The sequence below is a fragment of the Argiope bruennichi genome, chromosome 7 (assembly GCF_947563725.1).
Source record: "Argiope bruennichi chromosome 7, qqArgBrue1.1, whole genome shotgun sequence".
NCBI classification, from domain to species: Eukaryota; Metazoa; Arthropoda; class Arachnida; order Araneae; family Araneidae; genus Argiope; species Argiope bruennichi.
The window spans coordinates 120,005,008-120,077,096 of NC_079157.1; the positions used below are offsets into that span (position 1 = coordinate 120,005,008).

The 72,089-nt window shown below is 29.5% G+C and overlaps 4 long non-coding RNA genes across 4 annotated transcripts; 1 reads left to right on the top strand and 3 right to left on the bottom strand.

Annotated features, from left to right (window-relative positions):
• Positions 1-4,267: 4,267 nt before the first annotated feature.
• Positions 4,268-5,905, bottom strand: LOC129976378 (uncharacterized). The gene is made up of 2 exons (XR_008785134.1): positions 5,721-5,905; positions 4,268-4,690 (listed from the first exon to the last, which is right to left on the bottom strand). It is a non-coding gene; the product is annotated as an uncharacterized LOC129976378 (long non-coding RNA).
• A 13,563-nt stretch (positions 5,906-19,468) lies between these two features.
• On the bottom strand, positions 19,469-24,533 carry LOC129976710 (uncharacterized). Its single transcript, XR_008785174.1, has 2 exons — positions 24,358-24,533; positions 19,469-19,732 (listed from the first exon to the last, which is right to left on the bottom strand). It is a non-coding gene; the product is annotated as an uncharacterized LOC129976710 (long non-coding RNA).
• Positions 24,534-32,132: 7,599 nt separating this feature from the next.
• On the bottom strand, positions 32,133-34,759 carry LOC129976708 (uncharacterized). Its single transcript, XR_008785172.1, has 2 exons — positions 34,621-34,759; positions 32,133-32,430 (listed from the first exon to the last, which is right to left on the bottom strand). It is a non-coding gene; the product is annotated as an uncharacterized LOC129976708 (long non-coding RNA).
• Positions 34,760-46,370: 11,611 nt separating this feature from the next.
• Positions 46,371-50,645, top strand: LOC129976709 (uncharacterized). Its single transcript, XR_008785173.1, has 2 exons — positions 46,371-46,504; positions 50,365-50,645. It is a non-coding gene; the product is annotated as an uncharacterized LOC129976709 (long non-coding RNA).
• Positions 50,646-72,089: the final 21,444 nt, after the last annotated feature.

The following is a 72,089-nucleotide window of genomic DNA, read 5'->3' on the forward strand; positions in this document are numbered from 1 at the left end:
AAATAGAAATTTTCTTAAGTTCAACAGAAACATGATTTACAACAAAAATTGCACTTTTGGCAGAGAAATCCATTTTTCGTGGAAACAATATACATCACAGTCTCATGAGGAACATTTGCTCCAAATTTCTGGTTTTTATATTCTTTCATTCTCCAATTAGAAATAAAAGACAGGTTGTAACTTAACTTTTGAAGTTCAGTGTATATTTTTTTAGACTTGGGAAAACTCTGTTGTTGTTGTTTCTTATGGCACTTGCCATGGACAAGCCCGCTGTTCGAAGACAGCCGATAAACTCTAAAATGTTTAACCTTATCAAGGCATGAAAATAAAACTTTGAATGATGTAAGTTTTTTTTAAAACTATTCTTGAAAACACAAACAAATGATCTAAATAATATATTTTATCTTATCATTGAAAAAGTAAGTAATGGTAATGCAGTTTTCATTGGACTGGAAATTTAATGCAACAAAAAGGCAAGAAGTTCTTCATTTATTCAAAGAAGACCTCATTTCAAAAGAAGTTGTCGAGAATTCTTGGTGCGGTCTTTGCCATGACTTTCAAATGTTTTCTGTCTCTCTCTCCTCAGCTCTGGTTATACGCTCAAAATCTACAGACTCTTGCAGGGAAAATAATAATAATAATAAAAAAAACAATCATATATTGTCTAAGTATATGAAGAAGAACACTCCAACTTCTTTTCACAAGAATTATATTTTGATAAAATAACATCTGTCTGAAATATGGAATATTAAAGATTTGATATTTTGCATTTATTTCTAAGTAAATTCTATTTCATTTAAAGGCATTCAAAGGAATCCTTATAAGAGTTGCAATAGAATGCTGGGTAACTGAATAATTTATGCTGTTGTAGAGCTGCATTACTCTACCTTCTTTTCTGGATAATAGATGGCGATGCCTGATTAGGTACGCATCCCATAGTGCATTGCGTTTGTTATTATAATAAGATGAGATGCTGTTCTGTGAGAGAGGTGTGCGCGTTAATGTCTTGTCTTCTGTGTTTGTTTTGTGTGAAATGTGATCATTAAAGAACATACGTCTTCTTGCTTCCACTCCACGGTTCATAATGATCTTCATTCCACCACACTATTTATCTAATTTTGAAGGACATTTGTGTAGGTAACTGTTTGCATAAAAGTTTAAACTTTCAAAAACCTTTTCTACTAGCAGATTTTGTTGGGTCAGCCGACGAAAAAGTATGATCATTAAAATAAAATAAATAAAATAATTAAGTTGATCTTAGATATGAAAATCTTGAGTTTTCAGACAGTGCTCTTGAAATAAATTTTAATTTATAGCATTTGCTTAGCATTTCTTTTTTTTTTTTATTAACCTGATTTCAAAAGGTTCTCAAAATTCAAAAATGTTAATTTCCATCCCTCTATCTTAAATATAATGATAAAGTTGAATATGAATGAAAAAATGATATAGTTCTTTCCTCTAGTTTTATGAAAAGCAACTTTGATTTACTGGATTGTTTCATGAATATTTCTTCCTTTCTTTATGTTTTTAAAGTTAAAAACATTCACAAAAACCAGCGGGTGTGATTTCCCAGAGACGTGTGTAATCCTCATCTCCCTCCCGCATAAAATTGTGGAGTTTGGTCCAGGCCATGTACGCTATGAGTGCTTAGATATTTATTTTCACAGTCTAGTGAGTGAAACTTGCGTATAGTAGAGTACAAATCTTGGTATAATAATGAAACGTATACTTCTCATTAATTACAGCATGCTATAGTTATGAAAGAACCTATTTGATTATTAATCTCTAGAATGAGTTTAATACAATAAGTAGAAGAAAATCATTCATGTATTTAGGTGCCTTTTTCTCCCTTCGATTGAAATTAACAATTGACACAAAATTATAATTGTACATACTAGATCACATACCAAATTTAATTTAATTTTTTTAAATTTTTGCATTTACATAAATGCAAAAAGTACAGACCGACGGACTGTGAATGCCTTGACGGATTCTGGCCCAAATTGGATACAAATCTACACTTTGGATGCAAAATTTGGGTATTAAATTATTAAATATTATCTATTTTTTTAATTTTGTAGTCATCTGTTAACTTGTATTCAGGCAGTCGGACAGACAGACTTCCATTGAAAGGTTTTCGTTTAAAATCTGACAGAAATCTACAAATTCAGCATTAGGATTATATACCAAATTTCATCTGCATAGCTCAAAGTGGATTTGAGTTATTGTGTTCAAGAAAGAATAGATCGACATAGCTCCAAAAATATATTTTTCAGATTCAGAGAGGTCTGAAAAGGGAAGATCCATCGAAATCTCGGATTCGAGTTTTCTTTTAAGCATGCAATACTTTCTCTTTCTATACTTCGTAACAAGGAAGTAATAAATCGCACTGGCGAAATGCCTTATATTTTTGGAAGAGAATTTAGTGCCCTGCTACAGAGTATTTTGATTTTTTTTTTTTGTATTTTATCGATTTCTAATCCTTTTTAGTTTATTAAAATGGAAATGTCAAAGGCAAAACTAAACATTTTTGACAAAATATACTTTGGTCTATATTTGTGATACTAAGGGTATCTATATAGAATGTGTGCGATGAAGGAGTTTCGCTTAAAAATATAGCCTTTCTTTAACTTTCGTACTTAAAAAAAAATAGGGTAATCAACTTTTCCAAACAACTTGATGAGTTTTTTTTAAATAAGAATTTAAAATGAATTTGAGAAAAAGTTTATAAATTATTACTCGGATTATAATTTTTATTTAAGAGTAGTCTGCATACGAATTAAAAAAAAATAATTTTTAGGTGCTGTAAAAGTTTCAAATCTGATAATATCTGTTTCATAAAACTTATGGGAAAAATAGCTTAACTCTTCCCTCGCAAACATTTTTACCTCGAGTTTTTAATTTTTTTTGAAAAAATAGATTCCTTTTTTCCCTCAGTATGAAAACTGAAAGAAAGCAAGAATATATGGGAAAATTTTTTAAAAAAAATTCCATTTATTACACTTTTCTTTATCAAAATGACAAATATAATCGATACTTATATAAAGCTCAATGTGTGTGTGTGTGTTGGCGCTCTACAGGCCAGATCGTTCAACCTACAGCTACCACATTTGGCACATGCATACATTGGAAGCCGGAAATGTGCACCTGGGGTCCCTTTTTTTGAATTTTTAATAAGAATTTTAATTATTAATTAAAAACTAACTTTCCCGCCAAAAAATCTTTTCATTTTCCCCAGCGCCAACTGGGTAAAACTTCAGTTTTTTTTCCCACGCTAATGAGGCTAGGGTTAAGATTTTTCGGCAGATTATTTCAAACGCTTCTGTTTATTTTCTTTATGTTTGATGCATTTAAAATTAAACATTGTTAATGAATCGAACTTTCAGATTCATTCTGAGGTACTTTTGAATTAAAATAAAACAGAATAAAGGAAATTGAAAATTTCTGATCTGCATAGCGTTACTCCAACTGGAGTAGAAAAATTCACGCATTTGCGTTACCGTAACTGGCGTTGAAAATTCACGCGTTGTGTTCTGATTGTTGACGGATGTTAACAAATTTAAATTAATTTTAGGTTAGTTGTATGCTTTTGTAATTAAATTGTATTTATGTTAGTTATATATTTTTTGTATATGCTTATAGTTTTAAGTACATCGTTTTTTAAGTAGTCTTTTTAACCTGTTTTCGACCGATTATTTTAAACGATTCTGTTTATTTTCTTACTGTTTGATGCATTTAAAATTAAACATTGTTAATGAATCGATCTGCTCATAATGAATCTGGGAAAAATTTTTTGACAAATTATCGAGATATATTTCATAAATTAAGAAAGATATTCTTTAGAGCCCATAAAGTTTAAACGCTGAATGACTCTATTTTCAGTAATCATATTATAAAAAAATGCTTTGTTTCAGTAAAAGATATTATTATATTAATTGCAGATTCATCCATTTTAATTTAAAGCATAAATTCTACGGGAGCTAACAGAAAATTGGAAAGATACATATTACGTTATGACTGAAGGCCTTTATAATATTATGAGTGAATTATATGACTATCAAAATTTGAAGTTTTAAAACATTTTGATGAAGAAGTTATTAAAGTAGCAATTGCATAAAATATTTAATTATTAAAATTTTAACGAACATTAAGATTGGCGAACCGGCTGGTCGCCAAAGGCGGCTAGTTTCTAATAAATTCAAAATAATGTATTATATTAAAGTAACTTTTCTTATGAAATTATTGTAACATAAATATAATACAGAAAAAAGTTTTTCAATAGTTTTATTATCATGAAGTCACCGATACATATTTCAAACTTAAGATTTATAAATATCAGAAATCGCAATGAAATTGCACAGTAGAATTGTAAAATGCTTCAGTTGCATTTTATCGGTGATCTTCATACTTTAACTCAAAATATAAAACGGAATATATCCCCAATAAACCTGAAAATGCCATCAACAAATCCAGTTATGCCACCTGCCAGTCCTGGGCGATCAGTCGCGCCCACCTTAGTATTCATTCCATTATCATCTTCGGGTGATCTTTTGACCATCACTCTGGGAGCAGCCAAAGTATCACTGTGCACTTTTGAGGATTCTCTAGACAGCCTTTTAGCTCCTGATGGTTTGCTTAAGGCAACAGTAAGGATTGCAGAGCACAAAATTATAATCCAAAATAGTTTCATCTGAATAGGGTAAAAAAAAAGTTCATACAAATTAATAATCATTGTCCAATATTAAAATTTTCAAAAATATAGAAATAAATGTCAACAATAAAATATTTTTTTAAAAAGCATCGCACACTCGAAACTGTTTAAGTGTGGTCTTCTTTTATGCTATTCCTAATTGAACAAATACAAAATAGATGGAAATTTTTTAGTAGCTAAAAAAAAGGTTTAAAAGCAAAATCTTCTAATTTAGAACTTTATCAAATATTTCGTTTAATATTTTGTTGATAACTTGAGAAATATTTTCCCTAGTTCTTGAGCTGCGAAATAACTTGCATTTCTATTATTTCTTTATATACTAGATACCAAATGCTAAAGAACATGAAGTTATCAAATTTTTCATTTTATAAAACATTAAAACATCCATATTTTTTTTTAAAATTATATATTGCATTTATATAACTCAAGAACTTCAGAATATATTCAGAAAATATTATATCAAATTTGAATAAAATATAATTTAGATTTTAATTTAATAGATTTTTTTGTGTAAAGATTGCACCGAAGCTTAGATTTTAGAAGAAACATTTAAGGATAAAAATAACATTATGAAACCCAAATTATGCAAAAATAAAAACTTATGAAATTTCTCAAAGGATGAAATTTTAAAGGCTTTATAAATAATACTGAAAAAAGGCTTTATAAATAACACTATTTAAAAATTAAAAATTTTAAATAAAAAATATTTAATATTTTTGCCAAAAATCAAAATTTTAACATAATTGCCTACCTTAAAAGCTTGATGAAATAATTTTAAAATATTTTCCACGGAAGTGAACAATTCATTCAAAAATCTAGCTTGGAATATATTGGATATGCTTTAGATTTAAAAAATAAATTTAGTATATTTTAGTATCTTCGAATAACAAAAAAGAAAAGATACTATAAACATGAAAGTGAAAAATATATAGTCACAACTATAAGAAAATACCAAATCTAAAAATAATTCAAAACAGTTGGAAAAAAAAAAAAACATTGTCAAACATACCTTAAAGCTGAATTCTGAAATTTTTGACAGTTCGGTAAGTTTTAAAGATAAGATAAAGTTGAATTCAGTTGAAGTCAATTTTCTTGTACTCTTGGGATGTATAATCTCTTAAAAATGCGATATTATCATAGTAATCTGGCCTTTTGTAGCGAATTGGAGGGAAAAAAATGTTTTCGAGTCATTGTATTACAATTACATTTAAGCAAATTGATGCAATGAATTAAAATGATTATTAAGAAATACATTCACATACCTTATTATATACTATTACTGAACATTTTTGGATTTTTGAAACTATTTCCCATCATTTAAAATCGATCATTATTTTTAAGATTCCATCTTACCATGCCTAGCTGGAAAAGGCAAATGAGAAGACATTTTTTTTTTCTTTTTGCGATTGCATTTACTTTTCGATTACGGAAGCAAATATAAAGGTAAAACAGTTTGCTCTCATTAAAATATCTCTGTAATCAATATTTATCTCCATATATTAATATAAAACATCATTCCAGCCATACATTTTCTTTGATTCGATCTTTTTTCTAAAGCTTTCTCAAATAAGCACTTGTTTATTAATTATTTTCCTTTTTCAAGTGTGCCCATTTCACTGTTCAGGAATATCCTTACGATTCCAAGTGAGAATTTACTATCTCAAGTGCAGATGTTTAAGTTAAAGATGTCGATAATTGCCAAGAATCTTTTGAAAACTAAATGCAAACGATTTTTTACACACTTGTGTTTTATAAAGTATTAGTTGGTACTCGACGCGTTGCTGCCGCAGAAAAAGTAATTTTGAATATATCTTTTGAAATATCAAATAGCTGTCTTGTTTAATTAGGAATGATAGAAAGGATGATATTTATTTTCTTATCGGCAATGAATCCATTCATTGAAATTGAATGCTATATAAAGGAGAAATATAAATATTATTCATTCCATTTTTTGACTTTATTATTCAAATATGCATTAGGGTAGACAATATTTATTTTCCGTCTTCAGCAAAAACAAATAAATTTCTTGGCTGTCCGACTCGTAAGCATCCAGCATACAACTGGCCAAGTGAAAAACATGGATTTTCATTCATTGGTTTCATCCGCGCACTTAAAGTGATTGACCTTGCGCCTTGTTGATGGTCATCGAGAATGAAAGTCGAATGGGGAACTGCAGTCGTTTGAAATCAAAAAGCATGTCGGTGGGAATAATGGGAAAGCGTGGAATGAGCATATCTACTTCAATCGACTTTCCATTGGGAATAGTTGCTTCGCTTCTTGCCGCATATTGGTCTTTTAATTCTGATGCTCGTGATCAGGTAGCATATAAACGTTGTCTTTTGATTCTTGTCGCATGCTGATCTTGAGATTTTGAAACATGTGAATTTGCAATTCGTAAACGATCTGCTTTATTGCTCGCTTGTCGCTCCTCGTTTGTTTGAGGAGCTCGAATTGGCTTATTTCTACGTGCTGAGCTAGTAGACTATTAAGTGACGAACGTTAGGGGACATATTTTTTGTCGATGCCGTCAACACGATATACCTTGTATAACCGAAATATCATTTGTCGATTCGCTGAATAAATAGAAAAACTACTGTTTGCTCTGTAAAATTCCTTTACATATAACTTACCTCGATAGGTATCGATAATAATAATTCTGATTTGCATGTGTGATATAAACTCTATATAATATGTGCGGTTTACCCCAGGCAAAATATTGTGCACGCTAAATGACAGCATCCTGTATAGATGATTATACATTAATAAGAAAAAAATTAGCGTTTGCACTAAATATTTTCGATTTCATTTCACTTACATTGATTGGCATCAATCATAATAATTTTATTTTGTTTGTTTTATGTACGATTAACTCCGAATGACATATTCTGCTAGGCGTTTACTGTTTATCTTTTGTAAACTGTCAATTTTGAAATATATCATTCGCGCAAGTGCAAGCAATAAGTTGATCAAGTTTCATCGTGATCGGTTGAACGGTATGATTGTTATAATCGAAATTCTCGCATTGATATTTCTTTGAATTTTGGATTTTTATATATCGTCTACTTCGATAAACTATTTTTGGAATTATGCTCGTGCGTATGTCTATTTGTGTATATCTAAATTTGTGTCTATCTGTAATATGTTTTTACGCTTTTAATAATCGAAAAGCGTAATTCTTTTTGCTGAAATTTAGTAATTGGTCTTTTTCTTAATTTATGCATCTTTAGGAGATATAAGGTGTGTTTCAAATTTTTAGGGACACCATATAAAAACATAAAATCGAAATAATTTTTACCTAATATCTGCAAAAACTTCTTTGAAAAACATGAAAAATTAAATATAATAAAAAAATCTAAAATAATTAAATAAATATCAATGCTAATAAAAGAAGAAATTACAAAAAAATGCCAAATTTGTGTTTCAAATTTTTAGGGACAGCTAGATGAGATGGTATATAAATTCAAGTTAAATCTTTATTATTGCTCATTTTCATTTACTACCAGTTGTTTTAATAACTTAAAAAGCTTATATTGAAAACGTCCTCTTTAGTACTTAATTTTTTGTCGAAGAAATATGGCTAAAGGGAAATGCTTATCAGATCTTGAAAAAGGCCAAATAAAAGCTTATTACAGCGAAAAAAGTCTTTGAGAAATATTGCAGCCCTCATAAAACGTTCAAAACGTGCCGTGGAAAATTATGTGAAGCAGTTAAATGTGAAATCAACTGCCATTCAAAAGCGATGACCTAAGCCAAAGCTCGAGTCAAGTACCCGCAGGAGAATTATTCAGAAATGTGTAAATGAAAAATCATCAGTACGAAAAGTAACAAAAGAATTGAAACTGCTATGTTCTCACACTACTGTTTGGAGGTCAATCAAGAGCAATAAAAACATGAAATATGCGAAAAAGGCTTGCAAACCACCACTTGCCAAACAACACAAATTACAACCTTTATTCTGGGCAAAGGAATACATGCATTTCAAAGATGAGTGGATAGAAGTCATGTTCAGCGACGAGAAGAAGTTTAATCTAGATGGGCCAGACGGTTGGAGATATTACTGGCATGATCTAAGAAAAGAACCAGAGATTTTCTCCAAAAGGCAAATGGGTGGTGGATCTGTTATGATTTGGGGAGCGTTTAGCTTCAATGGTACATGCGAACTGGCATTTGTGAATGAAAGAATGGATTCTGATCGATACCAAGAAATGTTACAAACACATTTACTTAATGCAGGACTTGAAATATGTGGTCCAAATTGGACTTTTCAATAAGATAATGCATCTATCCACAGCTCAAAATCAACAAAAAAGTGGTTTAGAGATAACAATGTGAAAGTTATGGATTGGCCAGCTAGAAGCCCTGATCTAAACCCCATTGGAAATCTATGGGGTCTTTTGGCAAGAACAGTTTATGAAGGAGGGCGTCAATTTTATTCGAAAATGCAACTTCAACAAGCAATAATGAAAGCTTGGTGTTCTCTGGATCCAACACTTCTTCAGAACCTAATATATTCCATGCCAAACAGAATATATGATGTCATCAGAAAAAATGTTGCTAATATTGAACGGTAAAAAAGTTTAATTTGAAGTTTTGAAGCTTTTAATTCCACTGTCCCTAAAAATTTGAAACACAAAATTTGTGCTGCTCTTTTGTTTAGTTATTTCAAAGTTGAAATTTATTTGTGTAATCTTTATTTGTTTAATATAAATTATCTTACAATACTTATTTTTGTTATTATCTAACTTGTTTCAGAAATAAATGTCAAATATTTATTATTCACGCTTTTATTTTCATTTTTATTGGTGTCCCTAAAAAATTGAACACACCTTAGGTCATATTAGTCAAGGGAAAAAAAAGGATTTATTTAAAATATATCCTTAATTAGTTCGCTACATTATAAATTTAAACAAAGCAACTGTCAATAACATGTACATGATTACTGAAAGTGTGTTTTTTTTTCACTTTCAGTCATTTTATTTATGTGTCTATAGTTGCCACTCATGATAAAAGTAAATATATGTAAAATAAAGTGTTCTTAAATATTATATAATGTGTTCTTAAACGCATGTTGCCACTTCATTCAATGAAAGTATTAAATATTTTTTTTTTTATATTTGTTCGTGATCGCAGCAGATTTTTAAAAAAATGATAAACATTTTAAAAAAAGCAGAGAAAAGAATCATAGAGCAGATAATAGTTTATTGATAGCCTACAAACTTAAGGAAAGGTTTTTTTAAAGATATACCAAGAATATTTCAAAATATCTATAAAGCAGAGGGACACTTCATCATTAGAAAACTTATTTTTATTTCCACTGCAGAAATTTTTCTAATGCAAATCGATAATTTATTGTTGCTTAAAATTTAATCAATGGCTTATTTTTTTACCATACATTATAAATGTTATTCTTATGTCAAATGCACTACAAAATAGAGAAAGAACACTCACGATTTTTAAAAAGTTTACTGTAATTAATTTTTTTCCTTCAAAGTCATAATATTATTTCACAAATACAAATTTAAAACACGTTTCGATAACATTGTAACAAAATAACTGGAAGGAAACGATTTTTCATGTAACATGAAAAATTGTAACAAAAGTCACTGTAACGGAAATTATTACTTCGAATCTATTCATCGTTTTTAGTAAATAGAAATACTGTACTTAATGAAATCATTTCAGAAAACTTCTGATTATATTAGAGTTGTTGTTTTACAAATTCAACCAAAACAAAAATGCACTAAATTTCAAGCAACCCAGGGAAAAGAATCGTAAAAAGAAACAGTATCTGTTGAATATGACTACAAGAAAATTTAATGCAGATTTTTTTTACCAATTTATGAAGTTATTCTTCAAACCAATCTGTTTTTGCATGCAAATTCAAATAATATTCAGAGCTTTAAGCTTGGTTTTGACATTACATAATGCAGCGCATTTGACACTGCCTTTTGTCATAGAGTGAAAAAAAAAATACAGCATCCGTTTCAAGATAAAATCTTTTACTTTCATCAAATTTGAGAAGAGAGAAATAAATAGTATACAAGTTGACGGATTTTGATCAGAATTTGACACAAATCTACAGTTCGAATGAGAAGACTGTTTAACAAATTTAGAATCATCTAAGTGTTTCCATTCTAGAATTACTAAGTTTATTTATATATATTGGCTGATTTAAATATAATGCTAGAAATATATATTTTAGATCGCAATTTTCTAAAATAGTGGAAATTTATCAAAACTTTAAAAATTAAATTTTGAAGGATTTCAGTTTTTATTCTTCGTGCATTATTTCACGATAGAGAAGTTAAAATGTTTGAAAGCACCAATAAATAATCAAAATTATATATTCTATAGTATGATTAAAAAAGTTGCATTATTTTCATTGAATCAGAAATTTAGCGTAACAAAAACTTAAGAAAATTCTTCAACAGAGAAGTAAGTATTAGTAGTTCAATTTTCATTGAATCAAAATTTAGAGAAACAATAATTCAAGAAAATTCTTCCTTATATTCAAAAAAGATCCTCATTTGCTTTAAAAAAAGTTATCAAGGACATTCGGGGCGATCTTTGACGTGAATTTCAAGGATTTTTTTGCCTTTATCCCTACCTTTAGCTGGATCAGGAACTACAAATTCATTTAGAGAGAACCGAAAAGACAGTGGTGTATTGTCTAAGTATACGAGGGAAGAGCATTAATATTATTTTTTTCAAAAGAATCTTTTCAAAATCCCGATGTCTTTCTGAGCATGGAACATTAATGATTTTTTTATATTTATTTCAATCTAAACTCAATTCTTTTTTTTTCATTAAGAGACATTCAAAACATTCATTATCTAATTTTGCTCGAGTTTTGAATAGAATAACCGTCTGTATAAGAATCTAAAACTTTCAAAAATACTTTTTTTTTTGAAAGTACGCTTTACCAGATCGGCCGGCTAAAAGTTATAAAAGTTAAAATTAAAAAAAAAACCACCTTGAGTTGATTATAGACATGACAAATCTCGAGCTTACATAGATTGCGATTTCAGATAAATTATAATTTATAGCACTTGCTCAGAGTTGTTCTTTCTCTAATCTGATCTTGATTTGAATAGAACCTTGATAGAAATTCGAAGATATTCATTTAAATCCTCTCTTTAATAGCAGACTTCATGCGAATAAAAACACCATAAAGTTCTTTACTATAGTTTCATAAAAAGCAACTTTAAATATTGGATTACGTTTCATAAAAGTTCTTCCCCCCCCCCTTTTTTTTGAAATTTAAAAACATACTCTAAAACTATCAGAATGGTCCCAAAGATTGCATCGCATTCTTTCTCATAACGGTTTATTCTCCTCTGAATTCTCGCATAAAATGGTGGTTCGTGGATAAAACCATGTATATCATGAGTGCTCAGATATTTATTTTCAGAGTCCAATAAAAGAAAGGTATCGTATAATATAAGATCTAATACAACACAAAATCCGATATTTGTTTATTATTAATTACGGATTACGGAAGAACTTATTTGGCGATCAATCATTGGGATGAGGGTAAAAGATTAATAGAAAATCAAGCATGTATTTGGACACCTTTTCCCTGACCGATTAAAATTAAAATTTGATACAGAATTACAATTGTACTGAATAGATCTCGAAATGTTATTTAATCCATATTGTTAAGTTTTTAAATTATTGTGTTTACATAAAGGCAAAAGTACAGACCGACGGACGAAATTTGATACAGATTTACACTTTGCCAAATCTTTGTAATAAATTTTATCTATCTATTTTTTTTTTTTTCCTTTTTGTAACTATTGTGTTAACTTCTTTCAGATAGCCGGACAGACAGACTTCCTCTGAATGGATTTCGTTCAAAACTTGGCAGATATCTGTAAATTGGTGTTAAAATTATATACCAAATTTCATCTTCTAACTCAAAGCAATTTTGTATTGCCTTGCACACAGACGAATAAACAAGATTTCAAAAATATATTTTTTATATTCAGAGAAGCCTGAAAGGTGGTGATTCTTGAAAATCTCTCGAGTTCCAATTTTTTGATGATTGCAATATTTCCTCAAAGAAAAAACACCTTAAAATACAGCCTATCGTTGCCTTGAGCACTTAAAAAAACAATTAATCTTAAAAACAATAAACTTTTTAAGGCTTGACGATTTTTTAAAGAAATAAAATTGAGAATTCAAAATAAATTTGGGGAAATGTTTTTGAATTATTATTTAAGCAATGATTTTTGGTCATTTCTTGGTGATGCAAAAGATTTAAATCTTAGCATACCCGTTTGATGAAATGTATTGGGAAAAAATAATTTGAAATATATTTCGGTTTTAATAAATGCTTTCCTCACAAGAATTTTTATCTCAAACTTAAAATTCTTGATCAAAGATTCTTTTGTTTCTGAGCATTATAAACTCAAGGAGAACTAGAATAAAGAATGAAGGAAAAAATTCTTTTTATCAGAAAATCCTTGATCAAAATGACAAATGAGATTTCTAAGAAAAATTCTTTCAAGAACCTGGCATTTCACTATGGATTTGTTTCACCATAGAGTGATATTATTCAAATTCCAATCGTTTTCTTTTTATCATACAGTAATGTTGCCAACTCATTATTCATAATGATATACGGGTAAGCAAGAAACTGTAGAGAAATATAAATTTTGAACAAAACGATACTGCCTTTATTTTTAAAGAGCATGAGTCTTAGAATTGTTTGAATTTCAGCAATTTTAAGTGATGAGACCATAAAATTTAGGAAAAAATTTTCCCCTATTCGTTAGCCTTTACATAAGCTTTTTCAAAACACTGTGTGTCTTTTCAACATATTTGCATATTTTTGGATTTAATTATTTTTAACAAACGGGATAACCTTTGGATAGTTACAGTGTTAATTAACTTTAAAACTGATCTTTTAAGGATTTTTTTTTCAAATACAGTATATGTTCGTAAAATTGTTATATCATCATTAAATTCCTCTTTATGGTAATACGTCATTTTGAGGTATGTATTTTTGTATCAAATATCTAGCTACTCTGACTTCTGATATCTGATGAGAAAAAGGATTGATGAGTGTATATTTCATAGCCTTATTATAGACCAATTGAATCCCTATACATATAACTGCTTTAGCAATATCACATGTCAAATTTCATTTATTTAAATTGCCATTTTTTTTTAATTTTTACATTTACCTACGTCTGAATTTACAGTCCCAAAGAGGGTCAATCAATTAACAAATTTCTTTCAAAATTTAATTTAGTTCTACATCTTTGATGCTAAAATTGCTTAATAAATTTTATTTGTCTAGCAATTTACGTTTTATAATTATCATCTCACTTGCGGTTGGACAGCCAGACAGAGAGCATGGGAATAGGTTTTGTTTAAAATTTGATCGATATTTACAAATTTGGTGTGAAAATCATATACCACATTTCACCCTCTTTTAACTTAAAACATTTTTAAGTTATATTTCAAATGTTCAATTTTCGGGAACTATATGATAGAAAAATTTCCAAAATTATGTATCTCAAATTCTAGAAGGTTTGAAATGAGGGAATTCGTCCAAATGTCGGGTTCGAATTTTTGACGAATTACAATGCTTAGCATACTTCATACGCGAGAAAATAAAAATGCGAGAAAATGTTCCATTTATTTGTACGTATTTACTACGAACACATTCTGGAAATAACGTCAGTAAAATAAATTTATTGTTCTATTCATTTTTTTTTGTGTGTCTGTCAACAAATATAATTTATGAATACAAATTTTACTATATATTAGTAAACGATAAAGAATTTACTCTGTATATACTTTCATAAGTTGTTTATGCAGAATGGTCTTAAGATAATGTGAGAAGTTTGGAAGAAATTTATGCAGCAAAATGTGACCAAATTTGATTTGTATATAGCTTTGACCATAAGATTTCACTTCATGAAAAATAAATTAGTTCTTATTTTTGTTACTAGCTGGCATATAGCTCTATGGATGCAGTTGTCCAAATCAATTGAGTTATATAAATCACAATTTCGATTATAGTTTTTTTTTCATTTTGGCATTTTTGAAACATATTATGATTGAAATCTACTTTTAAATGTACCTTTTAATTCCCTAAGGATGCGAAATGAATCATCAAAGTCAAAAATTTAGATGACAGGCAAAAACAGTCATGGGCATAGGGTTGCTAGAACTATTCCTCTTTGTTTTGGGGTTACCACATTGGCGATAAATTTAAAGAATGCATTAAAGTACATTTTTCAATGAGTTGATTGAAAAAAAAATGCATTCTTTGTATCATTGATTTATAGGACTAGCAGTATTATGCAGCTATTCGGGGGGGGGGGGCTAGATTATCAGAGTTCCATTTCTAAACCACACTTTTCTATTTATCTCATAGAGATCCGAAAATCGTTGCCAACTACTTTGTGATCATCTACAAAGAAATGTGATGCAAATTATTCATTCGCTTTATTACTTATTGAAGGCTAAACTGAGCACTATTTTGAATTATTACAGTTTCAGCAGCAATTGTTAGTGCAAATCTTACTATTCTGAATGTAAGTAATGTAAACTCATTTGCTGCATATTTCAACAATGCCAAAATAAAATTTGCTGTAAAAATAGTAATTTTTGTAATTCTTTTGGTTAAATGAGTAGGCTAACTGCTTATACAGAGCCATTTTGCAACAGGTGGGAAAGATAGGAACTTTTTAAATGAATCGAAAATATCATGAACAGAATAGTATATATACGAAATGTACTTATATTTGGCTGAACATATTCTTTGTAATCGAACTCTAAACATCTACCATTACTTCATAATAATCCTTCATATAGTTCATAATCAGAAGGAATATAAAAAGATCAATTACAAATTTTTATCAATTGTCTAAAGTTATAACTGATATCTATTTGTATGCTTCAACAATTAATAACTAGTGTGCCTGTATGTTTGCAGTTGTTATCAAAGCACCGGATTCAAATTGGAATAATTCGACGCAATTCATAATTAATTGGTAAATCAATATTTTGTATTGACTATTCGTTTAGCAGCTTTTATAAATGAATCGCAATAATTTCCAAACAAGGTGAAGACGAAACTCATAAGTCGTTGACAAGCTTTAATGAATTTCTTACAAATATTATCGAAAACTATTTTCAACTTTTCTTTACAGCGAGTACAGAGCTGTACCAGAAGAACTTTTCCTCTGATTGCCAACTAGTATAAATGATGTACCACTAAACTGTTAAGACTTAATTTTCTTCATTGAAACGATCTGCTTTCCTTCCAATTACCCTGAGAATAAATTTACTCGTCTATACTTTTGTATCACCCTGCCTGTGTTGACAATGTCAGCTGCTGATAAAAGAAGACAAGAACCTCATCTTGGATACACAGTTTATCTGCTTCTTTATCTGTTTACGGTTATCTGCTTTTTCTTCATCAATATAATGAGTTATATTTCAGGGTGTAATTAATTGCACGTAACTAAATAGTACTCATTAGGATCCTATTGCAATAAAAGAAGTTGATTTATATGAATCAGAATTTAAACAATGGAAACTGCTATTCTGAGTAATGCAACTTCACGTTTTCAGTGAAAATTAGTTGATTTTGTAAGGCATATTTGCAATCTCGCATTTTTTCCCGTATTATTATGTTTGATGGACTGTGACATTAACAACCTCGATGAAAATCGTAAATTTTCATATTTCTTCATTTTCAGATCAAAGTTATTTTGAATTTTTTCGACAGAGTAAGGACGTTGTAATAAACGTGTTTCGTAATAGAATGATTTTTTCACCATGAAAATTATGTCTCAATATTTATTTATATTTCTAGTTTCATGCATACATATACATAGTGTATCTATTGTAATCGTGGTCAAATAACTAATTTCTAAATTGATAAAGATAGGCACTTAGGTGCATCCAATTGGAAAGTACTTTATTGCCATGAAATACTCTAAATGTCAAGCTAGTGCATTTTTATTTTGTCTGAATCAATAAATTCATTACTAGAAAAAATTGCGTTGTTTATATATTTATTAGAAGTCACATTAAGTAATATATTCTTGGCATACTACTTCTAATAATAAAATTTCCACTTTTCTGCTTCTAAAATCGATCAAGTTATGAAGCTTCAAATTTCACTATTTTATAGCAAATTGGCACTTTCTCAAAGAAACAGCATAGTTTCATTGGTGGATCTTTTTCGAGGTGGCTATTATAATGATCTAAAATCATATAAAATAGTGATGTTCAGATTTTCATACTTTAGTCGGTTTTAATCGCAGGAGAGTGAAATTTTTATTTGTTTAATCTATTAGCAGCCATGATCCCTATTTGGGAATTTCGGAATTTTACGTACACCACTCGGCGCTATGAATATATTTGGTACGCTTGATAGTTTAATTTCATTCTAAATATATAACAGTCAATAGTTAGTACAATAGAAAGAGTGTATTTTCTGTGCCTCGGTTTTTTACAATAAGCGAACAAATTTGAAATTCATCTGTAAGTTGAAAGGGATAGAATTAGCATATTTGAAGACATATTTTTGTTTGGATTTTACATAAAAATACCGTATATAAATATGTAATTTAGAGATTATAATAACGATATGTTACTTACTCAGTCTTTAGTTGTTTATTGAAATAATTCTATTAATCATTTTTTAACGATAAATTTTTTTTCAAAAATATCAATTATCTACAAGACAAAACATAATTTGAATATGATTGTACTATTGCACAACTTTTTGTGCATATGTACAACCTATCTGGCCAAAAATTTAAAAAAAATTGATAGTTAATGGGTTAAGACTCTAAAGTAAAATGTGTTTATATATTCAAATTAATGTATTATGTGTGTTTCAAATATTTTATGAAATATGGTAGCAAATGAAAAACAGATTTCGATTTTTTTTCGTAAGTACATATATTGACTCAAGCAGCATAAAATATATTTTAAATCATTTAGAGCATATCCTTCAGCTGAAAGTATACATCGACCGTTTGATATCTAACGGTTTTATTTCTGCCTTCTATAACGTTGTAGAAATTAAATACCTGGATTAAAGTGAGCACTTCGTATGTACAAAATAAAAAAGTGAATTTTTAATTGAACAACGACTAGTTTGAATTGTATTTGCTTATAAAATTATTTCAGATAAAACTATTTAAAAAGACTATAGAAATTTTTGAAAAGGAAGTTTCCTGTATTTTCTTCTCTAATAGATTTTAAGCATTATTTCAATTAAAATAACAATCCTATTTGATTTTTCTTTTTAAAAATTTGGAAGTGAATCTGGAAGCCCAGAAGCTTTTTGGCAGTCTACAATATGTGAACTATTCGTTTTTAATCATAAATTTATCATTTCATAAGTTCCAGGCAAAAAAAGCTATTAAATTCCTTGGAAATAAAGAGACTGTTCGTATGTCTTCACCGTTACTCAATAAGTGTTGATGATTTGATGCTCTGGTGTATTCGTTGTAGCTATCAATCCTTATTTTGTCAATTTCGAAAGATGTTTTGAACACAAAATCAAAATTGTTTCTGATACATGGCAAAAATAAGTTGCGGATAAATGAAAAATAAGCAGCATTTAATAAAGAGATATGAGAATTTTAAAGAAATAAAAATTTAAGCATCCAATAAAGTAATTATTATTATAAAAATTTATTATTAAATTAAGGAATAACAATAAATTAATATTAATTATGTGCATTATTTAAATTTATTAATTACTGATTAAAATATATTAAATTAACTTAAAAACTGCCTCATTATAATTACTTTCTTGTTTTTATTTTTTATATGTTTTGTTAGAAGCGAATAATATCATTTAGCAAGAGACTTTTATGATCTGTTATGGATAAATATTTCCTATTGTTATTCATTATGACAGAAAAATTGAGACAAATTTACTTTTAAAAACATAATTTCAACTGTAAATGCCTAGTTTCCAAGTTTAATATAAACTTTAGAGATGTAAAAATGATCTCGGAAATATTTCCTAGCGTTCTTATGATGCAACTCTTTATATATTTACCATCGCATTTTGACAGTCTTAAACTTGCTTACTTTTTCTATTATATCCCTCATATCAAAAAATGTGTAATTAATTTTAAAGATTTTATTATTAGAAATTTTGATGTGTTCCAGAATAATTTGGTAATGAAAACGATTTTTTCACCTAATTTAAATTAAAAGACCTTTTTTTCTTTGATATAAGTTTGTTTACTAAGCGATATTTTGTATAATGGAATTATTTTCGTAGAAAAATAAATAGGAAAGTCAGAATCATAGATATTTATCAAAATCTTGAACTTGAATTGTCTATAACAGTTGCCTTAATTCGAAAATTTTGTTTTTAATTAAAGCCGTGATAAAATATGAAGAAATAAATTCATTTATTATTGCATATCAAGCTAATATGAACCTGAAGAACAGATAAATTATGAATGTATGTCATTTTTATTCAAAATGCCTTTTTAATAAAATAAAAAAATTAATTAAAATGGATATGTAATATTTTGCTTCGAGGTAAATGGTAAAGCTCAAGTTGAAATAATTTTAAAAAACATGACAATATTTTGTATATTTTCATAGAATAGTGACAATTCTTTTCGTAATAAAATAAGTAGAGTAATCAGAATCATGGATATTTATCAAAATCGTGAACTCGAATTTTTTGCTAATTTCAGTCATTTTTTTCTTGTTGAACTTTGTATATATGAAAGAAAAAAAAATTCTACCAAAAAAATGAATAATTTTTTTTTATTTCAAGTGTCTAGAAGGAATTGTTGAAGTTAATTTCTTATTCTAGCTGGACAATTTCAGTAACTCTAACAACGCTGACAGAGAGACGCGTAAATCTATACAGAGGTCGACATTGAGTAATTTTCCATTATTGGATTGTCGAGTAACTCTTGCTCCACGAATTTCTGCTTCCATAGCTGCTACTTGGAGAAAAAGAAAGCAGGAACATAACACCAAGCCGACTAAAAAGATGTAGCAATTCATCTACATTGCAAAAACAAAAACAAATTAATATTCAACTAACATTTTTTGAATAGTGCCATAAATACTATACTGTTCAAGTTCAAAAGATGTTTATGTGCATATTACTTGATTTTTCAAGTGGGAAATTATTTATAATATCAGAGTTCTTCGCATATTAATGTATTCTGAATAACAAAAGTGCAAAAATATATTGCTTGTTGATAAATATATTGAGTGCATCTATCAACCACTCAATTATTATTTAAATATAAAAAATGGATAAAAAACAATTCAATAATTATTATTTTTTTAAAATTTATTCTTTGCTGTTATGACAGCAAATTAATCAGTTTCAAAAATTTTCATGTTTCAACAATCGCCATTTTTTAAATATTTCATCTGATTATCCGACTGAATAAATTAGTAAATAATTTTTAAGAAACTACAAACCAAAAAAAGCAAAATTTACGAAACTATACAATAAAATAAATCTTTTTTAGAGTCAAAAACTTAAGAGAGAAACATTTAAGAGTCAAAAAAAAACTTTTTAGGAACTTTTAAGAGTCTAAAGGAAGGAGCATTGTGTTTAGGGCGTGCCATTGCTGCTACATCTAAAACATCTATGGAATTAACCAAATTAGCGAATTAAATTGTAAAAATTATAGGAAAAAATGAATCAGTCCCGAAGGAATCTTCAAGCAGGGATTCAAACTAGAGATTTTTTTTCTGTGAGGGATCTAACTTACATCCAAGTATTGAATCCTCGTGACCCGGAAATCCCAAGCAATTCATGTTTTTATTTGAAGAATCAAAGTTCACAAAGCAAAAATATTAAAATCAGACAATAAATAAAATACACAACACCAAACATAAAATTATTTCAAAATTCCCACCAAGGAAAATCACAGCAAAATAAAATCAAAATAAAATACACAACATCGAACACAAGATTATTTCAAAATTCCAACCAAGTAAAACTACAGCAAAATCAAATCAAATAAAACCACACACATACAAAAAAACAATATTTGATTTTATTTTTATGATTGAATTTATTGTTTGTCAATTGTTTTTTGTGTGTGTGGTCTGATTTGATTTGATTTTGCTGTGGTTTTACTTGGTTGGACTTTTGAAATAATTTGGTGTTGTGTATTTTGTTTATTGTCTAGCTTTTATGCCTCTGCTCTATGCATATTGATTTTTCCAACAACATAAAAAAAACTAAACTGCTTGCAATTTTTGCGTTACGAGGGGCCAGTATTTGGACTAAAGTCAGACCCCTCACAGAAAAAAAAATTCCTGGTTCGAATCTCTGCTTCAAGTTAGCCTTTAATAATCTTCGATCAGGATTCCTCCTTTCCACAATTTTTTACAATTTAAACTTTATACTTCGCTAATTTGGTTAAATAATTTTTATTGTTTCCCAGTTGATAATCATTTTATATGAAATCTGCTGATTTTTTAATGAAATTATTAATACTTTCTTAGAGTAGTATCAATTCTACAGAATTGTGTGCCTGAGTACAAGCTGAAGCGTCGAAAAATATTTCTGATCTCTTTTTCATTTTAATTATTAAGAAATTTATAGACAATCTCTACTCTATGCATGGTTTGTCCTTGAAGTTGCATAGTTGCACTAAGCTCTACAAATCATTCAAAAAATTTACTTATTCTTTTATTAGAAACATTTGGAAAATTATCCTTACAGAGATGTAAATTATTTGAAAGAGGGAAAAATAAAAATTATTTTTAATCGCCTCATATGGTTACAATTTTTTTAAATAAAAATATAATGTCATTTGCAAAACTACAGCTAGCATCAAAAAGGAATTTCAAATTAATAAGATGATGTCTGATTTGAAAATATATTGTCATATTAATTTCAGTAATTAGTAATATTAATTGTCATTCTTTTAATTCAAATTCATTGACGATTGACAAATTAATATAATAATGTCACTTGAAGCCGCTTAAAATTTGGTACATGTAAACTACCTCGTGCATCATCAGATAGGATGCCAAAATCATCCAAAATCCTGAACAAGGTAGAACACTAAATAGAAGCAACAAAACCTGGTGCGAGATTATTTCTTGGGAAACAGGTGCTCTCAAAGAAAGGATGTTTCAAAAGTTTAATTAGATTTTTAAATAAAAATTATTCAAAATATTAATGTTTTTTCTAAATTACTTCGGAGCTTATTATTGAGCAAAAAACATATTTTCGTTACTTTAAATTTCAAAATATCAATTTTTTAGTGAAATCAATTTTATTTTCGAACATTTTAATTTCTTATTTAGCCAAAATTTTAAATAAAAAAAGCATAATGTAAGTAAAAGTATAATCAAATCGAAAAATATAAGATATATGTTTACAGTATGTTTTACAAAATTATTTTTCAATGCAATTCATTACAATATTTATGATGAAATTGAAGAATTGTTCATTTCTTTTTGTAATAGTTATTATAGGGAGTAAAATGAGTAAATACATAAAAATAATATAAAGATAGATGGATTAAACATTATCATACTAAACATTTTCATGCTGAGTTCCGAACTTGATTAGAATCTTTTCAAAAATTTTATTTCTTGGCTGTAGCTCAGAATTTTCCGAAAACTCTGTTATTAAGCATATCTACATGATCTACAACAAGCAAAAAAGTAGAAAGAAAAAAGGATGTGATTGGAGCTACAAAGATGAATAGCTTGTGTTTAGTAATAGAAAATTAAGAAATTTGAAATCTTAAACTATCTTTCTTCTTGTTCTTGTTTTGTTACATGCTTATTCTTCAAAAATGTTTTTTTCCGCCAGACTTTTGTTCAATTATTCACTTACTATATGTCTTTGATATGATTTCTTTTTTCTTTTCTTTACCATAAATCAATTATCCAGATAAGAATTGTTGTTTGAGAGAAATATAGACATATTCTGGAGTTTATTTTTAAATCAGCCCTCCAGGATCACGGCGAACAAATTATTAAACAGACACGAAAACCTCTTAGGCAGAAATAAATATAAATCTACACTGAATATAAAACTTTGAATTGAAGATTGTTGAAAGACAATTTTTTCAAGTCATTTTTATAGCACTGCTCGTTTTTCCTTCTCAAAAATTAGCAGTGCTATAAAAATGATATTGTGGCCCTAATGCTAAAAAATGACAAAATATACTTTTCATTCTTTATTCAATACCCTAGTCAAAATTTAATGGCAGTATTATTTGCAACCTGAAATACAAACTTAGTTAGAATAACACCCCATTTTACACTTGCAATCACAAAATTACATACCAATTTGATATATTTAAGTTCTTGTGTTTCTGAATTATTACATGTTTCTGAAAGTGCAGATTGACAGATGGTCACCCCCTTGTTCGATTTCGCTCAAAATTTGTGTCTATATTATAGATGATAAGTTTGAGTACCGAATTATGTCCATCTAATCCGTTTTGTGGTTTCCGTGTTAAATTATTGCCGCACAGCCGGATGGACAGACTTTCACTGTACAGGTGTTGCCTAAAATTTAACAGAAATCTACAAATTTGGTGTAAAGACCGTATACCAAATTTCAAACATCTGGCTCAGAGCAGTTTTTGAGTTATCTTTGTCACAAACAAACAAACAGACAGACGAGCAGAAAGACAGATATTTTCCAAAAATGCATATTGCGACTTAGGAAGGTTTAAAACGCGGAGATTCGCAAAATCTCGAGTTAAAATTTTTTTTACTATTAAATTGTTTTTTCTATATTTCATATACGAAAAAGTAAAAATGTGCAGAACAGCAAACATATTTCATTCGCCATAAAAATTAAGATGCACGTTAATTTCTGAAGGTGGGATCAACTAAAAAGACTGAATGATGCATTGATTTGAAAAGTAATAAAAATGTTTCAATATTTAAATAAAAAAAATTACAATTTGAAAAACCGTATACGTATATTAAGGATAACAATTAATCATGTTGGTTATTCTTCCGAAATTATTGCGAATGGAGACTCGAAAAATATCTTATTTTGCAATTAACAAGCTGAGATTTACTTAATATATGGTCCCCGGTGGGTTGGTTTTTTTGAGGGGGAGGGAATGGAGTTTGCAGTCGACAAAATTGGGTATATCTCAAGAACTACTGCGAATTTCGGAATGAAATTTAATACACATATAAAAAAAGGCCAACTGAATTGAATTTTAAAAAAATCTCAATTTCCGTAATGAAAAAATTTTAAGATAATAATTAATTATGTTAATTAACGCGGTTAATCAGTTTGCCTACCTCAAAAACCTGTCCCCTTCGAATCATTTCCATAGACATCAAATTTGTGAAATTGCGATAAAAAATAACAAAGTTACAGAGGTGTCCCACTTGTTTTGTTGACGACTATACCTGGAGCTATATGCACATTTAAAACTAGGCAATAAATAACATGCTACGTCTTGGTGTACCCTCAATAAAAGAACGAACAACTCATGCAAAAGATAAAAGACTAATTGTATGAAAGAGAAAGGTAAGTTCACATCTGCTGTAGTTACATATCCATGAAAGATGCGCATGCTGTAGAAACCATGTGGAAGATTATAGATTACTTCAAATATTTTTAAAACGTAAAAAATACAAAGAGAATAATTAAAAAAAAGCCGATAACTTACATTTCGATTCCTTTGTAAATCTGTAAGCAAATGCGATATTTTTCAGTAATTTATATCTTTTATGCAATGTCCGATAAATCCAGATTTCAATGCATCATCTATTTTTCAAGAGTACAGAAAAAAAAAACTAATTTTTAACAAACAATGATGGATCGAAGTCATTAAATATTACAACAATGCATGCGCTTAGAAAATGCATCGTAATATAAAATGTCGGAATTAGAGTTTTGGCATCTTTTTAAAGAAAATGAATCGCAGAATATGTTCACCGCTTTATAACAAATCAAAACATTTTGAAGGCGTGAATTAACACTTTTTTTTTGTTAAATTAGCCAAAAAAATCTGATTTGTTTCATATAAGAAATTATAATTGCAACTTACAGCAACGATATTATCTGCAAACAGCATGATACCCAATTTAAATTCATTATACTATTTTCTATGCGAGAAGATTATCTAGATCACAGCAGTCTATAATCAAATGCGCAGCATTTTTCCATTGATCGACACCATCTCATCTTTTGAATAGAAATAGAAATTGAGGTAACCAAATAGCAGAGTCATTGCTTGCTCAAAGGCCTCATTTCTTTCTAAGATCAATCATATGGACTTTATATCTCTGAAATCTGAAACTTTCTTGTAATAATATATGGTAATTTGGAAATGGAGGCTCGATTCAGATGCCAATTTTGGTATTTGAAAGTTGTTGGAACAAAATGTCCTAAAATAAATGATCTGTATATTTGAAAATAGGAAAAAAATCAAAGAACAAGTCTCGAAGATCAACCCACTGTATCGATTTCACCGATTTTTTCTTCATATGAAAGTTCATGACACCTGGACATGCCATCAATCTTTACTTGTTTCATACTTCATTCCATTTTCGAAATAAATCCCCAAAACATTACTTCACTGGGCATTCCGTATTGAAAAAAGAATGAGAGAGTTTCCTAGTCCCAATCATAATACCAATTTCACCAATTTTTATTTCATTTGAAACTTCTAGATTTGCTGTCAATGGTCGCCTGTTCTCCTCCCTTTTCGAATAAAATTTCATTACATATTCTCATGTAAAAAAAAAAAAATCAATAACGGAATTTTCCAAGCTCGACTGCTGATTCAGTTTCGCTTATTTTCATCTCATTTGAATCCTTATAACGTCTGGATACCTCCTCAATAGTCTCCTCTTCGTCTCTGCTTTACATTTTTGAGAGATATCGCGAAATATAGAAATGCTCCTATCTTTAACAACTGGGCCGATTTCGTCAATTAATTTCGTCTCTTTAAATGCACAGCTAGGTAATTAAACTAAGTAGAATTTAATGCTCAAACATAATTTTGAATTGAATTTTCATCTGGTGCGATAAATCGTAGCTCATTGAAGCTGGTGGACATTGCTAAATCGATGCTATCAATACGATCACCGAAGGCTGCTATCATGCAATTTAAATCTTTGAAGGCTGAAATGACAGTAATATGATATGGGAATTTGTAAAAACGAAAGTCACATTATTTTTTTAGAATTATTAATAAATAATTAGTCGGGTGGATTAAATTGGATCGACAAAATAAAAAGGTAACAGGAAAATTTTTTATTTCATTTTTTTTTAAATTTAGAATAATTCTCTCTAGCTTCAGAACACTTGCCACAGATGATTAATAATAGTTCGAATGCCTATCACAATTCACTTTGCTGAATTTCTTACAAAGCATGTCTCGAGGTTGTTTGTAGGGTAGGTATATCATCAGAATAAAAAAACTTTTAAATTCATTTTAAGAAATTATAGAAGAAATAACAAAGGGCTGAAGCAGGCAAATCAGGTGTTGATTTAACAAATAGACGTGAAAATCCACAAGAAATGTGTGAGTTATGGGTGAGATCGTTATCATACATCAAATACAAATGCTGGACAAATACGGTGAATAATTTTGCCATCAAATGTTTCAACGTATTTAAATAAACTATTTGCCTAGTCGAACCATTTTGTGTGTGTGAGTTCATTGCGATAGTACCCTTTCAACCGATGAAGTCAATAAACATTATTTTGATTTCAGATGGATGGAAATTTTTTTTAATTTCCATTTCGAACATTTTCATAAATCATTTTAAAAACTATGTTTCATCATCTCTAATAATCGATTTCAAGTAGTTTGGATAAACGTTTTCGAAAAGTTTTGATTTTTTTTACAATTGTGTGGTAAGATTTTTCCAACTTTAAAATACTTAACAATTTTTAAACTTCAAAAATACTGTTCAGCATGGAAAACTTTCAAAACTACTTCCTTCAAAAATTTTCAATTAATACAAAAGTAGAAAATGTTGGTGTAATCGTGAATTCGGAATAAAATTTTCTAGCTTTTATTATGTTTTAAGAAAAATGTTATTAGTCTGTTGGCCGTTTAATTAAAAGTAATTTTATGCAGTTATTATCTCAGTAATATAAATAAAATTTCAACGTTTTAAATACAAAATTCTGTAAAAATATAAAGCCATAAAATGGAACGGCATTTTCATGAACCACAAAACCAAAATTTACCAGTTAAATGTCAAAAATGTTTTAAAAATTATTAAAAAAAAAATGCGGAAAATTTTCTTTTTGCTTAAAAACAGGCATAATACAAAAACCTTCTAGATTAAAAATTTATTAAATGATTTGCATAAAATCTTGCATATTGCTTAATAAATGCACTTTCCTGAACTAAAAAGGAAACGCTCTTACTATAGAATCTTTAAATATTGGGGTTAAACTGACAAACAATATGAAATTTTCATTTTTTTTTTTTTTTCGTATTGCGAAGCATTGAGCAACTATAAAATATTTTTAAATGAACAGATTACTTTTTTTTTTAGCTCAGGAACAAATTGACAGATTATAACAAATTTGAAAAAAAAAGTATGTATTAGGTTTAACTTTGCGATATTTTTCGCAAGAAACTTCCACTAAAATTTAGAATTTCAGAAAATATTATTTAAAGATGCAAAATAGCATTAAAATATGTATTACCTAAAAATAAAAATCGATATCACTTCCCAAAGAATAAGCTTAGAATTAAAATTCAAAGTGTTTTATGAATAAGATCATTAAGAAATTATAGATATTACAAATATATTTGACATTTTTGAAAAAAAAAATCGATATTTCAACTTTGGCAACTATTTTAATAACGTTCCGAGAGGACAAAAAAAAATATTGGTTTTATTTTTATATATGCTTTATTCTATTATTGGTTCATATATATATATATATATATATATATATATATATATATATATATATATATATACACATTTTACTCTTCGCCATATTTAATTAAGATCACACGCTGAAGTTTAACTATCATGCCAGTTTCTACGTACGGATGTGTTTACACACATCGGGACAGACATGCCGACAGACAGTGAATCCGTTCCTGTATTTCATTTGAACAAAATTTTATATCTCTGGATCTTATCATAGGTTATACGTGAAATCTCATTAATCAATTAATCATTGTGTATTTAGTGTCTTCATGTTCATATGCACGGTGACGGGTAGACAGACGGGCTTCCTTTTGATTTATTCCGCTCAAAATTCATACGTAAGGCATCTGGTAGATTGATTATGACAAATGACATGCGCATAACCTTTTGTTATGTAAATTTACGCGCATGTCCAACATTTTGGAAATAAATACATGAAATGAAAATAGATTTTAAAAAATTATAAATTAACTCCCGACCACATTAGATTTACTGAATAACTGAAAGATCATTTCACGGCGATAATAAAGCGGGTATTGTAGGTGGTGCTTCTCTCTGGTAAGCAATACGTTTCGTCATCGGAAATAATGGATAACCATTATTGTATCCTCCAGGGATATGAGAATATGCTTCTTTATTCAAAAACTTCTTATCTCCTTACATGATATAACGCCGCCCCCCAGAAGGGTAGATTAAAATGTTCTTTTATCATACGTACTATGAATACGCAAATTTAATTCCAAAGAAAATGATTAGCGGAATTCTTTTTGGTAACAATTTATTAGCTCAGATTAAACTTTGTCTCGAATATATCAAATGGTGCCACTTTAGTTTTTTAAAGAAAAGAAAGTTACAATGCCATGAGTTAAAAAAGAACCATCCATTAAAAACTAAAATCTTACTAACATGCATGAATAAATAAAATGAATTCAAAACTCATAATTTAAGCGGAATTTCTGACGATGGAACATAAGGAATCTCTCTCTCTCTCTCTCTTTTTTTAAGAAGGCGCACATTAGATAAGTCATTGATAAGCGCATGCGATTTCTGCATACTACGTGTCTTGGAATCCTTAAAAAATCCACCCATTCGTGCTTTGCATGTTATATTTTGACCTCAGCTTGATAACAGAGTGACTTGAGGTAAAACATTGGTCTTACAGAAACAAGGAGGTCGTATATTCGAATTCCGATGCTATGGGAAACTTTTTCAGATATCTAAATTCGCAATGATGTAATGCGGAAGTCTGGACGTGGACATCACTACACCGGTGCCTTTGTTATCTCCTGTGTGGTCTTTCAAACCATGAGAAGCGATACGTATATTCAAGATGCTTTCTTTAAATTCGTTAAGTGTCCTTTCTTTGCTCGATTTCTTTACTTGGTGCCTCTTAAAGATATCAGTAACTATGCGGGATCGAAAATATTCTTGTCTATGGTCTTACGTAACCAAGATTTGCGATTGTTTGTTCCCATTAACATAAATCTCTAAAACTGTCCAAAATGTGCATTATGATTATAAATGAATACCCCAAATTTGCAGGTGTGTTAAAAGGAAATAAAACAAAATACAACCTTGTTGTTCATCAGAAATCAAAAATAAAAGTTGAAAGTTTAAATTCAACACGGTTATAAGTATCAATGTGAGCCCCTCCAGAAATACGAAGGATATCTCAGATTTTTTTTTGAATGCCTGATGTGAAGCTTTTAAAAAATGCAGATATATGTGTATGGCGATATCCGATTTCTTTTTCTGCGACCACATCAAACAGCAAATGTTTGTTCTCACGCTACCAATAGATGTTGACAAACTTAAGACATGCATAACTGCAGGATTTCAAAGTATCACATCTGAGATGCTGAAAGAGTAAGGGATAAGTTATTGCATGACTGGATATCGCTCGTATTTTTTGAGATGCTTATAACGGACCCTTATAACTGCGTTGAATTTAAGATTTCAACTGTTATTTGTAATTTTTGATGAACAACAAGATGATAATTCGTTTCCCTGGAACGTTGGAATATTCAAGCTGTATTTTCCCCCTATATTTATTACCATAATTTTTATATCGCTATTTTAACTCTATCCGGTTATTATTATTCTTGTGCCATTTCAAAATTTCAAAACTCACAAATTTCATGATACTACTTTTAAAGTTCATGTTGTTCTTTTTCCTGATTTCTACAATTTTTTCAGGGTTTTATTTTAAAGCTGCGGATGGTTATACATTAAGAAATACATTTTATATTTTAGTACGGATCATTTAGACGAATATAATAAGAACATGAAGCATTCGTTTTTTCCCATGGAGTAAGTGATAACACTCGAATTGTATATGATATTTTCACTTATTAAGAATCGATAGGTGTTCTTTAAATTATTTATTAAAACTGTGAGTTTCTAGTAAATTTTATACAGAATAAAAATTAGTTTATGCTTAAAGAAAAACCCTTCTTCCCATGAATGAGATTGGTTCAAAGTTATGCAGATTAGTAGTACAAAGTTATACAGTTAAGAATTACATGATAAATCTCATCCATATAGTTGATGTCACTTTTGCAATACCGTGTTCGTGCACACATTGTAGTTAAATGTAATTACAAAAACTGTTTTACTTCTACAATATCTAATGCTTGGAATTCATTAAAATCTGAATTTTTGAAATATTTTTTTGGTAAAATTAAAATTTATCTGATAGTTGCTTTCTTTACCTCCAAACTTTCAAACTAGTCTCTTTTTGAGATAATATTTCACTGTCGATTTTTATTTGTTACATTCAGTTGTAATATTCTTACTTATTACTTGAACAAAAATTTAATGAAAGTGTACTATCACATTTCTGTGCACCATAATGCAATAAAACTCGCTTCATTTTGGAAAAGCTGTGTAATTAATTTGTAAGTTTAGTTGTTATGTTTGTCTTGACTGCAGTTATTATAAAGATAAATTGGCTTTTCCCAAAATATTTTTTGACATTTTTCGAATCAGTTATTCATATTTTATTTTTGTATCAAATCGAAAGGATTATAATTATTTATATATCAAATCGAAATGATTATATTAATTTTTCAGATTAAAAAAATAAATGTGAATTAAATTAATTTTTAAGTTTGTTTAATAAAATGAAAAGACTAGGTCTTCAGAAAAATTATTTTAATTATTTCCTCATTATTTGGGCTGCTTTATCTTATATTTTAGTTTATTAAAGTTTCTTGAACTTAAAAGACTGTGCGAGAAAGTTAATATTCATTAAAAAAACATCTCAAATCTTTAAAATTTGTAAATAATATGTAGAGAATTATTAAAAAAGAAAATAAATTTTATCATTTTATATTTTTTAAATAAAAAAGGAAGGCAAATAAAGTCTTACAAAAGAAAGCGATTACTTCATCTCACAATAATGAGAAAAATATTTATGGTTAAATTGTTTTATCTTACCTAAATAAGTTTTTCTATCATAGTAATATGCTGATATAAATCTTTCTTGTAAAACAGAAAAGTAAAAATTAAACATAAACTAAATGTAGAAAAAAATACAAAAAAATAGAATAAACTTCCTTACATTTAGTTCATTACTTTCAATAATCTATAGTATTGAATTAGTGAGTATATTAAAATAAGCGAAAGTGAAAAAGATTTTAACTATAAATTTCTGAAATACCTGTTCGAGTAGGATTTTTTAGTATATTATTCATCTTATTTCTGAACGCAACCGCCAATTGAATTACTGAAGTTGTTATATATTATGATACGATGCGATTACGATATATATAAGTTGTTATATATATCGTAATATCAGTAACAGATACATTTTACAGAAACAGGAAATTTCTGACATTCTTCTAGATAATAAGTCTCGAATAATAAATAGAAAGAATCTTTCAAGTTTATGGAGCAGCAGCTTTCAAACATCCTGCATTAGTTTGCTTTGTATGATGCAGTAAAACGTTGCAAAAATGCTTGGTTTCCGGCAAATTATTAGTTGTCAGAATTTAGTTCATGATTTTTGAATGAAATCATGTTTCAAAATTGATTAAATTCATTGCAAATACAGGTAAATGTCATGCCTAATGGGTATAAATACTGGCAATAACCATTACGAAATTAGGGGTTATCTTAGTTAAAACTTCAAAAATTACTTATTGACAATTTAGTGATCATATTTTGCAGAATTGCATAAGCCTATCTTTAAATTTAAAATATAAGTGCAGACTAAAGCTAACTTTTTAACAGGGAATCTCAATAGAGATTTTAAATGTAGATAAGACGTTGGTGAAAAGTGCCGCATACTTCTGCAACGATACAAATCGCTATTTATGCAACTAACTATATATTATTTAGAATTTTAATATAAGCCGAAATAATTTGATCTATGGAATTGGGAATTTCTGAATGCAGCAGAAAATAGAACAAAATTTCAATTTCCGGAATTATGAATTACTTATTTGAAAAATCAAAGCTACTTAATGCTCGAATTTTGATGTCAGTTTCCGTATTGGGAGCCAAATGATAAAAAAAAATAATAAACATGAAATTTTTCAACATACTTTTATTGTTCGTGAAATATCGATAAAAATAAATCTGAACATTCTACAAAATTTAAGATTTTTATGACAGAAATAAATCTAGCCCAAATTCTGTAAATTGAGCAGCTGAAGCAATGCAGACAATGGAAGTTTCAGCTGCAACAAGCAGATATCTACCTCCACCTGGTCATTGTTGCTCTGCCTAGTCATCCTGGAAGCACGAGTCAAGTCGTCGGTCGCTTCTGCATGCAATGTAAGAAATACGATGGCCAATGCCAAGACGATCATGTAGAGGCAGGAGTTCATCTGTATGAGAAAAATTCCAAATAAACTAAGTTTATGAAAAAGGTAACAGAATAATTTTAAAATAATTTTTAAAAACCCCAAAAATTGGTTTATTATAAATTATTAAAAAAATCTAATTAAAAAGTTCCAATAAAAAAACTGCTCAATAATGGGCATTGCTGAACTCAAAATTAAATTTGTGCAGCATTTGGTATCTCTTATTTTAATGATATGCTTTTTTCTTCGCAAATAAACAGATAAAAAGATAGGCACATATTAACCTGTTAACTGTCTTTGACGAATATACTCGTCATGGAAAATTTACAACATTTTGCATATGATGAGTTTTATTCATTGAGTTATTATATTTATATAATAATAGTTTAATTATTATATTTATAATTAATTATTTATTATATTTATATAATATATGTATGTTTATGACAATTTAGATGAGCATTTTCCTAAAAGGTTGAAACTGTTAATTGGTTAAATTTTTATCTTTATAAAGATGAAGAGAATTTGATGAGTACTTATTGGGGATATTGATTCTCTTTAATTTCGATTGAATCTTTTAGACCTAGATGAATCTCTTTGAACTATTATCGCAGAAAAAAAATATACTTTTAAGCTTTATGTTGTCGTAGATATTTTACTCGTACTTTTCAAAAATTCTTACATGTATTCTGTTCATTGCGCCCATGTAATTTTCCAATACAGTCAACCTATGTAACAATTGAAAATTTACATCTTGTGTTATATAACGCCCTATTGACACTGCTTTGCATTGCATTGTAAAATAACATTCTTTTTTACTGTTGAATGTCGCGTCGATAGCGTAGCAAAGATATATGGCGCCCAGTTCAAAATAGGACCCTGTTATTCTCAAAGGCTTAACAAGACCAAACGACGCCTAGAGTACTACTTTTTCGCTCTTTTATCCTATTTGATTTATAAAAAGCTTCAAAATGCACCAATATTTTGCCTTCAAGGCGCTTATGATGGCCCGGGGCATCTATGCTCTCTTCCCTCTAGGTTACACATCACTGCAGGGCGGAAAGGATTTTAATAATTTGAGCCAGGCAATCGACGTTTATTGGGTGAACATAAATGGTTCTATAATCAATCTGCATTTCCCTTTATATCTTAGTGTGAAACGGAAATGATGAAAAATTCTATTTATCTAATTTTGGGTCAGTTCAATTAAAATATGCTTAAAATCTAAAAGAAAAATAGACAAAATCATTCATTTTTAAACATGCACCTAACTGCCAATTGTGTTTCACAATAAACTTATTAATTTAAGAGTATTTTGTTTATGGGTTCAATAAATAAATTTTTACATTATGATACGAAATCAAAAAATCAAGTTAATAGAACGGCAGTATATTTTTAAATATTAAATCATTGATAGAAAAGAAGAATAAATAGAAATTGGTAAACGACAATTTTTTATGATTGCGTTGTTTTAAAATTCAAATCTTTTCTAGAATTAAGACAAAACCAAATAAAAAAATTCTAAAAACGTATTTAAATATGAAATACAGTGAATATACAAGCAAAACACTTTTTTCAGTCAAGAAAAAAAGCAACAAGTAATTAAATATTTGAGATTCAAATTACATGACAACGATGAAAAAATGACGTTATAAACTAAAAAAAATTTTTTTTAAATAATTAAAAATGAGAAAAAGATAGAAGGGCATATAAATTGATATCATTGCAACAAAGATTTTCGGAATTGTAACATGATGTAAAATATATTTTTATACTATAATACTTTCGGAAGTTACCAAATAACTTAAAATCTTGCACAATATTTAAGTCATTTAAGTTTTATTTCAAATTAAAAAATCATTATGAAAAGTAATTTTTGTAATTCAAATCGCATTTGTGCCTATTTAGTAATTCTAGGACCAATGGTTTATGCTGTGTAGTGTCAATAGACGCCAGGATATACACAGACACATCGGTTTTTACTAAAAATAAACATAAATTGAAACAATAATTTCTTAATCTAGTTTATTATTTAACAACGGTGTCTCTAATATTTTAAAAAGTGAAATCGCTAGCAATGAAATTTAAATAAATTCATTGGCCGTTATATAGTAAAAAAAGGTAATTTTTACGAAGCATATTTTTTAAAATTAATCATGCATATTTTTTAAAAATAAAAATTGTATTTTGAGAAAGTAACTAATTCATACTTACATTTGCGTGTGATTACAGTTCAGAAAATGTGATTATCATAGTATATTTTCTTCTTTTATGCTACAGGGAGCAACCTCATTATTTTGCTGCATCATGTGAATGATTGTATCCGTATTTGAACATGATTAGGTGAGAACAAATCAATCATATTGCTAATTTTTTTTTCCTTGTTATTTGTTTACAAAAACTGCTCTACATTATTTTAAGAAATGACTATCTTCATTTTTTTCCCAAGGTTATACGGGTTCTTAAATCAAATGATCCGCCAAAAAGTAGCAATTTGATGTATGAAGTTCTTTCGAAAAACCAGAAATGACATATATTGCGTACTGTTACTGTTACTACAATTTTCAAGCATAGAATTCTGTAATTTGTTTGTATCTGAAATATTTCTGAGTATAATAATAATTTGTAATATTTTTGTATCTGTACTGGTAAAAACTTAATCGTGAAAAAGAACAATAAATAGCCTAACTATTTGCTGTACTGGTATAACTTTTCACCGGGAAAAAGAATAATAAAATAGTCAAACCATCTATTGCTGATACAACCTTTCAACTTTTCATCGAGGGAAGAAAGAGTGAGCAATCCAAACTTCAATTTTACTGGTTCATCGAAACAAAGAAAAGAACGATAAGCAGTTTAACTTTATTTTGTACTGGTATAACCCTTCATGGAGGGAAGAAACAGTAAACAAACTAACTTTTGTTATGCTGGTAAAATTCTTCACTAAATAAATGAACAGTAGATAGTTTAACTCTCCGATGCAGTGGAGTAGGTTTTCATTGCAGACACGAGTAGTAAGCAATTTAACTCCTCGCTTTGCTGGAATAATCCCTCAAAAAGTAAAGGAACAGATTAATCCATCGCTATATTGATATAAAATTTAAAAGCAATAAGCTGCCTAAAATAGGGTTATATTAAGTTAATTTTGTCAATAGGGTAAGATCATGTTTGCGCAGACACTGAATAATATCAAATGTTGGCCCCTTTGAAACAAATACTTGCTAATCAGTTTAATTTAATTTTGATCTTGTATAACCCTTCATCGAGGAAAGAAACAGTAAATTATCTGACCTCCGCTACGCTGATTAAATTTTTCACTAAAGAGAGGAACAGCAGATAGTTTAATTCTGCTCTGCTGTAGAGTGGATTTTCGTCGCAGACACGAGTAGTAAGCAATTTAACTCCTCGCTTTGCTGGAATAATCCCTCAAAAAGTAAAGGAACAGATTAATCCATCGCTATATTGATATAAAATTTAAAAGCAATAAGCTGCCTAAAATAGGGTTATATTAAGTTAATTTTGTCAATAGGGTAAGATCATGTTTGCGCAGACACTGAATAATATCAAATGTTGGCCCCTTTGAAACAAATACTTGCTAATCAGTTTAATTTAATTTTGATCTTGTATAACCCTTCATCGAGGAAAGAAACAGTAAATTATCTGACCTCCGCTACGCTGATTAAATTTTTCACTAAAGAGAGGAACAGCAGATAGTTTAATTCTGCTCTGCTGTAGAGTGGATTTTCGTCGCAGACACGAGTAGTAAGCAATTTAACTCCTCGCTTTGCTGGAATAATCCCTCAAAAAGTAAAGGAACAGATTAATCCATCGCTATATTGATATAAAATTTAAAAGCAATAAGCTGCCTAAAATAGGGTTATATTAAGTTAATTTTGTCAATAGGGTAAGATCATGTTTGCGCAGACACTGAATAATATCAAATGTTGGCCCCTTTGAAACAAATACTTGCTAATCAGTTTAATTTAATTTTGATCTTGTATAACCCTTCATCGAGGAAAGAAACAGTAAATTATCTGACCTCCTCTACGCTGATAAAATTTTTCACTAAAGAGAGGAACAGCAGATAGTTTAATTCTGCTCTGCTGTAGAGTGGATTTTCGTCGCAGACACGAGTAGTAAGCAATTTAACTCCTCGCTTTGCTGGAATAATCCCTCAAAGAGGAAAGGAGCAGACTGGTCTTCCGCTATACCAGTGTAATCCTTAATTGGGGGAAAAGACACTAAGGTACCTAAAGTAGGGTTTATATTGCATCAGTTTGTCAACCCAATAAGACTATTTCTATACAGAAGTTACACAGTAATAAATATTTGACCCATCGGAACAAAAGTTTGTTAACTGCTCGCTTTTTTCTTCTTACTGCGCATGAATTTACTTGATTTGTAATGCAAACCTACTTTAATCCACTACTGTACTGATAAAAATCTTCGTCAGAGTATGAACGGTAAACAGTCTCTGTAGTTTATAGAATGCATAATACTGAATGCATAATACTAATGCATAAATACTGAACAGACTAGTTACTACACCAGTATATTATACTGATTATATTATTTTGGAAAAAGTTTGCTATTTGAGGAAGTATGCGGAAAGCTTATGCCAACAGAATTAGACTTAATTAAATATGCACATGCTCGCGACCAAATAGGAAAAGACTGTTTGATGAGAATCAGTATCTGTCTGTTTTCTGTAGGAATCACTATCTGTGTTGAATATATATATATATATATATAGCATTTGTTTTCTATTTAACATAATTACAATAGTCAATATTCGCATTATAATCAGATCAGATTATAATTAACATCTTGAAATTGAGCAATATATTGCATTAACTACTAAAATAAAAATATAATTTATATATTTCATAAATCATCGAACTTCCATTGCAAATAGACACAATCAACATCATATTGTATGTAGCAAATGACCAAGTATTTGTAGTAAGAAATCTGTAGGATTTTTAATTGAATACCTGCGATCTTTTGAAACTAGTTTAAGCTATGTTAATTATTTGTTGACTTGAATTTTTTATTTTAGAATTATTAAATTTTCCACTATCGGAAAGAAACCGATGATTTTGAAACTTCTTTTGATGATTCTATCTGATTAAAAATCCAGAACTCGTCAAAATTTTTTCTTGTTTTAAACAAATGGCAAAAAAAAAAAAAAAAAAAAAAAAAATGAAAGCAGCAAAAATGAAAAGCAAAGGATAACATTAAAAGAGAGAGAGAGGGAGAAAATAGAATCAAGTGATATCATGGTAGAAGATAAGTTTGGGAAAAAAAAGTGAATACCTTCTTAAAATAGTGAATAGTATAGCAATAATTATGTTGCTTTACTTGAGAAAAGACACACCATCAACATTAACTATCAGAGATGTAAAATCAAGATGACAAAGATGACAAAAATCAAGATTATGTACAGATTTGTCATTGTTGTTCCAGGAAGTAAAACAGAATGACAATAATCAAGATTGAACTACTGCGTTGTCAATGTGTTCCAGGAAGAACCCCGTGTGGTATTGATCATTACGAAAATCACTAGTTCTTTAAGAGAAAGATCGATATCTTTGTTCGATGGTTGAAAAGGAAACTAAAACTTTCTGAGGAGTATATCTTTCTGAAAAAGGATTTGTAAACGACACGAATAATGTTCTCTCATGCCAAAGATTTGCAAAGCAAAAGAACTTTCTCTAGTGTTATCACTCAAATCCTTCGATATCAAAAGAAACTATTAGTCCTGGTCCAGATAAGAAAATTATGCTTAGGAGTTGGATTGATCTCCCTATAACTTTCTCGCAAACTCTCTAATAGACTTGTCATGCCAGAGAACGGTTTGCATGGCACTGGCGTACAACAGTTACGAAATATTAACTAACTTTTACTGAATCTATTGTGTCATGCATAGTGAGTTTTCCGGCGATTAACCCCTAGCATGTTGTTAATAGTATCCGAAAATCAAACTTGGGCATTAGATAGGTTTTTCTCAATCAATTGGACACAAAATTACACTTGAAATCACAAAAGCCCGTACCTAATTTGATATATTTTAATAATTGCGTTTTTTGAATTATCGTTTCTGAAAGACCGACAGACAGTCAACCCTTTCTTGGATTTGACTAGCTCTCATCGTTTTGTAGATATCGTGTTAACTTATATTCGGACAGATGGACTTTCTTTCAAAAGACTTTACTCCAAATTGATAGAAATGTGCAAATTTTGTGTAAAGACCGTATATCAAATTTTAACTGTCTAGCTCAAAGCGTTTGAGTTAACTTTTTCACAGGCGGACATTTTTTAAAAATATGTTTTTCGAACTCAGGAAAATTCTAAAACGTAAAGATTTTTTGACGATTATTATACTTTCTCTGTACTACGTATACGAGAAAGTAAAAAAGAAGTATATCGTTACTAAGTGTTAAAATACTTCAATATGAATTGAATAATATAACACATTTTTTTTCTCTTAATGCGCATGTACCATTTGGATCTATGAAAGACAATGAGATGGATTCGGCACATAAACATTGAGAAATAATTTCAATCTCCCATTTTAAATTTTTTAAAACAATTAAGGAAACAACAAAAATTTATAAGGATATTTTGATACTTTTGATATAACGGAAGAGTCTGGATAGCCTGGTTGGAAGGGCGTTGGATTCCCGTCCCTTGGGTTGCGAGTTCGAACCCCGCCAGCCGAATTCTCTCCGTGTGTTTGGTGACTGGCACGCTTTTAAATCTGTTATAGCCCCAAAGTTCTCCAAGTCGAGATTAATACCACTAAGGGTACTGTATCAGGGGTGATCGTTCTCTGATTCATGTCTAAATTGCGATCCGTGGATGAGTGAATGCAATTCGCCCTATAAAAAGGTTGTGACATATGTGTAGCTGGGGCGCACTCTTGGCCCTAGATGGCCTGCTGAGAAACAAGAGACGCACCCTTGGTTTAAAATCACTGACTTTGTCAGTGGGCTTGTCTATAACAAGTGCCATTAGAAACAACAACATGATATAACTAAACTAAAGAAATCAGTCTTCCATAAGTTGTAAATTTGATGGTAAAGATGTCTTATTCTAATTTTCTTTTTTTTATAAGATCATCATGCTTGTGGAATGTATCCTATTTCTGCTGCATCCGTAAAACAAAGGGATCTCCCCGAAGCTTTCTTTAAGATTCAATTATAATCTTACTCTTCTCCTCTCGCATAAAATTATGAACCGTGTGTAAGGCTGCAAACCCCATATATAGCATTAGCGAACAATAGGCATGAAATACAGATCTTTGACATGAATCTAATATTTTGTGTTGTATCTATCGTGCGGATATGTATTTTGAGCACGTTTTTGTCAATGGAATGCCATCAAAATTTGACACAGAACTATAGTTGTTATTATAAAATAACATATCGAATTTCATTGATTTAAGTCCCTACGAAAGTACAGCCCGATAGACGGTAAACCGCAATTAAATTGGGCGGATTTTGTTCAAAATTCAATAAGTTTCTATATTTTAGATGATAAACCTGTGTACTAAATTTTATCCACCTAGGTTTTTTTTTTTTTTTTTTTTTTTGTGAAAAGGGTTGTGACGCATGGGTAGCTAAGACGTACTATTGACCCTAGATGGCGTTACTGAAACAAGAGACGTTAAAACTCGATTTAAAATCGCTGACTGTGTCAGCGGGCTAGTCGATGACAAGTGCCATAAGCAACAACAACAACATAAGTAGCAATAAGTAGAAACTTGACAAATTCTTAATGTCTTGATTCTATTAACTAATGTGTTGATTGTTCGATTATATTAAGTGTACAGAAATGCTGTTGTCCCAGTAAAGATCTTATTTTCACTTTTCCTAGTGCCTAGTAGATAATGAGCAAATTAACGAGTGTCTAGATGGTAATGTGCAGACTATCTAGGTAATTCGCAGATTACCTAGGTAATTTGAGAAATGAAACAATTTTTTGCACTTTAATGGATCACCCTAGTTAATGTTTAGATTAGCTACCTAATCCAGATTAACTGATTTCTGCTCTTTAGCGGTAACAGATATAAAAGCACAATATAAAGATAATACAGATATTTTTTTCTTTAATTTTCATTATCAACAGATAATGTTTAGTTTTTAATATTTCAATAATCTTGTTCGAAAACAAACTGATATTAAATTTAATTCTTGAGTATCTTCTACTCACAGCTTATAAAAGTGAAAGTAAAATAATAGATTGTAATGGAGGCAACTTTTGAGGCTTAGGAAATTTTTTTTCCAATGAAGAAATTTCATTTTCTAGGCACATTGTTGAAAATTTACATAAGCAGTTCCAATGCGAATCCGAAAATTCGTGTACCACAATGTAACACGGCATTCAACAGAATTTCGGTGCGGATGTTTGGACAAATTATTTTTCTTTCCATATCTGCAGCCAATACGGCACAATGAGTTGTCTGATATGCTTGGAAAAGTGATGGCCCAATTGCATGCAGTGGATATTAACCATAAGATTGTGTCCTGTGAAATTTAATTTCCTGCTCATTACATTAGTGTCAGAGAAATTCTTCCAGCTGTCGTATGTTGTCCTAGAATTGCATATTCCTGTGTAGAAATGACTCGTTTATGTACATTTGTGCTCATCTATGTGAATTCTTCAAGCATATTGCATCTAGTTTTCAACATTATCTCTGTATTGTTTTAAAATCATATTATTCTTATTATTTGATTTTTATAAATTCAGTCCGAAAAAGATGCCTCACATTCTAAAAACCGCCAATAAATCATTTTTTGCTGAATATTTGATATAAACGAAGATATATATTTCAACAATCCAATCTTTGATTGACTGACACCCAATGATATTCAATGTGAAGACGCTGTTTCATTCTGTCATTTATATAGACATATCTCAAAATCCTTCAGGTATAAATTGAAACATTCCTTGGAGGGTTTTTCCATAAATACTGTTTAGTACTTGTCACAAATTCAACCAAGACTTCCAAATTTTAAATTTTATAAATAAATTCAAGCTTTTGAAATCTTCACGTATGAGTAGATAATAAATATCGTCTCTAGTAAAAGACCATTAATAAAGTTTACTTCCTCTCAACTTAATTGAAATTTTATCAAATTCAATTAGTTGTATTTAAATTTAACTAAAATTATTAGTCAAAGTGTGTTGGAACTTATCTTAAATCCAAAATGGAGTACTCCAATAATGCAAATAATCAAACACACTGTAAAAATTTGATTAAGTGCCAAACATTAAGTAAAACTAATAAAACCATGGGAGATTACCTGCATCAAATATCTGAAGTCCTAAAGTAACATGATAGAGTTGGTACTTTAAGGTGTACGTACACATTTGAAGCTTCGAAAATCGTTCAAATTATCGAATATATATTGTTATTGCTTCAAACTGTTCTCCGATTCTTTAGCTTTCAAACGATACCAAAATGTTGTCAATATTCGGAATATTTCTCGAGTTATAATTATTTTTCTTAAGGTACTTTCACTCAAAACTCTAGTTTCGGGGTTTTTTAAACTCATTTTATGAAGAATGATATTTTTCCATTATGTTGCTTCATTCAAACAATCATAACTCAACAAGAAATGAATCAAATACAATTATTTATATATCAAAATAATCTGTATAAAACAGTGGATGTTTTGTGCCTCAATCAAAGTTATATTTATAGAAATAAATTTTAATAGCTATTTAAAAGTTAAAATTACAGAAAAAAAATCTTGCTTTTTCTATTCATCGTTGATGAAAAAATTGTTAAAAAAAGCTATATATTTTTATAACTTGATTCAGGCAGATAACAGGAAGACTCATCTTAGGCATCATTTCCAACTAGAATTGTTTGTACAAATTAGAATTTAAGATATCATGTTTCAAAAAATAGGCTAATTATCTCATTAAATATTATTTAATTAATTAATAATGAGTGTAATATGGTTTTTTCTCACTGGAATGAGTTTAAACATATATTAATGACCTACTGTGAAAAAACTGGATTGTTAAAGTTAAAATTTTAAAAAAATTCTAGTGTCTACGTACACCTTTATTTAAGGTATTTACTCTAGTCATGGCCCAAAAGGTAATTTCTAAAACTCTAGTTCCAATTGGAAAGATGCTTAAAATGATCGAAAGAATTATATTTTTTGTTGTTTAAGTCAATAAATATATTTCTGAAAAATTTTCAATATCTAAATTTTTGCACAGGCCCCCATTATATCAATAACATTTAATAATAAAAAGAATTGTTAACATGTGTATTTTAAAACACACAATAAAAAATTTCCCACCTTGTATGATTAAAATTTACTGAATTATAGTTCATTAATCTAAACGGGGGCTACATACAAATTTATTTTAGGAAAAAATGTTTTTAAAATGACAAGATGAATAATTTCAATTTGCAAATGACCCCTCTCTCCAGGAATCTCACTCCCGACCCCGCAATTATCTACGAAATTCGTTTAGAATAATGATTGTCAACTTTACGCTTTTTTTTTTTTTTTTTTTTTTTTTTTTTGTTAAAACTTCACTGTGTCAAGAATATATTACTGTATATGAATAAAAGAAACGGCGGCACGATTACGATTTTTTTCCTTCATAAGAAATCAGATTTTGTAACTTTTAAAAATTATATTTATTGGCTCAAATAAAGTAAAATATAATTCGTCCCATCATTTTTAAGCATTTTTCCAATTGAAACTATGTTTAACCTATGTATGCCTAATGTTTAGAAATAAGCTATTGACCACGATAAGAGTGAACACCCTGTACAGTGTTTAACTGTATTATTCTTCTGGAGCGTTTCGAATGCTGAGAAATACATATAAGAGGACTTGGTACCCTGAGAATTTCGGGAAATCGGCAAATATATCGATTTTCCGATTTTGAGTGAAAAATGAACCTTGAACCTTTGACTTATTAATCTGAAAATTCCAAAACAATCGGACAAGTATTTAATGAGATATAGGATTATTTTGTGTAATGCGATAGCAGATGCAACGCCCACTTCCAGCGTTTACATCAATCATATTTCATGTGAAAATTGCAAGTCGCTTAATTTTTTTCCATGAAATAAAAAGTAGAACAGTTGTTTGATACTGCAGTGGTTAAATCTTTGTTTGTTTATAATTTTGCTGTTTCCGCTTTTCTTTTCAATTGAATTTCTCATTTGTTACCATAATCATCTTCCAAATGACTCATTTCATTTGAATTTCGATCAAATGATCTAAAATTTTGCTGTGTATTAATAGACATTTCATAAAGAGAACTGCAGATCATTTAATAAATATTTTGAGGAAACACATTTTATCGAATAAAAAAAGTGAAAATTTTCTAATAATTTCTATATATGATAAATGTAATTAATAAATATGATAATAATATATATTAATAAAATTGATATCTTAGGACTTAAAAATGCCGCATTATTGCTCTGAGAATAAACCAGTTCGATACGAGTTGTTTTTATTACAATTTTACTGTGTAGAAAACTTTAAGGAGTTGTTTATGTCAGTTTGCTTCCCCCCCCAAAAAAAAATTATGTCTGCTACAAAATGTAAAAAGTCAATCCCATTTTATTGTAATTGCATTGAATTTTTCCTGCTCATTCTTAAAGGCATGCTTAATTGAATTAGGGATAGATTTGTAAAAATTTTGATTAAAATTTTTTTCTAAAAATATTCAAAATGAAAAAATCGTATATTTTTTCAAAACATTTCACAAAATTTTGAACAACTTTTTTTCCCTCTGAAATTAATATAGACATCAAAAATCCGATTCCTAATTCTGTTAAATACATTGTGAGGTCCCTTTAAAAAATTTTTGGAGAAAAAATATTGAAAATTGCACGAGAAGAAGCATTTTAGAAAAAGGCTTGATATTTTTTTAAATTTTGAAATGTTTAAGTTTGTAACTTTTGAATCTGAAAAATATTTTAGAAATTTAATTTTCTGCATAGTTAATATCTATCTATCACAAAATTTAAAAAAATTGTTGAAAATTGTGGAAAAAATTTGGGGGGGGGGTCTGTAATATTTAGGGGGGGAAAAACAACCTTTGTGTGGAACTTTAGATACAAGTGTTTCGACCGGGCAACTTTGTATTGGAAGTTGGCCAAGAGATTACGGTTTTTTTCTTGAGATTTACATTTCTTTGTTTCAACTAAGCTGAATTTACAGTATAATCAGTTAGTCTAGCACAAGAGATTAAAATGGAAAACCAGCGAGGGTGTTTCTCTCTATCACTTTTACAAAGAGATTATTTTCGTATACCTGTAATATGATTCATTTTATGTCTAAATTCGCAATACAGTAAGAGAATGGAATATGCCCTTGGGATCTCATTTTTTTAAAACCCCATTGGGCCGAATTTGATCTTCAATTTCGGTGAAATAACCCTAAATTTTATTCATCTAACTGGTTATGTTCATGCTCAATTTTGGTTATTAACCGATTTTATGCTAGGGAAAGCGTATTGTGTATTATCAAATAAAATATTGTGTATTATCAAATAAAAAAGACAATCTTTATTTAATTACGTTAGAATTGCAATCGTGTTCTTTAACATTTGATCACCATTTTTTGCATCGTTTTACAATCACATCATCATTATGACCTCAATTGAAATGATGTTGATGATTTCAAGTGCAAGAAAAGTCTTTCATTTAGAATTAGACAGAGGATGTATCTATTAAATTGGCATCATTAAAAAAAATAATTCTTTGATTATTAAAATGGTTTAAAGATAGTTTTTTTTTATTATTATAAAAAGAAACCGCCAAATTTTAGTTTAATTTTTAGTTCATTAGATAGTTGAATTTTTAAAAAGTCTTTCTAAGGTGCACATTCTCACCTTCCAAATTATAACTGTGCCAAATCTCATAGACGTAGATCTCTGAATCTTAAGCATTCCTCTATTAAATGCCAACATGCACACATTCATTTTTATTATTAGCAGGGGTTAAATTTCTTTATGACCTCGTGCGAGTGCGTGCGTGAGAGTGTGATTTCTTGATAACTAAGAATCATAGACGTATCAGTCTCTCTAACCTGAAAATAAAAAACTATGCTGTGCTGAATTTTTTATGGGAATACAATGTAATTATCAAAGTAAATAATGTATTGAAAAATACTCAAATGAGTATTTTTAGACTCATTATCCGCAGATAATGCTTAGTTCTTAAAATTTCGAAGTTTTGTTCGAAAATAAACGAACTATACTCAGTATCGTTAAGCTGGATCTTAGACTATAAGTTTTAATCTTCTTGTTATGTTTGGAGGCACAATAACCCTTTACACTCGGAAAAGTAATCCGATGCATAATTATTCGTCTAATACAAGGTCTTGTTTATTCTTACGAATATATATATATATATATATATATATATATATATATATATATATATATATATATATATATATATATATATATATATATATATATATATATATATATATATATATATAATTGTTTTTTAAGCTGAACTTCCCTCAAAAATTAATATACATCTTTTTACCATTCTGTGGGAGATTTTAACAATCAAAATTGAAAAATAAATCAATAAAACGTCAAAATGATGCACCGTCTTGAATGGTAAGTGAGAGGCACCATCCGAGTGCGAAGGGTTAAATAATATTTTTTAATGAAATTATTTTTTTTTCACCCGGGAATTTTTTTCGTCGATTCCCTAGTTATTATTGTTTTAAATTAAGACCATGTCTAATTTTCATCGAATTTTGCTAATTCATCTCCTCAAAAAAATAATATTCTAAAAACGCACATTAAAGTGCCTGCTTTTTTGCAGATCATTTGATTTAAGAGAAATAATGCACTTTGACATTAAATCTTCCATTTTGCAATGCTGTATAACGCGTTTTATAAACATCGAAACAAATAACCAATTAAAGGATGCAGTGATTGACAGTTTTCTTGCGATTACTTTTAGGTTTGAATCTGAATATTATCATTTAAATGATTCAGCAAAAAATATGTCGTTATTTTATTTGTATAAAAGCAGATGTGCAGTTGATGCAATCGCATTTCTTAAAATCCTTCAGACGTAAACGTAAGTGTTATATATTTCATTTTCCAAGCAAGCACTATCTTTGCGCTTATCACAAATTTAAACAATTCTTTCAAATTTTAAAACTTGTATTTTTAGTAAAACTTTCACATGCATTATTGTTTAATCTTTATTTAATTTAGAATTGTGTACAAATTTTCATAATGCTTCATGAATACAAATTTATTAACATGAAGAAAAATTATTGTGTTGTGCTTGAGATTCATAAAGCCTGTCTTAATGGAAACTATTATAAGGACAATGTTAGCAATATAAAAATTGAGGAGATTTCCTCGCATTTGAGTTCCCATCATCATATAAATTAATTAAGAATCAAATTTTAAATTGAAATATTAACGATAGAAAGAAGTAGTTCTTTCATCAACATTTTTGTCTACCATTAAGAAAAAATGTTTGTGTTTAGCTTGAGTTTCATAAAGTCTGTGTTAAATGAAACTATTATAAGAATAATGCAAACGATATATAGAAATGGTGGGTGTTTCCTTAGATTTTCGCCCCAGCATTATAGAAAACTAATATAAAGGTTAAAATTTTAAACTGAAATATTTAAGATAGAAGGAAATAGAAGTTTTCTTTCATTAACTTTTTTTTGTACACAATAGAACGCATTTTACGTTTAGCTTCGTAGTATGCATTTGAACCTCCTCATTTAACCAATTGGATCTAAAATTTGTTAATATATGCAATTTTTGTGATTGACATAAGATATACAACTGCACTTTCGTGATAAAAAAAAACGAATACCAAATGTTACTTATCTTCTAACTTCTTGTGCCTTTTCGGATAACGCCATCACATAACAGCATGAAAGGCAGCGATAGACAGTTCAATAGATGGAATAGATTTAATTTGACACAAATCCATAATTTTGTTGATAACTTATAAACCAAATTTTGTCAATCAACGCTTTAATTTTGCCTTTTAAAACACTTTTATTTAATTTGATTTGTTTCATGTTTTTACAGAGAGAAATTTGTCATCAAATTTTACCTACTACCAGTTGCGCTAGAATTTTGAAATTTTGCATATAAGTCTGTTATCGTTCAAAATCGTGAAGTACTTCTATATTTTCAATGTGTAATAATCCTTTGCCAAATAATTTAATTTAATTTCCATTTTCTACGAGAGGCATCATCTGGTAACAAATTTAAGGAAAATTGATTTTTGAATTCTATGATTGCAGTGAAAATGAATTCTGAACTGAAGATATTTTAGTTATTAAGATATATTTTTTAAAAATCTATTTATTATTTCACCAATAAAAATGGGCTTTTAAAAACTCATTTTATCACATTTGTACAGTTGCTGAGATTTATACAGATTTCTCGTCAACAATTTTAATCCAAACTTCAATACATAGAATTTCTATGTAAGATAACTAATATAAATTTATGTTACATTATGAAATATTTTGTTCATTTTTTTAAGGTCTTTATCAGGTTTATCATTTTTTACAAAATAGTTAATTAATTTAATTAGTATTATTAGATTCGTGCTAAAAGAATATATCACACAACCTGATTTAATTTTTAATATTTCCGGAATTTTATAGAACATATTTTTAATACCTTAAAACTATTATCTGGCTACATGAAAAATGTTTTTGTACGGTTGTTATCTTTCTCTTTAGCAATACAGCAGCTAAAAGAAAAAAGAAAGAGAAATCTTTCTGTTAAAAACAACTAAACAAAATTTAAACGTATCATTGGTTAGTAACAACGTACTTCTTTGTATTAAAGGACACAGATGCGTATTTAAATGACATGCGCTGTCATATTAGTCAGATGACTACGGCTTTAGCAGTACTTATTCCATTACGGAAAATGAACATATAACGAAAAAGAAGTGCAATTCACATTGTTGACAATAAAAATATGTACAAATGTATATGTATATGTATATGACAAAAATATGTATATGTATATGACAATAAAAATATTTTATTAATGCGTTTTATTAATTGAATTGGAAAAATGTACTTAATGTGTATAATGTACTGACCGAATGAATAAAAGTGAACATACAGGAAAAATATATTAATTTTGTTAACAATTTATAGAACTGGTAGTATAATTTCACTATTCTTTTAAAAATTTATTATTTAATCAATTTCTTTAGGGCTACATTTGTCTAAAATTTTGGATAGATCAGAAATTCTGAATTCTTGGAGAAGAAATTGGAAAAAAAATTGACATGGAATCACTATGTGAACTTTTCTATCCATTTCTTCTTACAGAATTGAGTTCCCAACTTATTTTTTTATGCTTCTTTATGCTTTTGCAGATATATCTTAAACTTTTTGTAGATATATTTAATGAAACTTCTCAAGAGAACTTCTATCTAAGAGAATGAAACTTCTATCCAGAATTCCAAGCAAAATAGACTATTTAGAGAGTTTAATCATTCTGAGGATTTTTTTTTTTTTTGAAGCCCAAAGAATTATTCAACAAGTTCTGGTTCATTATTTCTGATGCAGTGAATTTTTAGGCTTATCGAACATTTCGATTATCTGATTATTCAAAGAAAAAAAACAATTAGGAAAAAATGCGATCTGTGTTTATTTGAATATTTTAATTTTTTTTTCAAAGCTAATTTATTTTTGAATTTGCTTTTTGTAATGGGTAAAAAAAATATTGCCTGTCAATTCAATGATAGATTTTAATAAATGGACAATAATATTCTTAGTTTTAACTTAATTTTGCTTAATTGATGATTAATAATTTTGTTTATTTGTGCCTCTGCCATAAAATTATTGATCAGATTTATTGCTATTTCCTACTATCAAATGGACGCAACATTCCTAAAAGCAGCTCTTCAAAGCGAAGTAGATCATCTCTGATTATTGATCAAAAGCCTATGCGTATAGTAAAAATGGCTTGAATGTCTTGAGTTGGTAGACGAAGAATTATATATATATATATATATTATAAATAATTAATTTTAAATATAATAATTAAACAATTATTATATAAATATAATAATTATCATTGATTAAACTCGTTAGAATGCAACAAAATGTTGCACTTTTCCATGACGAATATACTCGTCAAAAGCAGTTAGCTGGTTAACATACATTTGATTTTGATGATGATGAGGATACCACGAAGATTATATTCGTCAAAAACTGTTAAAGGGTTAATATAAATTTGACTTGGATGATGAGGATGATTCCATGACGAGTATATTCGTCAAAAACAGTTAAATGGTTAATATGGATTAGATTTTGATATTGTCTTTTAGATTATGTTTTTATTCCTAATAATTCTCTTAATAAAAATGAAATAAAATAAAAACGAAAAAAATGATTACATTCAAATTGAGTGAGGGACTTACCCTGCTTCTCCGAACAGTTCAAGTGGTTGCACTAAGAGGTTATTTTAACATTGTTGTCGATGAACCAAAAAATCCCATATAAAAAAATGAGCACTGCGTTTCTATTATATAGATTCAATCAATTAGAGAAGTATTACTGTACAACACATTTGAAATATGTGCCAACTCGAGGCCACCTAATGCTGCTAGATCCGGCTCTATTCAAAAAGACACTTATTATGTTTAAATTTGTGGCATTTCTTCATAGTGAAATCGGAGAAAAGAATGTCAGTAAAGTCACTTCCACATCCATCCTCACTTAATTTTTTTTTTTTTTCATCAGCAAGATTATTGCGCTGCAAACAAGTAGGAGGGGGAGTGTTGCGATTGTCTTTTAGTAAGATAATTCAAAAGAATTTCAAAAAAAAATCTCAACTAATAAATATATCTTAACTAATCATTTCTATAAAATCTCAACTTATGATCTTAGAGATTGTATTTCTATATTTCATTTTTTTTAAATATTACAGATGAAATCTTTCATCTTCATGGTTTTTCTGACATTGGGTGTCATGCTGATCTGTTTGCAAGCAGATGCGATGGTGGACGACCTCGCCCACCACGCCAGAGTGATCCGACAGGCCACAAATAATAATACAATCCCCATAAGCCTGTGTCTCAACAATCTGACAATTACACCAGCATTGTTATCGCAAATACTCAGCTTGGTGAATTAAGTTAGGCATCATGCAGTATCAATATGAAATATTCAGTCTGTTACTTTATATAATAAAGGTTTTTTATATGATCATTTTATTGATTACTTTGAGTGATATTTATTTTTTACTGATGACTTTTTGCAATTTTCTTCTTTATTCGCTATTTCTAAAATATCATCCTGAAACTGGCTGGATTATTCAATAGAAAAACGTGTTAGGATCCCAGATCTTTAAGAAGCATCAGACTGTAGAGATTTTTTTTTGTTGTTATTCTATTTTGAATGCTGTTTAGTTTTATGCTTTCTTAAAATTTATAATGGCAGTACAATCAAACTATTTTAAATGAAAATCAAACATTGTTTAAATTAAGTTTGGAAATTATTTCAATCATATTCCTTTGTAACTTTGAGTTGAAAGTTTTTCATCATGGTATTTTTTAATAAAAAAGAATGTGCTCGAAAATTTTTAAAAAATGCCCGATTTTGTTATTAAATATTATTTGGATTGTGTTAAAAAAAGTTTTGTTATTATTATTATTTTGATATTTTGTTTAGAATTATTCTAACATTTCAGTGGTGTATTTTTTAAACACAATATATTAAGAAAAAAACTTTTCAAAAAGTAATTTTTAAGTAAGCATTTTACATTAGTTAATAGAATCAATCATCAATCAATTAAAAAAACTATAATACAAAGAATCAAATGGTTTAACATATTATTACAATTAAAGAAATGAATTTGCAAAACATGATAAAATTTACTTATTCGTGCTATCTAAAGACTAGGGACACTTTGACTTGCCTAGCAATTGGTTTTTGCAACAGGCGCACCTATTTGTGGTACATTCAGATTTGCAGTCACATTTTTTGAAACCCTGCCCGATACTAAAAGATAATTTTATTGCTGTTTGATGTAAAGATATTTCTTCAACTGGGTTATCGTTTTTCGTTAAAAACCTCTCTTTGCAAACATTGAATTCAGATCTCGCATACAACTTTCGAATGTTAAAGATAGAGTAGCCTCTAATGTGTACATTAACTAGTAAAAATGCGGACAATTCTTCATTCCGCACTTTAACGGAACAAATCAGTTCATCTGCAGATTAGCCAGGTAATCTGCACATTAACGATTTTTGAGCTATAACGGAAACATATATATAAATAACTGCAAAATTAATCATATTTATGAAATTCAGGATAAAAAAGCCGTTTCAAATAATGAAACTACAGCCTTAAAATTCAGCTAAGAAACTCAGGGTTCTATTTTTCTTTTTTTTAAATATAATCATCTATTTGGCGACTAGAAAGTTATATGCACATAAATATGATTCTATCCTTTTTCGAATAAAAAAAAACTTATTTCGAACAGAACTGCGGAAATATATATTTAAAATATTTTGCATCAGAAGTTATAGTATTCGTTTATCTATCTGGCCACAAATATACTTCGTGATTTTGAAAAAAAAAAAATGATTGCTATTAACCCAATTTTTGATTTCAGCATGACAGCTGAACTGCTCTGTAAGAAAACACTGCAAAGAGCTAAAAAGAGATCATCTAACTGATCATCATCTGCTGAATACAGTGGATAGAACAATACATTCAAATGAAATTTTTCTGACTTTGCTTAACCTGTCTTATAATGGTGAACATTGGAAAATATCGCTGTCGCATATTTCGGTATATTGAGGATGTTTTCAGTGCAATGATACTTTTAACTTCGTTACTGCTTTTAATTGAGCTATATATTTAATTCTCAGTTATTCACAATAAAATATTTGGCAAAAAACTGTTAAATTAAATACTTTAAACACTGATGGCATACTAAGTTTATTTGTTTCCAGAAAAACAAGCCTATTATCGCTTATGTCCGAATCAAAACCATCCGCCTCAAAGTTATGATTTATCATGAAGTAAAGATTATTGAATTTTCAAATTATCATAACACATTTTCATGAATCGGAAGAATAGAATTAAACTTTTTTTTTCTCTCTTGCTTTCCATAATTCGGAACAAATTGCATTTTCATAAAGTAAATTATGCTGTTGTACGCTCGCTAAATTTGTAGAACTGGAATGCATAGTTGCACCTGCTTATGAATAAAAATCTAGATTTTACTTAATATTTCTACTTAAAATACTTCATATTTTATAATGGAATATTTCGTAGTGCTTAAATACACAGTTGCATGAGTCTATCAACAAAATCTTACTGTATTTTTCTGTTGCTGTATTATAAAATATTTTGATGTCGTTGTTTTTCCAGGTTTCAAGAATATCAGAATTTGACTTCAACATGACAAACATTAATGTTGGTATTCAAAATTCAACATTAGGAGTAAACATTTTTGTCAGTATATGATTTTCATTACCCTTCCTTTTCACTGAGGGGATAAAAATCGATAATAAGTTGGATGCTGCAGTTTTGTGAAAATTACTACTCTCTTTTAACTTTCCTTAGTTCATGTTTCTTTCCACAAACGATTGCATTTTTTTAATGTTCTGTTTAGGCTTAATTGTGTTTTTAAGTATTTTTTAAATACTTTTACTTTTAGCGCTTATGAATATTTTTCTATGTGTTTGGATTGATCGAAAATTGAGTGAAATCTATTATTCCTTAAAAAAATGATAGAAATACACTAAGGACAGGGTTGACATTAATACTTTTGTAATTAGTTATAGTAATGATTAATGACATATTATATGTCTTTTATTAGCACGAAGACACATGCGACAATACACAGTCAAGACGTGCACTAGCAACACACAGATGTACTTAAAACAAACAGCAACCCACAAGTAATAATTGGTAGCAAACAACTTGCACAGTACACAAAGAGGCCATACAGAACTCAGCAGGAAAAGAGAGTTCATGTAACTTTCACTAATGTCTCTCCAAACGCCTGCTATTCTCCACCGTCCTCTCGCTTTAACTGTACACAACTGCTGACACACTATTATACATCTGGCTACTCAACACGCCACTCGATGCTGCTTCAATACTTGTCTCTAAGACCTGGCACATGTTTCAATTCTCAATCCACTAATCGCTGCTCTCAAAACCTGCACTTCGCTGGACTGATCTAACTAACTCACCGCTGACTCGACTCTAACTAACTATATGACTCAACAGACATTCACTCTCATTATACGACTCACTTCGGCTTGGACTGTCGTACTTTCATATCTTCCGGAGCAGGACATAGAAGGTTCTCGAACAATCAACATGATTTACCTATTATTGGTTCTATCGACAAAATTCCTGAAGATTCCAGCTTTATCCAGTTTGTAACCAAAGTCACCAAATGGTCACTAAGTCCGGGAGAAGAGGCATTGATCCTGCATCTAATCAACATCCAATAGAGCTGTCAGCAAAACTATGTTTTCTGCGATGGAACTCACTGTGCTGGGAAGCAGCATTACAGATTCATGACAATATACAGGGAGTTATAATTAAACTTCCCTTATAAACAGCATCCTACAACGCAAACGGGTGCGCGTATTGTAACGAAATACGGTATATAGACTTTACACGAGATGCCCTCACGAAATGTAGAAAAAAAAAATAGTTCCCCAAATGTCCACCAGAGGGCGCCTTTTCCGGAAAACATTAATTTTAACTCAATAAGCGCCCTCTGGAGGGCATTTTGAAACTAAAAAAAATTTTCGTAATTCCGTGAGCACATCTTGTCTATATACCGAATTTCGTAGCAATCCGTCCACCCGTTTGCGTTGTATAATGCTGGTTTATAGGGGAAGTTAATTATAACCACCCTGTATATGATGATGATGATGTTGAAAAATGAATATAAAAATAAAAACAACATATATAATATTTGTACAGTATAAATATGCATACACGTATGCCATAAAATAGAGACAAGATAAAAGCAAGACAATATAATAATAATATTCTTAAAAAAATAGGTTTAATAATTACAGTAAACTTATTTTCATTTATATATGCTAATCATAAAGAATTTAAAAAAATGATGAATTTGTAACTTGAAAAATCGAATAATATATATAATACTTTACATGACAAATAGCTTCTAAAGATTATTATTGCGCAGAAAAAATAAAAATATGTTTAACTGATACACAATGTTTCTAAATATTGTTATATAAAATTTCGTACGATTGTAATGAGTAGAATGCCTTCTACTCGTTCCAAAATAAAAATTAAAAGAAAAAAAGTGCTTCGATTCCCCCCTCCTCCCTTCCAAAAAAAACACGTGTTTTTCAATAACAAAAAAAAATCTATATTTTCATCATAAGAGCTCCTGTTACATTCAATATTAAAGGATAATCTTAAAACTTACGACTTTTCAAACCTATACAAATTATACATTTCTGTAATCCATGAAGGTCCCCCGATTTTAAAACTAAAACTGAAAAATCAATTTTGTGAAGAAACAAATGTTACCATTTTCTTTAAAGGAAACACTATTTTTGAAAATATATACAGTGAACTCAATATTACTGTTCACAAATGCTGCTAAATTTTCGCTTATAATATGTTTAATTTGTCTATGCCTCTACCACTAAACTGTTACACTGACTCGGTATTAATATTTCCGCAGATCCACCCTGCTAGTTATGGTTTTCCGTGTCCAAAACCTTCGATCGCAGCCGATACTTATTAATGCGGCCGCATTAATCCACAAAATGACAATTCTTACGTGAGTGGTAAGAACCGCATTGAAGTATTTTAAGGCCACCCCTGTCTGAAGCTATGGAATTCTTTAGTAGTCCAATTCGGAGATCGACGTTCAAAATTCTTTATGCTGTCTTTCTAACGCTGTCTTTTTAATTTTTTCCTTCCAATGATTAAAGAAAGCAGGTGTTACAATTGTCGATCATCTAAGACTCTCAACCAACTTAATTTTAAACAATTGGAAGTGAAAGTACTCACAGAATTAAATATTTACCGACTCTCTCTTTTAACAATAGTCATATTAGAAGGTGCGGTGTTTATTTTTTTATTAAAAATAATAGCTTATTCTGATCGAAAAGAAGTTTAATGCAATTAAATCAGATATTAACCATGCAAATATTATATCGTTGCTTTGCAAGCAATGCCGTTAGTTGCAGTTTTCTACATGAAAAAGATTGAAATTCTCGCTTCTAATATTAAATATGGCAGATATATTCTTTTTTTTCTTTTCTTCTCTCTCTCTCTTTCCTTAATGAGTGGTTGTATCTGAAATAGTTCTATGATCTCAAGTCTATTCCAGTAGAGAAATAAAACTGCCACATTCCTTATCAGTTGCCAAGGTTTCTGTTTCTTCTTCCTCTTATAAAATTTGAAAAATTGCGATAGAAGTCTTGTTAAATCGACGATATTCAGAAAGAAAAATAATATATGAAGTCTGTGATTTAAATACAAAATTTCATTTGTCTAACCTTCAATTCAGATATTCAATGAAAACCTTTTATGACAATAAATAAATAAACAAAATATGTTTTTGATAATTCCATGCCGTGTTTTCTTTGTATTAGCAATTGAATTTAATAAATCGAGTCCTACTTTTTTCGTCCATTAGTTTAAAAAAAGTTTTTATTGTATATTTGGAAGTGTTTGATATTTTTTTACTGGTTATTACAAAATTAGATTCATCAAATTAATGGGACGTATGAAATGAAATTGCATTTTGTTCACTTCAATCAACTTTTCTCCTTACAGAAAGAGATTAAATTGTTTATTTGTAAATTTCCTAAATATTTTTTATGTTTACTGACTTTTTTTTAATATTTACATTTTCAGGATATTGCAATGACAATTTCTAATTTGTGATCTCAAGATTTCTGACTGACTCTAGATTCTATTAAGTTCCAGACGGCTTTATTTTCCTGTGATTAATCCCAAATACTGTGGCAACACAATAATAGTTTGAAGAGCGCTGTGATAATCCACTCAAAATATATTTTATGATGTTTAAATCATGCCTCATGCTTTGATTGAGTTTAAAGATTACGAGATACATCTTTAGTAGTCTTTGTGTTAATTGATAAGTGGAACATTAAATAAATTATATTTTTTGCTAAATACATGAATCACTATTATGAAATATTCATTGCAATCAGAATATATTTGAAATACTTGTTTTGTGAGGTTAAGTCATCTTTTGGTAAAGTTTATGATCTCAAATATATTTTATAAATCAAAATATATTTAATAATATTTGAATCATGCCTGCTTTGTTTGATTTGTGTTTAATAATTATGAAATCCATCCTAAGAAGCCTTAAAGTAAACTTTTAAATAGAATATTAAATAATTTACCTAATTTCATTAAAAACATTCATTATTATACAAAATATTCAGTGGAATTAAAATAAAGTTATTTGAAGTATTTGTTTTGAGTAGTTAATTCCTCATTTGATATAATATTTATTCTCGAATATATTTTATAATATTTGATAATAATTTATATATTTTGATTGTGTTTAAATATTGTGATATTCACCTTTGTCAGCATTTGATAAGTGAAATATTAAATTAAATACCTTTTTTAATCAAAAACAGTTATCAATATTACAAAATAGGCAATGCAATTACAATAAATATATTTCAAATACTCGTTTTGAGAAGTTAAATCATCGCTTGATAAAATTTTTGTTCTTGCTTTCAAGAACAATGTTTTAAGAATTCAGAAGCATTGTCATTTTGTCAAAAAATTATCTTTATTGTTATTTGATAAATTGTTTTTATTTTTGACATAAAAAAATAATCCAAAAAAGTACGAATTTAATAACACATAAATTATTATGAGCATTTTTTTTATCACATTGACAATAAAGCATTTTATTGCAACAAAAAATGTAAACTTTCCAACCTAAAATGTAGTTGAAATTATGATTCACTCTGTCAGATAGCTCTTGAATAACTGCAAAATTATTTACCAAAATTCAAGGAGGTCTCACTGGTAAATGCGATATTAATTAAATAAATTGCCTTTTTTATAGAAGAATTTTATCATTATGCCGAAATATTTATTAATAATTAGCTAACGTTCCGATCACGATTTCGGTATTGAATGATCCCGGTTCGAATCCACCGGTTCAATTATCCTTCCGACTCAGGTGTCCTCTTCGTCCTTTGAACGCTACTCGAAACTATAAGTCTGCTCTCCAAAAGATCTCAACAAAACGGATATAAATATGAACTAAAAGTAAGCAAATCCCCTCATTGAGAGTTGAAATCTGTCTACACTGGTAATTGAAACAAGCTCTGACCTTTCTGCAAAAGAACTAGTATCCCAATTTGTAAAAATACACTTTAACCCCTTTTAAGGCGGTCTTACCACCACCTTAAAATATCTTGCAAGCATTGTAGCACCAAAACTAAACAGAAACGTTCAAAAGTGTCATGTTCAACACGTAATTTCCATTGTGTGCAGCTTCTTGTTTTATGTGATTTCACTAGAATATTTAAAAATAATGCATTTGCTAATTTACATTGTATTTGGTTTTTCTACCTCTTATTTCCTGTGTAATTAATACATTTTTAGTTTTGAAATAACTAATAATAAATAGTTTTACAAAAAATGTCTATTTATTTGTGAAATTATTTGTATTTCATATTTTTTTTTGTATTGAATAAATCAGTAAAATGTCATTGCTTGTATTGGGCGGTGGTAAATATGTTACCACCCCTGTTATACAGCCACAACAGCAAAATAAAAAATAAAAAAATAAAACTTTTTTTGGTCATAAATGAGCTTTATCTCTCTAATTATAGCGTAAAATGTAACTTTTGAAAGAAAACGGCTTGTGCCCGTTAAAGGGTTAAGATACCCTTTATTTGTAAAAAAACATGCCAAATGGGTGAAAACTTTTTATAAACTCCGAATAAGAACAATTATTCTTTTCTTTTAAATATTTTATTTTAAAGATCCCGTTATAAACTATTTCAGATGAATGTACATACTTTCTCTTTCACACACAGAAAAATACATACTCACACATAAACAAATTCACATAGATTTTTTAGCGGTAATTTTTTCAAACATATTGCTCAAGGAACTATATTCCAATGAAATAACTTTTCAATATCAACCTATATAAAATTGCTTTCGTCTTACAATGTATTCAATAATGAAACTCTTGTCAAACTTATTAAAACTCCATAACTGAAAGCTCATTAAAGTTAATCCATGATTCTATCTCAAACAACCCCCCCCCCCGAAACTCGCTAAAGGGGAGCCGTTATCTCCCATCCAACAATAAAACCCGAAGCACTTACAATTCAGTTACAACAAACATCCAGCAACAAAAAAAAGGAGGGCAAGCATCTCCCAATGTCCATCCAAGGCATCACATCACACGAGTGCCTGTTATCCAAGATATTAATCCCTTCAATATCTTCATTTACATATCTTGCGAGTCGTGGAAGCCCTCGCGGCCAAGCTATAGTCATTTGCCGCGATATATCGTTCAGGGCTACCCGTTTTACTTCGCTCAATAATTTTATGGAAGAACTATAAAGGGTACAGAAGGGAAAGGGGGGGATTGATGAGGCCGTGGGATGGGGGGAGGGCAGCCATTACATAAAACGGAGTACCCCGTCGCCTTTGTTGACCTGACTGGCGCCTATTGGCGCCGACCAGCCTACATTTCTACCCTACCCCCTCTCTCCCCTTGCTGCCGAAGCTCTTCGTCCCCCCTTTTAGTTCGATTGTCTACCAGGAAACGAGGGAAGTAATTATTGCTCTACTGCGCATGTGCGCAATCTTGGAAAAAAGGGGGGGGGGTATTTTGCGCATCTTCATGAAAGGAAAGAGTATAGTATATTTCAAGAAATTAAAGAGGGGAAAGGGGATGCAGAGATACTTGGCTTAATTACGGAGCGAGGAAGATCTTGTAAATTTTTCACAAGTTGTCTTGAAATCTAGGAGTTAGAACTATTGCTAGGAATAAGAGAATTGGCGAATTATTAGGCACGGATTATCAAAAAAGCAAAATAAGCTACTGCCTAAGTACCGAGAGATTTTTATTTTTGAGATATTTTCGGAATAATCTAATTTTGAGAATTTATTTCATTTGCAAGGTCGGTGCACTAGAACATATTCAAATTCAAATTAAGTATAGCTGAAAAATCTGGGTTTAGAGTCAAGGCTAGTTTTTAACAATGAAAAGCTATTGATTTTGGTGTCAAACAGTATAAAATTATTAAAATATCCTTATCTTTTTTACATTCTTGCAACAATTTATCACAGTTTTTTTTTTTTTTTTTTTTTTTTTTTTTTTTTAATAAACTGTGATAAAAGTTTCTATTTGTAAATCGAGATTTCTTTCTTTTTTTTCTTTTCCTCCTTTTTTCCCCTCACAATTAAATTCTATTAACATGAAAATTGAAACATGAAATATTTTTTATTGATACAAATTTTTGCATGTGAAATAAAGTTAGAAATCCTGCCCTTTGTATGAAAAAATCATCCTCTCTTAAAGAAATTTAGCCTTAAGTGAAACGTGGCGAAATTCGAATAGATCTTACATCTTATTTCTCTGTAACAGATGAATCATACTATTTAGTCACAATTCAAATTTGTAGTTATATTTTTATTTCAGCAGTTTTGAAGTAATTTTAAAATTAATATTATTTTAAAATCTACAATTTATTTTTGAACCTTTTAATTACACATGAGTATTTTATAGACAGTTGCATGACGATATTTTCTTATATATATTTATTTACCTCAAAAACGTCATACTTTCCTTGTTGGTTATTATTTTATTTTATCACTAGCCGACTTTGGCGATCAGTTGAGATTAATGGTTGCCGAAAATTTCCTCAGCAAAATATTTTTAAACTTGAAATTATGATTGAAATATAAGTTATATTATTTCAAAAGCTTTATACTATTCTGTTCATTGTGCTTTACATTTCTTTAATTTTTTGTCTACTTCTTTATTCATCCAGTTGTACAGTTTTTTATCATCCTGTTGTGCTTCCCACGGGAAAGGTTGTATCGTTGCCGGTAATGGCTCTTAGGACTAAACCTCAGTTTCTATCGATGCTCTTGTGGTGGTTCGGACATTCAGATTTATCCGGGTGCCTCAGGGCTGGTTGGAGCATTCGGAATATATGATTATTCATCCAGTTATATCACAGGAAAAAGCAACGATATTTTGAACTGGAGACACTTTAAAATTTTCCCACCATTGCCTGATTCTGAACTTAAACTCTAATCAAATTTATTAAAAGCATATTTCATACTGAATTTGGGAAAACAAGCCGAATTTTCATGTCTTGTTCATAACGGCGGAGAAAAAAAGCAGGGGTAAATATTAGTGCTAACTTTGCCAGCGGCTTGAATTTCACTTTAATAATAAAATATCTCATTATAAAATATGCTTAAAATATTTTTAAATAATTAAAAACAGAATTAAATTATATAGCAAAAAAAATTAATATCACTGAAAATATAATTTTTTTGAAGTTTTAGATGAGATAAAAATTATTTTTGTGCTGTTACAATTTTAGAAGTTAACACTGAAAAATTTCAAACTTTTGTTTGACTTTTGATTAAAATTCTAATAAAAATTTCAGAAAAATTGCTCCTAGCTGCACATTTCCATTCTTTAAAGTATGTATTTTCCGTGTTTGGTTGTTCCGAGTCGAATGGTCTGGCCTATAAAGCAGCAAGACACCTCCACACACATACTTGCACATGCGCGTGAATACCAACACACTTTTATCTTTATTATGAATAAAGATATATTCTTATCGGGGGTGGGGGGACATTTCAAATATGGGGATAAAAAATTGCCTTTTAAGTAAGCAGGAATTAGCTTTCTTGGAGGATGTGCAATAATGAGGGTGATTCCTGCTTAACAGACGCATCAACTACGACGGGTCGTACCTCTGCTGAAGGTCGTACCGCCATGTGGCTCTCATAAGCTGGGCTAGTTATGTGACAGAACAGAAATGTGTTATTTGTGGTGGGAAAGTTCATTCAAATTCTACGGTAGTGTGGGAACAGTAGCTAGCCTTCGTGGTCATTTTCTCACATAGGAAGTACACAAAAGGAAGATGCGGCAATAATTGGAAAATTCGTTTCAGAAATATTGAGGAATGTTTTCATTTTAAACGAACTTGAGATTAAAGAGACGCATTTATTTGTAAATGCATTTCTTCCTCTGTTCGGGCAAATATTAACTGAAAAACGCAGCAAACTAGAGGGGTTACATTTGGCTTGCGATCTTCAAGGATTCACTATTTAAATTCCTTATGAAAACTCCATTTTTGATATTGATAACCGAGTCTTAAAAATTTAAAGCTTTTTTTTAATACTTTTTTTTTCTTTTACTTTTTTGTATTTGGAGTATAGAAAAAGTATTCTAGACTTTTAAAAAAATAGAACTCGAGATTTTGACAAATCTTTACATTTTAGATTACCCTGAGTTTGAAAAATACATTTTTGGCATTATGCCTTCCTGTCCGTCCGTCTGTTTGTGACAAAGATGGATTAAGTTTTGCATGACAAAGATGAATGAAGTTTTGCATACGGTCTTTACATCGAGTTTGTGTATTTCTTGGAATTTTGAGCAAATTTCAGTCAGAAAAACTTTGCCTGTCCTGGGGGGGGGCAGGGGAGATTAAAAATTAACATACCTTAAACATGTATTTTTAGTAAAATGTTTTACACCATTAATATTGTAGGCTAATATGCATAAGTTATAATAATGTTCATCTAAATATTTTAAGTATGAGTTGCATGTTTCTTTTAAAAGTGTTTGGCTCTAAAAAGATTTACCTTATAGTACGGTTTCATAAATATTCCTTTGGTTTTAGGTTTGTAGTTTCTTAATACCTATTGTTATAATTTTTCCTTTCACTAACTCGTCACTTCATTTAATTCGCTAATTCATATATAATGACATTTTTAAAAATTGTGTTATACAAAGTTCACTATCGCCGGCCGATGACTCTCAGTGTGTGTGGTAGCTAGCACACGTATAAATCTGTCGTTATCACAAAGTCCTCCATGTCGAGAGTAATACCACTGAGGGTGCTGGCTCAGGGATGATCGTTCTCTGATTCAGGTCTAAATGACGATCTGTGGATGAGTGAAGTCGGCCCCGTAAAAAGGGCTGTGGCGTGTGTATGCTAAGTTGTACTCTTGGCCCTAGATGGCGCTACTGAAAAAACAAGAGAAAACAGGAGACGCACCCTTGGCTAAAAATCATTGACTTCTAAAATCAGTGGGCTTGTCTATGACAAGTGTCACTAGAAACAACAACTTTTTTTTTTAATTTTATCAACGCTGATTTGGTAAAAGTTTTTCAATGAAATATCTCTCAAGCGCTTTCTATCTTAGGAGGGCCGTCAATTCGGCTATCCGAATATAAATTAAAATAATAACTACAAAATTAAGGGAACTACATTACTGCTAAAATGTTGAACACAGATTTAACATTTAAATGCAGATGCTTAATAAATTTGGATCCATGTCCATTCAGAGGTTGAGCTTCTGTATTTCAATCAAGAGGTATTTTTCAAGAGGACTGTATTTTCAATCGATTTCTCAAAATCGATATAACTTAAATGCATGCAATTTGATATTGAAATTTATGACTACAATTTTAGTTCTATATTAAATTTCTTTTTCAATCCGTCAAAAGAAAAAAAAAAAGGCATACAAAGTTTACTTTCTGATATTTGTGTAGTAATCGCCTCCCAGCTATTCATCGCCGAAAATCGCATGCTTTCGTAATTATTTTCGCCAATGGCATGCGATTAATAACACACATGACCATTATTAATTTTTATTAGCTTATTTTATTAGTTTCTGGGAAACTATTCCAGCTCGATTCCCCCACCCCTCTTTTTGCATTTTTCAAAAGTATTGATTCTATTTTTAAGTAAAAATTTTTCCTTAACCTTCCACCTTTTTTTTCCCCCTTTTTTTTTTTTTTTTTTTTTTGAAAATTGCGCTGCGTAAAATGATTTTTTCTTTTGTTTTGAAAATCTGGCTCCATAAAAGTTCACCTTTCAATTCTATATGCTATTAGTTTGTGGGTGGTGTCTATGAATGGAGATTTACGATTGATACATATCAATTGCATTCTAAATGAAAAACTTTAAATAAAATATTTAAACTGTATGACTATGAGCAACTCTTCGAGGTGGATTAAAATATATCTCAACGTGCATGAAAAGCTAAACAAAAGGTGGAGCAGTTTTAACCCACAAAGCCCCAAAGGGTTAAGACAGCAGTTCGTATGTCTATTTTCATATTAAATTATTAGTTAAAACATTAAATTCTAGTACTTCCACTAACAACTTATTCCTTTGCTTTCATCACTGGAGGGTTTTCGCGGGAAGAATTTTTTTCAGAAGTAACCATTCTCAAGTTTCAAAGAAGTGAAGTGACCATTGCTACAGAAACATATAAATATTGATGGCAAAAGAAGGTTTGCAATCAGTATTTATATGTTTGTATGAAAGATGATAAAATTACAGAATTGGATTGTAGAATATGCAAATAAATGATTCTTTCTACATTTATACTTTCGTAATAAAATGAATAAGGAGGTATTTTTAAACGTAGTGGTCTGAGTAAACTTAATAATATGCAGTGCGATTCTGATTTAAATATGAGATTTAGGAAAGTAATGGTACCTGAAATTTACAAATCTTTGCCAGACGGGTTTAGAAATTCAGTACGATAAATTAAAAAAAAAATTATTAGAAGGCTAATCTTTTGCTGTATCCGATAGTCTACTGGTCTTCTTCATTTTGTCCTGTGATCTTTACAAACCATGCTATTAACAAATGCATACGAAAAATCTTTCAATAACTTTCAACACAAAATATAGAATTTAAAAAAACTCCAAGTTATTTTTATTAGTTTTATTAATTATTTGTTTATTATTGAGTTATTATTTTTTTATTTGTGTGTCCATTTGCCCATTTTTATTTGTAAGTCCGTTGACATTGTATTCAATTAAAATTCATATTGTATTTATGTATGTATATTTTATCGAAACCAAAATTAAAAATATGAACATATATTTAATTAGCTTTTTAAAATTGTGGAAATCATAGAAAATAATAATAATTTTTATTTAAAGTATATGTTTACTTAAAAAATCGTTTCTATTGTATAATAGTTGCTGGATTATCAATGGAAAACAATAAAAATTCTTAAAGCAGTATTTTTAGAGAATCAATGTATTGATGGAGATAATTATGATAAATATATGCTAACTAGAAGCCTCGATATTCATTTTACTTTGAATAAATAATTGAATTTCGTAAATTTATTTTTAATAAATGAAGTTTCTTTCGCGCAAAAAAAATTATAAGAGATATGATGTGGTGTATATTTTCAAATAAATAAATTCTTTGATAGAAATTAAAACCAATAAAAAAGTTTTTGGACAGATTAAATCAAACGATAAATTGCTTTTATGGGCATGCGCAATAAAGCAATAATCACTACGCGGAACTGCTTGGTCTGTCGTTTTTGTTGATGCATTTTCTCTCTCTCTCTCTTCTCATCGCATCTTTTTTCCGGGTTAGTGGACGATCCAATGTTTCCTATTATTATTATTATTTTATTTTCATTTTCTCCCTTTTTTTTTATTCCATCAGAGAATAGGGTTGTGGAGGGCGTGCAAAGTGGGAGTTCGGTTCTTTTTTCCCCTTCCTTCCTCATTTTTTTAAACTGTCGAATTAAGCTGGGGATGTCCGAATCGATTTTGCGCAGACGATTTAATTTTGGGGCTTGCAACAAAACAATTTGGGTTTTTATTTATTTTTTTCTTCGATAGACGCTAGCACTTAAAAGTATGGATGTCATCGGGTTAAATTTCTGGAAGAAATTGTCGACGATTTGTTGTCAAAACATGTCGCGTTAATTGATAGTTTGAGATACCACAGTAAAAAAATAATAAAAAGATTTTTTTTAAAGAAAAAGGAGGGGGCGTTTGGATGTCGTTTAGAAGTGTTTGCCCAAAGAACTTTAAAAGATGGTACCATAATTTTATGGATGCTGTTTTCAACACTTTGCATAGTGCAAGAAAAATGGGATGGTTTGTTTGTTTTGTAGGGTTTTATGGTCCAAGAGCCATGTTTGGCTATATTACGCCAAGCAAAAGATAAAAAGAAATTATTACAAAAAAACAGACTTATTAAAGTAACAAAATTCGGGATAAAAATTACATAAAACATGACACAAGAAATATGGAAAGCATTACTGGTGGTGTAAAGACAAAGATTTAAACAACAACAAGTTGCAATGACAAAGCAAATAACTAAAAAAAATTGGGTCTTTACCACTTAAATGCTCAACTTTTTCAATATATATTTTAATAATATCACCCATTTTCCGCGTGTGCTATCTTTTTTATTTATTTATTTGATTAATTCTATGAGTATAAAACACTTCATGTATTTTTGGATGCAATGAAGTTTTGATACCGAATTACATTAGATAAAAAAATGGCTCTAATAAACAAAAACTACAAATAATATTAATTAATTTGCGTCTTTAGTATAAATAACTCATTAACGATATAAGAGTAAGTATATAGCACCTACAGAGCACACTGTGACCTGAAGCAGCGCCGTAGATCATTCGGCTGTCCTAACGCATTGACAACGACCACACTGAAGGAATTTTTTTTCAGTGGAACGTCTGAAAGCTATTTATGGAAATTGATTTTAATTTTATCAGAAAATAATGCACACTTTACAAAATTCATGAGTGGGATTAGTACCTACGCCCACAGAGTGATCGGCGACCTAAATTCTTGCCTTAGGCTCGGCCATTCAGATGCATTGATGATAACCATGGCGAAGAGAATGCTGCTTTTCAAGGAAACGTTTGAAAGCTCATAAAAGTCAAGGGATATGTCCTAATAACGCGTTGGACCTCCTTTTACCCAGTGACGTGCAAGAACATGACATGGCATGACGTCAACAATTCATTGAAAGATCTCTTCAAAAACATTGAACCATGCTGCCTCTGTAGACGTCCACAATTGTAAAAGTGTTGCAGATACAGGATTTTGTGCACGAACGGATCTCTCTATTATGTCGAATAAATATTAGATGAGATTCATGTAGAGCTATCTAAGTGGTCAAATTATTCTGTAGAATTGTCCAAAATCGTGAACAGCTCTGATCCGGTGACCTGAAGCATTTTCATCCATAAAAATTTCATAGTTGTTTCGGTTCATAAACAGCTGTAAGAAGTCTCCAAGTAGCTTAATATAACCCTTTCCAGTCAATGATTGGTTCGGGTGGACATGAGGACCCAGTAAATTCTATGTAAAAACAGGTCATACCATTACGGAGTTACCAGTAGAGGAGGCACAGTGTCGCGTTGACAACTTAGGTCCACGGCTTCGTAGGGTTTGGGCTACATTCAAACCCTACTTTCTGCTCTTGCCAACTAAAAGCATGCATCATCTGACCAAGCCACAATTTTCCAGTTAGTCTACGATCCAATCGATATGACTACGAGCCCAGGAGAAACGCTGTAGACGATGTGCTTTATTAAAGGCAATCGAGTTGGTCTTCTGCTACCATAAAACCAAATTTCACCATACTGTCCTAACGGACACGTCCGTCTTACCTACCACATTGATTCCTGCTATTATTTCATGCAGTGTCTCTGATCTGTCTACACTGACAATATACACACATTCCGATGGTTACGATCTTTAAATGCAGGCGATCGGCCACTGCGTTTGTCAGTGATGAGAGATTATGCCTGAAATTAGGTATTTTCGGCAGACTCATCACACTGTAGATCGCTGAATGCTGAATTCCTTTACGACTTCTGAAATGAAATATGCTATGCCTCTAACTCTAACTACCATTCTGCATTCAATGTCTGTTAATAAGTTCCAAATACAATTCCGCGCTCAGTGTTTGTTAATTCCGTCGAGCAACCATAATGACGTTAGAAACATTTTCATGTGAATCACTTGAATATAAATGAAAGCTAATGATAATGCACGACCCATTTATTCATTTTGTATACGATATTACTGCTATCTATGTATTTGCATACATCTATCCAATGACTTTTGACACCTCAATGTAGAAAGTTATTTGAATTTTATAAAAATCAATATCCTCTCATTATAAAATGTTAAGAATGGGATTAGAACGCTCGCCCACAGAGTAGATTACCACGTGAACGCAGCAATTTAAAAACTTAGGCCCATCTAACGCACTAATTAAGAAAATACCAAAAAAAAAAATGTTTTTCATGGAACTTTTGAAAGCTTTTATAGACATTTGTTTTAATTTTATAGAAATAAATATGTTCCCACTTTGTAGAATGAGGAGTGCGATCCGAACAACTCGCCTGTAGGATGGACTAAGAAATTAAATAAACTATTTAAAAGTAAATTGTAGTAACAATTAGAACGTTTCGTAAAATCTGCCCCAGTGTGATGTTAAAATAAGTTATAGGGCCAGATTATTAAATAGGCAAAGAAGGTGAACTTCACAACATCAGGGGGCCCGAAGTTCTTGAAAATTTTGAAAATTATTTCATTTTGTACTTTTATTTAATTATAAAGACCGCGCCATCGGACATATTCAAATTAAAATTATTTCGTTTGAAATGAATTTTGAATAATATTCCAACAAAATTTCTAATTCATTTAGAATATTTCAACATTCTAACGTTTTTATAATTTGGGAAAGTTTTTCCATTTCTATTAATTAAAAATTTTTCTATTGCTTCTATTGTTAAATTCTATTGTTTAAAAATTTTCAGCTTTCTTTTTACTATTTTGTTTAAAATTACTGCTAAATTTCAGCTCTGTATTTTATGCGAAATATATTAACATCAGCTTTTTAGAAAATGGAAGCAATTAAGGAGTTATGCAATTTCAGTTTGTAAAAATTTGCGACTTAAAACTGTTTATATAAATAAAAGTTTTGACAGATTGGAAAGGAAAAAAGGGTCCCGAAATTTACAATGTCTAAGTGCTCTTAGAAGGCTTATTTCGGCCTTGGCAACAACAAATTTCTTGTGGCCAATTAAAAGAGCATATAAACAAAAAGTGTTCCTTGAATAATTATCAAGTTGATATTTTTTTCAAAATTGTAACTGCAACTGCAGATTAATGAAATGAAATGAGATGATAACAAATGTCACATCTAGAAATAAAATGCTACTTTTGACTATTTCTTGTTTAGTGAATCACACTCCAGGTCCATTAAATGACACTCAGATTATTATTGTAAGCATTCAAATTATTCAATATGAATATATTTATCTTTCATTTTAAATTAATTCTTTCCTCCCGCCTCCAAAAAAAAAAGTGAGAACCCTATTCTTTCTCTGGGTAAAGCGAATTGAAACAAATTCAGGTTATGACATAAAAGCAAACAACTCAGCGCCCTCTATCAACATGGTTTTGTACTAAACAAGATTTTATCCCTAAAAGCAAAGGGTGTTTTTTTTTTTTTTTTTTCGCACATCTTTGAATAAATTGTAATACTAATAAAATAATTACATAAAATAAATTTTAGAGTTTTCAGAAAAATATTTTTAAAATTTTTTTCAAAAGTATTATATAATGCTGGTTTTAATGAATTACTTTATTTAAATTATGATAGCTAATAATATAATTAGTTTTTCTTTTATGTCTTTCTATTTATTATGCGAGTTAAATTCTTCATAAATCTGTCTATATTTATTTTTTTATGATCGTAGCAACATCTTCCGTGCTGGAGACATTTGTTTTAAATTCTGTAAATCAAAGAAGGAAAATGAAGAAACAGACACTTTTCAATTAAATTATCTTGAAAAGGATGTACTTGAAATAATTAAAATACTTAAAAAGATTCGAATAAATACAAAATAACTGCTTAATGTGTAAACTATGAATATTCCATTTTCTGTTTAATATCAAGTAGGTATGCAATTGCAAAAGAGGAAAACTAATAACTCTATTCTGCAATTTTAAAAATGGAAAAAATGAATTCAAATGCTTATCAAAATATACTGAAAACGCCATATTTCAAATTAATTGTATTTAACATAATGTTTGATTAATTGTAGATTGTGGAAACAAAATTTGACGCCACAGAAAAGCCATGCGTTATAAATAGTCCGGAATATAATCTAAAGGATGTCCAAAAATTAACGCAAGATTTGAATTCGCAACCATTCATGCAGTAAAGTGTTGGCAATCCTATTTTAAAAAAAAAACATTTGACATCTGATAGCTTAGGGCTAGTAATAATGGAGCGTTACTCGATAGAACAACGTGTTTCATTGTTGAGCAATAAACATAAGTAATGAAAATCAAGGAGCCACAGTTCGAAAATTTGAGAATTGACCCCCTAGATCATGTGATTTAACACCGTTGGATTTCTTTTTATGGGTTTATCTGAAGTTAAAGGTTTATGCCAACACAAGTCCACAAGCGAAACGAAATTCAGTCACATTTATGCAAAACAGGCATGGAAAATTTCGAAAAGAGTGCGCATATGCCACTAAAACTGTGGAGGCCATTTTCCCTATGTGTTATTTCATACATAACCCTATCCTGTGTACTTTACGATTCAATAAAAATATAACAATTTAAAGAAAAAAAAACTGCGTTTTTCATTTAATTCAAATCTTGTGTTAACATGTTGTTCCATAGAGTAACGCTCCATTTTTACTAACCCTAAACTATCAGTAGTCAAATGGGTTTTTTGATAGGTTTGCCAACACTTTACGGAACGAATGGTGGCAATTTGAAATCTTACGTTAATTCAAGTTAATCTTGCGTTATTCCTTTATAAGTGGGTTTTTTTGTTTTTTTTTTGTGAGTAAATTATATGTTTGAATATAATTTGGTCTTCTAAATGATATTCTTTAGAGTGAAGCAGTGTAATCATTATGAAAATTTCTTTAAATTTATGGAGCTATTTCTAAGCCTGTAAAATAATTAAAAATACTAACGACAGCAGCAATTGGTTACTAATAATTTCGTACTTATTTTCAGCCTAAATTGTTACAAATTTGAAAACAAAAAGAAAAAAAGAAAGGTAAATTGGAAAATGTATCTTCCAATTGTTGATAAGCAAATTCTTTATTTCAAATACTTTACAACTCTAAATTCATCCCTATAGGACTTCAAATTTAATTACCGATTTCAGAGGCTCTCTACATCAATTTGTAATAAGTATCTTTTTCTATTTAGAGATACCACTATGTTACAGGTCACACTGTATCTCATTACAACCAGCAATGTGTGCCGAATATAGTGGCTATATAATGTTTGCAAAACATTAATTATCAACGAATTATATTTTCATGGCCGATTTTTTATCTGATAAGAAGAAATGGAAGATATTGTAAAAATAAAAAACTGACTTCGGGACTCAAGATTTGATGAACTGGTTTGACTAACAGAAATTAATAATTTCCATCATTAAATTATAATCAATATAAATTAATAATAAAGTCGACAAATTAAAAATTTCGATTAAATTTCCAGAGAATTTTTTCAGTCATGTTAAGCAATGAATAGAAAAATTTGTATAGCTGTGCATTCTTTGCTAACAATTCAGTTGCTAGAAGGTCAATTTTGCTGGTCGTCTTTTGCTAGTTCTTTTGTTAGAAGCTGCCACGTTATTCAATGACGAAACGAAAAAAAGAGAACATTTCGAATTGCTTCACTGAATCTTTTTACTGTTGCACTTAATTAAATGGTTTGCTAATTAATGCAACTGCAAAATATTATTAGAAATGGTCTAGAGAGAATTGGTATTCCATCAAGCCAAAGAAAATAGATATAAAATAAATCAAGCCTTTACATCTAATATTTTTTAACCAAACAGAAAAATTATCGCCAAATATTTAACCGCCATCAGATGGGTAATCCTTATGCCTTAACTATTCCATATTAATAGTTTAAAAAGTCAATAATCTAGGCGAACAAACTGGTCACCAAAGGTAGTTACTAAGTGCATGTTTTGATTAAAAATGCTTTAACTATTTCTTAAAGAACCAACAATAAAGCGCGTCGTTCTTTCTTCGGTTCATTGTTATTATAACTGCAAAATCGTACATTATCAGCAGTCTTTTATAAGTCTATGACTTATTCAGGCCTTTTTTTTATCTTGAACTTTTATAGAAGTTTCTCTTAAAAATTTTTACAACGAGTTATAACTGATTCAAATAAAAAAAATATCTCAGCTGTTTAAAAAAGATAGTATCTTTTGATGTGAAAAAGACAGAACAGATGTACGATAGCCAAAAGTTTGAAATAAAATCGTCTGGCGTGGCAGGATTCCAGACGTTGAGAGAGAGAGAGAAAACTGAAATTAGTTGCATTTTTGAATCTGGCGGGAATCCAGATATTTCGTATGTCAACTCTATAAAGAACTTTTAACTCATGCTGGTGAAATATCCGCTGGCAATGTCAGGTTTTATGAAATGTTGAATATGGATAATAATCTTTAATCCCACGCAATTTATGAATATGCTATAAAATTTTCTTTTTCTAATATTCGTCAAAAATTCTTAAATATCATTTTCATGTCTATTCTTATCTTATTATAT